Source organism: Nicotiana attenuata, chromosome 5 (genome assembly GCF_001879085.1).
Source record: "Nicotiana attenuata strain UT chromosome 5, NIATTr2, whole genome shotgun sequence".
NCBI classification, from domain to species: domain Eukaryota; kingdom Viridiplantae; phylum Streptophyta; class Magnoliopsida; order Solanales; family Solanaceae; genus Nicotiana; species Nicotiana attenuata.
Genome location: NC_031993.1, coordinates 11847553 through 11919641, shown reverse-complemented (window position 1 = coordinate 11919641; position 72089 = coordinate 11847553). Strand labels below are relative to the sequence as shown.

Sequence of the window (72089 nt, the reverse complement as noted above, 5' to 3'; positions counted from 1 at the left end):
CAACCGAGAAAAATAAAAAAACAGAGAAAAAGAGAGATGAAAAAGACGCTCATGCACAAGCATTGCAAGAATGTGTACCCGGCATGACTGTGACCGGAAGCTAAATAAATACTGACAAAGGGTTAACTGAGGGTTGAAATAGAACTCTCCCCTAAATAATTTTACATTCTCGCTTGCCGGCAGTTAGGGGTGTGCAAAGAAAATCGATAAATCGCCCCAAATCGATAACCCGAGTCAAACCGAAAAAAAATTGATATGGTTTGGCTTGATTTGGTTTGGTATTGGGGAAAAAAATCCGACCATAATTGGTTTGATTTGCTTTTAATTAAAAAAAGACAAACCGAAACCAAACCAACCCGATATTACATTTATATAATTTTTAAAAATATTTTATACATATGAATATTTATTGTAATATTATAAATACTTGTTAAACTTTTCCACAGATTTATCTGTTAATGTATTATTTCAAGCTTGGACTTAACATTCTTGAATGGTCCAATAAGTTTTATAACTCACAAGTGTAGTAACCCAAATAAAGTTCAAATAAATACTAATGCTAACAAAATAAATTCAATTCAACATTAGAAATGACAATAATGTTGATATAAATTTTTAGTTTTGCATTGGTTTATAATGAAAATGCATAACTTAATTTATCTTTTTCTTTAGTGCCTAATCATGTAATTAATAGTACTTATTAGATGTACTTATTTTAGCATGACATATATAGTATTTTTAGATTATGTTCATTTTTATTATGGCTAGATTATTAATTAGCAATATTTATTTTAGGCGATTTTATTTTGTTTGTTACTAATATTTTAGTACAATGCTATGACTCGTCTCATATTATTGTGTTATTTTCTTGAATATATTATATAGTTGTATTCTATTAGGACTAAAGAAATATACTCAATTAAATACAAATATAGTACAATTAGCATTAAAGTACCAAAAAGTAAGGTATGTAATGTACTAAAAATATATAATTATAGCCAAACATCATTACCCCACATTTAAACGTTGCTCGTCCTCGAGTCAACCAACAATTCACTCTATCTTTGAGCACTTTGTTTTTACACAATTGAGGCACACTACACCAATGACCATGGTTGATAGAAACAATTAAACCTTAGCATATGCAATCACATACACTTCCCTTTTTCTTATGCCAACTTCAAAAATATTCAAACAAAGACAACATGCTCATAACAATCCTAGCCTCACAAACCGACTCAATGTCACACTGCACTCATGGCTTGAACACTCAACAACGTAGAGAAGTGTAATAACATTGCCTATCCCTCGTGAAACCATGTGCCCTCACAATAATAACAAGAGAGTAAGTTGAATCCACACATTCGAATCTCATTAACAAATATAATTTAAGGACTCACATATATCGAAGAAAATCTCTCACTCTCACAAAAGAAGTCACATGCATGCAATTGGTACCATAGACTTGCCCTTAATGTAAATCTCTACTAATGTAAGCTCGCTCGATCTAAAACCAATTAGGACTTTTCGTGGTTGTAATGTGGGTTAAGGGACGGGAAGGATATATTTTAGGAATAGTGACTCAATCTCTTAAGCACTTTAACACATCACATGATAACTTAAGCGCAAATTCCTCAATCCACTTTAATTTCACAAACAAGATCACCCCCAAAACGTTCCCTTCTTCTTTAAGCACTATCGCCATTTACACTCCACTAACAAAAACAAGATATTTATTCAACTACATTTTTTCTTTCTCTTTTTTATTCAGAATTTTTTTCTTTTCAATTTCCACTAGTGGCGTATTCTTTTACAAAAATAAGTGCACCTTTCTTTATTTCATTGGTTCCACTCCAAAGCCACCCCACACATAGTCCCTTATTACTTCTTTTAGCGCTTACAATTAAAATGCTTTAAGAGGTACAAGGATCAAAACAATGTCAATTACGTACAAAGAGGGTATAGGCTTGTAATGCGGGTGCCAAATAAAATCTATAGGCTCAAAGGGATTAACTAGGGATAACTTTTATTTATGGTAAGCAATAAGCACAAAAAGATCAAAGAAAGCCTAAAATCATTTCTCACACCGAGCATCACCTAAAATTTCGCTTCGAATCACATACCGGGCAAGTTCTAGACACAAGTACAATACATAGACTACACAAAAACCTCACCACACATAGCACATGACTCACTAAGGATGGCCCCATTCCGACTCTCAAACAATGCAAGTATTCACGGAGCCATGAGATATTAAGCATTAAGCACAAAGTGAACACAAGTCAAGAAAACGAGAAATAGTCGTCACAAAACATGCTATCCAATATATAAAGGCATCAAGACTAATATCAAAATATAGGGAAGATACTACACATGACAAAGCCTAAATATGTTACTATCAAACAAGCCAAGGTGCCTAGGAATCTCATCTTTCTTCCTCCATTTATTCCCTAAATTCTATCTACTCTAAAAAAAAAAAAACTACCCAGTTTAAATTACATCCCATGGAAAAGAACGATGCACAAAGAAAAACCACGGGGGATTATTGATACAAAAAAAAAAGACATGTTTTTGTGTTTTTCTATTTTAATTTTTTTATTTGTTTTGTTTAGACTTCAATCCCTCAAAAAAAGTATCCACAAAATTCATCGTCGGAAAAAGTCCAAATTTTCTACTTTATTTTTTTCAATTTTCGTTTTTTATTTTCCAAATATTTTTTTTTCTTTACATAAAATCTACTACACTAAGAAAGAATACTACAACTAACCTAGGATAGCACAACAAATTATCCAAACAATCTCCTCACCCCACACTTAAAATTGTGCAATGTCCTCAATGCACACTGTAAATAATAAGAGGGTAAAAGAGACTCCCTGGTAGGCCAAAGGCCGAAGCATTGGCAGCTCACGGCATACTCAGACTTCTCCCAGGTATGATTCTTGTGTGGGCACCCCACACTTAGTTCCAACCACATGGCTCACTTTTGCACACTTCCTATGGCTTTGCTCCCTATGCTCAAAATCCTACAAAATAAAATAACACTACAAAAATAATACAATAAGAAAAAAAAATCAAAAATAAAAGAAAGCAGTAAAGCTGGGTTGCCTCCCAACAAGCGCCTAATTTAACGTCGCGGCACGACGTGAACCACATTTTTCTCCACCTCGAGCTTATGAATTGTACCCCTAACATGGCATCCAGTCTGCGGCTATGCTCCAGTGATGGGGCTACAATGATAACCAGGCCAAGTAATAATTTTTTCACTCTGCACTTCTTGGACTTTAGATGAGGAATGTAATTTTTGCTTTTTGGCACAACAAATTCAAGAATATAGGCACTCTCATCCTCACTCTTTGACTCCCTCATAGGCTCAGATGACTCGATTACTATCTTAGTATCTAAAAACAATGGGGAAAAATGATTGGAATGAGGTCTAATGCGCCCTAACTCATGAATTTTACTACTATTTGCATCCCCACATTTACACACACTCAAGTCTCCCAAAGTAATGTTAGAAAAATAGCTAATTTCTAAGCCCCCGGCAATGGCGCCAAAAACTTGTTGCGGCAAAACGCACACGCAAGTATACGCGGTCGCCAAGTAATAAAGTGACTAAAAGTCGGATGTCGAACCCACGAGGACTTATGATTAACTATTAACTAAATTAGACTATCCTAACTATCTAAAAAAGAAATAAAACTAGAAGTATTTGATTCTAAACAAATTAAAATAAATAAAAATAAATAATGAACTTTGAGCAGAGGAAGAGCAGATTTTTATGTTATCAATATGATGAAAACGATCTAGGGTTATGGGTTGTCTAACATTCCTATTGTATTCTTCAATTGAATTGACTAACTAATTTATCTAGTTTAATGGTTAACAAGGTTAATATTGCTCATAAGAATCTGTCGAGTTCTTACTTGCCTATTCAAGCTAACCTAACGCCTATATGTCTATGGAGTTAGAACTAACAAGAATGCATTTATAGTTCCTGTAAATCAACCAAGCAAGGCAATTAGGTATGTGTCTATCCTAACCGCGAATCCGTTCCCCGATGCCCAGGTTCAAGAACTTGCTCTACTCAATCCTATATGCAATCTAGAATTTCCACTTTCGAGTTCAATTCAAGATTCGTAGATAGTATTCAATTGGTGATCAAGCAATCAAATAATTAAGTACAGGATTAAATAAATAAACCAATATGATAAACTAAGAAATCAAAATCAATATCCGAATAACAATAGTCATGAAAGAACCATAACCCTAGAACGTGAGTTTATCTCCACATACACATGATAGCAAAACAACAAATCATACAAAGAAACATAAAAATTACTAAGTTTGATGGAAGAAAAGATGGAACTTGATGAATTTCGGCCTCCACGGCGGCTCTATGCTTGTGTTTTCCTCTCAAAAACGTCCTCCCCCTCCAAAATAGGTTTAGGACCCCTTTTATACGAGTTGGGGCCGTGTAGGACCGAAATAACCAAGTCCTGGACGAAATAGGACAAATCCCGTAATGCAGGGTCCAGGCCAGTGCGATGCGCTGGACCTGGCGCTAAAACCAGTAGCGTTTTTACGATTTCAATCCTTCCTTGGTTTGCCTTTAAGACTTAGTTTCTGTTCATTTGTCTTCCATAATTATGTCACAATAATAGCATTTCATAATGAGCACAATCATTACTGCCCACTATATTGTATTCAATTAGGAGAACTTCTCATGAGCCAAACACAATGAGCTCCTCTGTCAGTTACTTCAACTAATCACGTCATCTTGGTCAAAATAATCTATTTGCTCCGCACTTTCATCTCCAAAGTATCTACATATAAAATATACTTGATTATAGGCTATAATTGCATATTTTAGTCGCTTATTACACTCGAATTTACTGCACTTTAATTGAGTTTGCGCTTTAATCGCTAGTGTTTTGCACTAATTGTGTATTTTATGCCTTGTAGGTGTGATTCCGAGCTATATAAATGTTATGGAATGAATTTAAGTGATTTGAAGCTTTGAAGTCTGAGTAAAAGCTCAAGGAATTAAGCCGGGATCGTTTTCGGGGGTCAAATTTGATAATTAAGTACGAACGAAGACTTGAGGAGGCATATTGCGCACTGTCTAGTAATATAGACATAACCTTTTGCTCAGAACTCCATTTTGGCTCCACAATATATTGTTGGAAAGCTAACTCAAAGGGCTACAACTTTCATGTTTTACGTCTTTCCAAATTCCAAACGGAACAGGGTGAAAAACCGCGGTTTTGCCGCGACCACGGCAGAACCGCGATAGAAGATGGTCGCGGACAACTGCAGAATCAGAGGGCATGTTTGGCCGCGGTTCCACCGCGACCGCGGCAAAACCGCGGCAGGAAGCGAAAATTTCAGGGACTAAAGTGCAAAATATGGGATTTTAAGTCCTAAACTCTATATTAAACAAAGGAGGCCGGCCAAGAACAAGAAGAGGACATATTTTGGACATAAATTAGACCTAAGGAGGCGGAGAGACACTACTTTAGGGTTAGGCAACACCCTTGGAGGCAAGAACACATTGGGAGCAAGGCGGAGAATTCTTCTACGAGTTTTTCCTTCCTCTTCCTATTTTTCATTGTTGGTTATGACTTTTAGTATTGTAGTTTTACATACTATTATGAATAGCTAATTTGTTATCTAGAGTTTTGATAGAACCTTTTGTAGGATAAATTCTTGTTATGTTTTTATATAATTGAGCCATAGCTTTTCTCTATTTGTTCAACTACGTTTATATTCTGGTTGATTGAAGAGCTCTCAATTAGCTGTGCCTATTTAGTATGCATAACTCGGGAGAGAGTGCATATTTAGGTAATTGTTGAACAACACCACTCCCAGAGTATATGAGGGATCAATAACCGAGGGTTTAAAAGTGGGATTAGGGATAACGAAGCCTTGGGTGCGATCTGAAGTGAGCTGTATTAAAAGCCAGCTAGCGTAGCTCGGGAGAGTGCGTCTAGTAAATTGTCGTAATTACTCGGGAGAGATTTACGGCAATAAGAGTGCTCATGATCGGTAGAGAATACTTAGGCGAAATTATAGAAGACATAGCGGGAAGGATTCCGACAATAGGGAAAATCATAACTCTAGACCTCCTTATTCATTTCTATAACCCTCAGTATCGTTAGTTGTTAATTTACTATTTTAATTTATTAGTTAATTAGTTAAACAGAAGAATCTTAATATCTATAAGTTAGGAATTGTTCAAGCTTGTCTTCTTGGTGATAGTGAACAGCTGTAGCTAAACCTTAGTTCTCTGTGGGATTCGACTCCGGACTTGTAAACCGGATTATATTTGCAACGACCGCATTGTCCTTTTTATAAGGCATAGTTGGGCGTGATCAAATTTTGGCGCTGTTGCCGGGGAACTAACAGTGTAGTTGTAGCCGTATATATTGCTAGGTTACGATTTGAACTTTTATTTTGTTTTCTTTTGTTTTATTTTTTTTTGTATTTTTTTTATAACTACTGATTTGAGAAACATGGCATCTTGGAATTATGGGAATTTAGGTGTAGATAATTCTACTATTGATCTCCATACATATTGTAAAGGAAACCACCCGTGGCAAAATTTTCAAAACGTTCCTGAGAGCGAGTTATGTGCACCAACTCAATCTTATTTGTGGAATGTGTGTGATGTGTGTGGTGGTAAAAATGGTCACCTTCATGGTTGTGCTTATATTTCTTATTTTCCCCCAACCCCTTACTACGATGGTTCCACCTTTTCTTGTGAAGTTAATAGGAACAAAGAACCCGGGAATGCGGACCTGAAGGAGATCAAGGATATGCTAAAGTGTCTTCTGGAACAAAACAATGAGAAACAATTGCACATAGAAAGGCAAGAGGCAACTATTCGCAAGTTGGAGGCACAATTGAGTCAAGTGGTTGGAGCTTTTAATGCTCAACAATCCAATATTGATGATAGTAGCCAAGAAGAGCATGAATTTGAGGTATTAATTGGGGAGGTCAAAGCAGAACATCAACAACCTAGCCAACTAGAATTTGAAGATGTCAATGTTGAAGAAGTGAGACTAGAGTCAGCCAAGGACATTGAGGATACAAATTTTGTTGACTCTAGTATCATTGATGTTGAGGATGCTGAAAGTCCTGAAGTTCATGTGTGTGAGCGCATTGGTCCTCACTCCAAACATTTTTCTACATTGTGCTTGGATGACGATATGAAAATAGAGTCATCCGAGCCGATTGAGAAGTCAAGGAATGAAGAACAAGGTGCCTATATTCTGGAATTTTTCTTACCAGAAAGACAGGACTACATACCTCATCTAAAAGCCAAGAAGTGTAGAATAGTACAATGGTTGCTTGGACCAATTAGATTTGTTCCTCCACCTCTGGAGCATAGCCGAAAACTTGATGCCAAATTGGGGGTTCAATTCATAAGCTCGAGGTGGAGGCAAAAAGTGATTCGCGTCGTGCCGCGACGTTAAATCAAGCGCTTGTTGGGAGGCAACCCAGCTTTATTGCTTTCTTTTATTTATTTTTTATTTTTATTTTTTTTAAGTATATTATTTTTGTAGTGTCAATTTTTTTTATTTTCTAGGAGCATGGAAAGCAAAGGTATTGGAAGGATGCATCAGCAAACCAAATGGTTGGAACTAAGTGTGAGGTACCCACACGAAGGACCAAGCTTGGGAGAAGTCTGAGTACCCCATGAACTGCTAGTGCTTCGGCCTTTGGCCTACCAGGGAGTTTCTTTTACCCTCTTGTATGTATGGGTGTGCATTGGGCACAATGCACAATTTTAAGTGTGGGGTGATGAGATTGTCTGGGTGATTTTTCATGCTACTTTAGCTGTGTTTTTTTAAAAAAAAAAAGATTGGACTTTTCGTGATGACGGATCTTCTAGACAGTTTTCTTGAGGGAAGTAAGTCTAAAGAAAATACCAAAAAGATTTTTTGTTTTATTAGGTAGTGTAGCAATTACCCCTTGGTTTTTCTTTAAACCACGGTTCTTTTTCAAGGGTTTTATTTGAACCGGGTGTAGTTAGTTTTTTTTTTTGGTAATAGGAGCCATTGTGTTTTGTTTTGAAATGAAGCAATATCTCTTGACTTTGTTATGCCTTGAGAATAGTGAGTACTTTGGCTGTGACGCTTAGGCTCAATTTTTGACTCTTGTATAAGTACCTTAAATTGTATGATCTTAAATTTGCTTAACTGCTCTGACTAGGGTGTCTTGATGAATCCAATCCTGAGTGAGTTATGTGCCATGTGTGTGTAAGGTTTTGTGATATTATGTGCAGTGCATTTGATGCCTAGAACTTGCCCCGTGTGTTTGCAAAGCGAAATAGTAGTGTTGTTCAGTCTTGGAAGTGATATAGGCGTTCTCTTGTTGAGCCACATATGTATATTTTACCCGCTTAATTATTATGTATCGTAGTTAACCCCTTTGAGCCTGTAATCATATCTCTTTGGCAACCACATTACAAGCCTTACCCATTTGTTCGAATTGACCATCTATTTGAACCATTGTAACCTCTCATGAGCACGTGAATTATTATGAACTATGTAAAAGTTAAAGTGTGGGGTGGTTGGTTTGGCTTTTGAGTGGAACTAATGAAATAAGGAGAAAGGTGCACTGTTTTGAAAAAGTAAGAGCTACTTGAATTGGGGAAAAAAATAGTTGGATTCTTGTGAAAAAAAAAATTCTTTGATAAGTGGTGGCTCTTGATGTAAGTGTGCTTAAAGAAGAATGGGGTAATATACATTGATGTGAAGGTGGAGTTTTGGTTTGACATAAGTATGGGGTTTGAATGTTAAAGTATATGTATTAAAGTGCTTAGGGAGGTGTAGTCACTCTTATATCGAAATGAATCCTACCCGTGCCGTAGCCTACATTACAATCAAATAAAGTCCTAATTGATCCAAGATTGAATGAGCTCGATTAGTGGATTAGTACACTACGGGCAAGCTTATGGTGCATCTTTTGTGGCATATGAATGTTATTTCTGAGAGTGAGTGAATTCTTTCTATCTTGAGTTCCTAAGTGTTCTTAAATTTCATTGTGTGGAACTACTCTCTTTTGTTGTGTGAGGGCACTTGATTCATGAAGGAAAGGTAATGTTAGTCACCTCTATATTAGAGTAAGTGGGTGAGTTGTGAATAACGTGTGGTACTTGTGAGTCAAATCTTGAGGTGAAGATGTTACGCTTTTGTGCTTAGTCTATTTTAAATACTCTTGGTGTGATGAGTTAGGAAAATTGTTTAAAAAGGTCGTGTCTATAAAAAAAGTGGAGTTTGATTGCTCGAGGACGAGCAATGGTTTAAGTGTGGGGTGTTGATGATAGGCTATAATTGCATATTTTAGTCGCTTATTACACTCGGATTTACTGCACTTTAATTGAGTTTGCGCTTTAATCGCTAGTGTTTTGCACTAATTGTGTGTTTTATGCCTTGTAGGTGTGATTCCGAGCTATATAGATGTTATGGAATGAATTTAAGTGATTTGAAGCTTTGAAGTCTGAGTAAAAGCTCAAGGAATTAAGGCGGAATCGTGTTCGGGGGTCAAATTTGATAATTAAGTACGAACGAAGACTTGAGGAGGCATATTGCGCACTGTCTAGTAAGATAGACATAACTTTTCTTTCAGAACTCCATTTGGGCTCCACAATATATGGTTGGAAAGCTAACTCAAAGGGATACAACTTTCATGTTTTACGTTTTCCCAAATTCCAAACGGAACAGGGTAAAAAACCGCGATTTTGCCGCGACCTCGGGAGAACCGCGGTAGAAGATGGTCGCGGACAACTGAAGAATTAGAGGGCATGTTTGGCCGCGGTTCCACCGCGACCGCGGAAAACCGCGGCAGGAAGCGAAAATTTCAGGGACTAAAGTGCAAAACATGGAATTTTAATTCCTAAACCCTATATTAAACAAAGGAGGCCGGCCAAGAACAAGAAGAGGACATATTTTGGACATAAATTAGACCTAAGGAGGCGGAGAGACACTACTTTAGGGTTAGGCAACACCCTTGGAGGCAAGAACACATTGGGAGCAAGGCGGAGAATTCTTCTACGAGTTTTTCCTTCCTCTTCCTATTTTTCTTTGTTGGTTATGACTTTTAGTATTGTAGTTTTACATACTATTATGAATAGCTAATTTGTTATCTAGAGTTTTGATAGAACCTTTTGTAGGATAAATTCTTGTTATGTTTTTATATAATTGAGCCATAGCTTTTCTCTGTTTGTTCAACTACGTTTATATTCTGGTTGATTGAAGAGCTCTCAATTAGCTGTGCCTATTTAGTATGTATAACTCGGGAGAGAGTGCATATTTAGGTAATTGTTGAACAAACACCAATCCCAGAGTATATGAGGGATCAATAACCGAGGGTTTAAAGGTGGGATTAGGGATAACGAAGCCTTGGGTGCGATCTGAAGTGAGCTGTATTAAAAGCCAGCTAGCGTAGCTCGGGAGAGTGCGTCTAGTAAAGTGTTGTAATTACTCGGGAGAGATTTACGGCAATAAGAGTGCTCTAATCGGTAGAGAATACTTAGGCGAAATTATAGAAGACATAGCGGGAAGGATTCCGACAATAGGGGAAATCATAACTCTAGACCTCCTTAATCTTTTCTCGAACCCTCAGTATCGTTAGTTGTTAATTTACTATTTTAATTTGTTAGTTAATTAGTTAAACAGAAGAATCTTAATATCTATAAGTTAGGAATTGTTCAAGCTTGTCTTCTTGGTGATAATGAACAGCTGTAGCTAAACCTTAATTCTCTGTGGGATTCGACTACGGACTTGTAAACCGGATTATATTTGCAGCGACCGCATTGTCCTTTTTATAAGGCATAGTTGGGCGTGATCAATGCTCAATTAAACAAAAATATAGTACAATTAGCATTAAAGTGCTAATAAGTAAGGTATGTAATGTACTAAAAATATATAATTATAGCCAAACATCAAAGAGTCGCTGAGCTCCTAGGCAGTTGAGGTTACCGTTTAAGGCCTTTGGGCGACAGAGCTGTTCGTGTTCAACTAAAGTGTGGCATTTTTATTGTAAACCAATTGGAAAATCCTTATATTAAAAGGTTTCAAAGTTTTAGGTCAGTACATTTCTTGGAGTTGAGATCTGTTTTTTTTTGTTAATACAGAAACTGGTGTTCTTTTGAGTGTTCACATCTGGTTATATTCCTTTTAGGTGTTCTATTTCTTGTTAATTTTCCATTTCAATCATACTCACATTGAGTTTTCGTGTGTGTGTGCGCGCGTGTGTTAGTGTGTGTTGATTTATAGGTTGTTCTGTTGAGTGCCTAGAAGTTGGTTATTGTTAATTTTCTAATTTGAACACATCCACTTTCTGTTTTTACTTTATTTCTTTTGATTCACTTTTTATTTTGTCTGTTTGGTATCTTTTGATTAAGTTCTACTAGGTGTTTTATAACTTTGTTTGGTGATTCATGTCCCTTGGCATTTCTTCAAAGTGTTCATTTATTGGGGTTCATGTCTGTTAATTTTTGGGGCTAAGGGTCTACCCGAACTTTGTTGTTCTTGTTTTTGTATGAATATTCATAATCCTTGGACCTAAACACTTATCTTTTCAATAGCTAAAATTGAGTATCCTCGAATATCGTAGCTTGATTTAGGCGCGAATAATAATTCATTGTGACTATGGGTATGGTTCCCGTGGCATAGTCACGATACGTAAATCTCAATTCGAGTGCGCGTTTCACGCGACTCGACCACAACTTCGAATAATAATAAAATCAACATGTTGTAGATCGCAGGTGCATTTCACGTGACGCGAATCGTAATGTATACAAAAACAATAAGTGCGCGACAACGCGACTTATTTTAATAAACTCCATAAATCCTAAAAGCAATTAAAACTCTATTAAAAGAGGTTATAAAGTTAAAATGCACCATAGGCTCTAAATATGTAATAAATTAGATAATTAGGCCAATTATTAATAGTTGAGAGACCGTGCTAAAACTACGGAACTCGGGGGTACCTCACCCCTTCTCCGGGTTAACAGAATTTCTTACCCGGTCGTCTGTGTCCGCGGACTGTAAATAAGAGTCAATTTCCTCGATTTGGGATTTTAAAATAAACCGGTGACTTGGAATACTATAATAATTATCCCAAGTGGCGACTCTGAATTAAATAAATTATCCCATTTCGATTTACATCACTTTAATTGGAAAAATTCCCTATCCTTTCGGGAAGAAGGAGGTGTGACATTTAGTAAAGACACATAAAAACATTTTAAAGTTGTTTTCTGGTTTTAAAGACGGGTAATTAGAGACCCAACTGTTTCAAGTTTCTGGTTTCAGCTTGCCAAGCTGAGAGAGAGGAAAACTCGAGATTTTGACCAAGTGAGATGCATAAAGGACGACGATGGTAGAGTATTGATGGAAGATTCCCAGATTAAGTGGAGATGGCAGACCTACTTTCAAAAACTTCTTAATGAAGTAGGGGATCGGGATATTGTGCTAGGTGAATTGGAGCATTCCGAGAGTCAGAATGACTCTGGGTACTGCAGACGCATCAAGGTTGAGGAGGTCGTGGGAGCTATGAGTAAGATGAGTAGGGGCAGAGCGACCGGGCCTGACGAGATTCCGGTAGAATTTTGGAAGTGTGTGGGGAAAGCATGTTTGGAGTGGTTGACTAGGTTATTGAATGTTATTTTTAAGGCGAAAAGGATGCCGAATGAGTGGAGGTGGAGTACGGTGGTCCCATTGTACAAGAACAAGGGTGATATCCAGAGTTGTAACAAATATAGGGGTATCAAATTACTGAGTCATACCATGAAAGTGTGGGAGAGGGTGGTTGAAGCGAGGTTGAGGATGACGGTGTCCGTTTCCGACAACCAGTTTGGGTTCATGTCGGGTCGTTCTACTACAGAAGCTATACACCTTGTTAGGAGGTTGGTTGAACAGTATAGAGATAGGAAGAGAAACCTGCACATGGTGTTTATTGACCTAGAGAAAGCAATGACAAGTTTCCTAGAGAAGCTCTCTGGAGAAGCTTGGAGGCAAAAGGCGTGTCGGTTCCCTATATTATGGCGATTAAGGATATGTATGATGGGGCAAAGACTCGGGTTAGGACGGTAGGAGGCGACTCTGAGGATTTTTCAGTTGCTATGGGGTTACACCAAGGTTCTGCGCTCAGTCCGTTCTTATTCGCCCTGGTGATAGACGCGTTAATCACCACATTCAAGGGGATGTGCCATGGTGCATGCTATTCACCAACGACATAGTTCTGATTGATGAGTCGCAAGCCGGTGTTAACGAGAGGCTGGAGGTTTGGAGACAGGCTCTTGAATCTAAGGGTTTCAAGCTTAGCAGGACGAAGACGAAATACTTGGAGTGTAAGTTTAGCGCTGAGCAAGGGGAAGTGGGTGTGGATGTGAGGCTTGAATCACAGGTCATTCCGAGTAGAGGCAGCTTCAAGTATCTTGGGTCGGTTATCCAGGGGGGAGGGGAGATTGACGAGGATGTCACACACCGCATTGGGGTAGGATGGATAAAATGGAGGTTAGCTTCTGGAGTACTGTGTGACAAGAGAGTGCCACTGATACTCAAAGGTAAGTTCTATAAAGCGGTGGTTAGACCGGCCATGATGTATGGGGCTGAGTGTTGGCCTGTTAAGAAGTCACATATCTATAAAGCGGTGGTTAGACCGGCCATGTTAGGAATGATGATATTCGGGAGAAGGTATGCGTGGCCCCCATTGATGACAAGATGCGGGAAGCGCGGCTCAGATGGTTCGGGCATGTTAAGAGGAGAAGCCCAGATGCTCCGGTAAGGAGGTGCGAACGGCTGGTTGTGGAGGGAACGAGAAGAGGTAGAGGGCGGCCTAAGAAGTATTGGGGGAGGTGATCAGGCAGGATATGGCGAGCCTTCAGATTTTCGAGGACATGGAACTTGATAGGAACATGTGGAGGTCGAGTATTAGGGTTGTAGGTTAGGAGGTAGTTGGGTCTTGCCTTATGTCATAACTGTGTGGGATTAGTTTGGTAGGGATACTATCTCGCTTTTGCTGTGTATCTTTCTTCTGGATTTCATGTTCCTATTTTTCCTATTTTCCTATTTCTCTTATTATTTTTGTGGTGTTACTGATTTTGTCTCCTTTTGTCTTTTTGTCCTCTTGAGCTGAGAGTCTTTCGGAAACAACCTCTCTACTCCTTCGGGTTAAGGGTAAGGTCTGTGTACACACTACCCTCCCCAGACCCCACTAGTGGGATTTCACTGAATCGTTGTTATCGTTGTTGTTGTTGGTTTTTCAAGCATGCTGGGTCCCTTTTTTTGGAATTTGTTGTTGTTATTACTGTCTTTTCTCTGTTGTGTTCATTTGTGGTAGCAATCAAAGGTTATCCTTGCTAATCAACTTAGAAATTCTGCACTTATGTATTTTTCTTAACCTTGTAGTGTAAAATTTGATCATATAATAAGCCATGCCAATGACATCTTGGCATCCATTTTGATGTAATACACTGTGTTTGACATGATTTTTCTTTTTGGTTAATGGATATATGAGTAATCTATGTTTTATGTACTGATATTCAAATTGTATTAGTATGTTATTAAGTTTCTTGATTTTTTATTGCTTTACCTAAAACTTATCTTCCTATCCATTGTCAGTAGGTCCTAACAAAGAAGAAAACAATTATATTATCCTCAAATATAGAGTAACAATACAAACTTAATATATGCATGAGTTGTCAAATATAGTAATGGTATATGATTAGACAAATTTGTTAAGTTCACAGGCATGGATCACAAGTGCACATTTGGATAAAATTGAATGTTAAATGTGCCTAGTCAAAAATCAAAGACTAGAAAAATATATATGTCAATATTTGACGAACTAAAAGCACACATTTCCTATCTGAAATAATATGTACCTAAGTTAATTAGGAACGCCAACTAAGAGCTTCTAGCATTCTTTTCGTCTATATATATAATTATATATTCTGCTAAATTAACAGTCTTCCCAATTAATCTTCTAAACTCTTAATTCTTCCTAATCTCTTATCTAGCTCATTCGTTATAGAAAACATATGAGGAAATGGGACGTATGAAAATGTATAAATAATCGAAAGAGTAGCCGAAAAATATAAAATAAACTAAAAAAATTATTTCTTTAATTTTCCGACTATAGTAGCCGGAAAATTGCAACTGAAATCTGTAGTCGAAAAAATAGGGAATTTATAGTAGTGAGGTGAAACTCTTTCAATAATCTTTATTAATTAATTGCAATATATATTTAAAGATTAGATCGATGGTTGATAATAGAGAAATGGCAAAATACCATACCATCCCCCTAAACTTGACACGGACTATTAGTTAGAGTCTTAAACTATTCGTGGTCTTAATTACCCTCCTCAACTTGGCCTTTTGAGAGCCAGTACCTCCCTGACGCTGATGTGGCAAAAAATGTGGGTGCACTCGCCTGCCACGTGGATTTTTCTGCATATGTGGCATTTTTTTTTTGAAAAATAAAATATATTTTTACCTTTATAAGTATGTTACTTTTTTAGATAATTTTTTTCGAATACAATTTATAATAAAACTTGGATAGAACTACATTATTTATGCTAATTTCTTTTATTTGGCTAAAAATAATAAAGTTTTAGTTAATCTTTTTTCGAATTTGACATGATAATAAAGATTTATACAATTGAAATAAATAGTCAAGGCATCTAAAAGGTTATAAAAATACATAGTTTGAAATTAATTATTTTGGCTATAATTTTTTATATAGCTCTAAATTATGGTGCTCTAAACATATACTTTTTACAGATTTTACCTGAAAAAGTAAAAATACAATTGAAATAAATAGTTATTGCATCAAAAGAAGAAATAAAAAGAGTGTATCCATAGAGTAAGTTATTTCTTGCAATTGTACACTCCTTTTATTTCTTCGTTTGATGCAATGACTATTTATTTTAACTGTGCATTTTTACTTTTTTCAGGTAAAATCTGTAAAAAATATATATATATATATATATATATATATATTTTTAGAGCACCATAATTTAGAGCTATATAAAAAATTATAGCCAAAATAATTAATTTCAGATTATTTATTTTTATAACTTTTTAGATGCTTTGATTATTTATTTCAATTGTATAAATCTTTATTTTCACGTCAATTTTTCAAAAAAAAAATTAACTAAAACTTCATTATTTTTAGCCAAATAAAAAAATATAGCATAAATAATGTAGTTCTATCCAAGTTTTATTATAAATTGTATTCGAAAAAAACTATCTAAAAAGGTAACATACTTATAAAGGTAAAAACATATTTTATTTTTTAAAAAAAGTCACATATGCAGAAAAATCCACGTGGCAGGCGAGTGCACCCACACATTTTGCCACATCAGCGTCCAGGAGGGTACCGGCTCTCAAAAGACCAAGTTGAGGGGGGTAATTAATACCACGAATAGTTTAAGGCTGTAACTAATAATCCGTGTCAAGTTTAGGGGGGTGGTAAGGTATTTTTGTCACGACGGGGATTTCCCACCCTCGGGAGTCGTGATGACGCCTACTAATGTGAGCTAGGCAAGCCAATTACTTAACAGATTACCTTTATCCATTTTTATACCTTTTTAGCATTTATAAAGCAGTAATGTGAAAACAACAGAAATTTCAATAAGCGGAAGAAATGTAGTGAAATATCTGAAATATGAATCTAATACAACTGTTTAAGCCTTAATGTTACACCCCATGTTTTCGTACGTAAGAGTACGTCATAAGTCAATTAATGTAAGCTCAGAAATGGAATCATCTTTGAAAAGTTTACAAAGTTAGTTCATCATGTTAACATGGAGGTTACAAATATTTAAGATCATTAATACCAAGTAGCAAGAGGGTTTGAAGGCTTAGAAGCTAAACGAATTGAAGAAAATAAGTTTCGTCGAAAGTCGACAAGTTGGAATGTTTTACAATGTACTTTTGGGGTGAGACTAGGGTTATTAACATTATAAGGAGATTATATTATGTGTTATTTTAGTCGTATGATAGTTGGTGTTATGTTTTGAAGTCAAGCGAGTTATGGAACAAAAGTTGGAAAAGGTCATCACAAGTTCCATTTATAAATGTGCTAAACATTAGGTCAAATGTAGTGGAGCTTTTCTCCCAATATACTTGGAATTACAAGATGATCCACATATCAAATTGAAAATCTACGAGTCTAATTTCTAACTCATTAAACGGTTTGTCGATACGATATCGGGGTAGAGAGATATTTGCAGTTTTGCAAGATTGCACAGACTGCATAGTTGGCAAGTAGGTGTGTCACTAAAGCTTTTTGAGCAATACATTTCGTGTGCTATATGAGGCCTTTTTGGGACATATTATATATCAAATTGAAGGTCTTGGAATCTAGTTTCCAACACTCTTAACCGTTCGTTCATACGATATCCGGATAAAAAGATATAGGTATTTGAAAAAGGGCCAATGAGATGGTGCCAAGTAGCACCTTTTGACTTTTCAACCAAAATGAATATTTATCTTCCTATGTCGTCTCTTTCTTCATAATTCCAGAGAGCTCGACCAAATAAGACCCCTAACCTCACCCTTAAGCTGTCCACAAGGTTATCCAACAAGATTATCGTCCGAGGCACAAAATCACGAAGCAATAACACTAGAACGATCCCCACGACGTAAGTATCGCTATATTATCTCTCTTTTTCTTTGTAGTTGGAGTTTTGGAAGGTATTTAATAGTTAAGAAAATGCCTTATTTCTGTATTTAAGCTTTTAAATATGAAGGAATGTTGATAAATTTATTTCCTAATAGCTAGAACTCACGGGACGGTGATTGGAAGCCGTGAGTTCGAATTATTCGACTTGTTGTGGGCTGTTTTTGGGTTGTTTCGTGTTGCTTTTGGGTTGTATATTTTGCTTCTATTTAATAGAATTTTTGGAGGAGAGATGGTGTGGAGAAACACCAAATAATGGAGAAATGGTGGATTAGTCATTCTTTGTAATATTTTCGGCGTGTTTGACACTACTATAGTTGTCGTTTTGGGTATGGAGTGATTGGGGTGTATTGGGCTGTTGTAAGCTAATTGTAACATGGATTTCGACTTGAATCCACAGTAGGAGGTAATTATATTGTGTTATTGATTCTTCTTAAGATTATCTTGACATTGATTAAGTTAAACGGATGGACTAGACATGAACTAGTGAATAAAGTTTCTAATTGAGGATAATTGGAGTTGTGGATTGTTTTCCTTGTTATAAATATATGGTATAAGGCTTGAATCATTGATGAATGAATTTATTATCATGTTAATGTTACTATTAAGTAGTAAGAAGCCTATAAGGGGTATATGAGGTACATGGATTCCAATTGGAGCTTGCCGCTCGTCGTGAAGTAGTTGTGACTTGTTGTTATTTTATGGTGTCTTGTTATTGATAACTATGTATTGCTGGATTTCTCTGGTCATTGTTGTTGTTATATGGTACTGGAGGAGGCTCTTGTTACAGGGGAGATGCTGCCCAAATTTACATAAACGAGCTACTAGCTTAAGTTGCGGACATAGCCTTTACTCAACACTAATTTTGAATCTCCTTATGCTATGATAGATTGGGTTGAGTTATTCGAAGAATTACTTGGAAGGTATTAAGGACTCAATGGAGTTAAGGTATGTTAAGGCAATCCCTTCTTTCTTTTGGCATGATCTAAAGTGAAACGAATACGCTAATCATAACGGATCTACTCCTAGCAACTAAGGTTGTCCATGTTGTTCTTTCCTTATAAAATTATTCTAACCAAGTGTGTATGATCCTTGAATCCTACTAAGGTTCATATTGAGGGTATGGATGTCCATAATGTTCTTAAGTTACTCCGAAAGGTTTAGAACGTGAGTCCATGAGTCGAGCATGCATTATATATGTATCTATTTTACTCTACCGAGCCGCGCTATAGACGGCCGGGTATGGCACCTATTGTGCAACCACTGATCAGTTGGGTTTACCGAGCTCCACGTGGCCGGGTACGATTCTACCGAGCCTTATGATGGCCGGGTATGTTTTTACCGAGTCCTCTTTGAGGCCGGGTACGATATGATGATGATGATGCCCACAGAGGCGTATGTTTTCAAAAGTTTATGTATATATATGTATTATGCATTTCATGTCAGTAGCCCCCAGAGGCACTCAGATGTTACAGGTTGTATCTTCTCTATCACTCTTTACATTACTGTTCTTGTTTATGCTTTCCTGCCTTACATACTCTGTACTTTATTCGTACTGACGTCCCTTTTGCCTGGGGACGCTGCGTTTTATGCTCGCAGGTCCCGATTGATAGGTTCATAGTCCTCTTATTAGTCTATCAGCTCAGCGAAGGTGTTGGCGCACTCCACTTGCTCCGGAGTTGCCTATTTGGTCAGTATGCTTTGGATATGTATTGATTGGTATAGCGGGGCCCTGTCCTGACCTTTATGATTTTATGTACTCTTAGAGGCTTGTAGACATGTGTCAGGTGTATGGATATTTGTATGGCCTTGTCGGCCTATGTTTTGAGTTTACAAATGGTCATGTCGGCCTTATAGGCCCGTATGTCTTATGTATAAGTTTGTATATCATGTTGGGTCATCATATGTTGAGTATTCCCTTATGTTTTATTCTTGTTATCTCATGACGGGTNGGATTGTTGTGGGCTGTATTTGGATGAAATTCCAAGTTGTTGCTGCTGTCTAAGATGAGTATAACAGCCTAATAATTGTGATTAAGCTTGCTTGTATGTTGGTTAAGTTGTTAGGATGATAAACTACAAGATAGTACTTGGATTAGCTTAAGTCACTTCTATGGTGTTGTATTGCTATTGAGGGTTGTTGTGAGCTGAATATAACTTGGATTTCGACTTGAAGTTACTATAGGAGTTGTGTGTATTGTCTTCTTGCATGTGCTTAAGGTTATCTTGATGTTGATTAAGTTAAATGGATGGAGTAGACATGAACTAGTGAATAAAGCTACTAATTGAAGATAGTTGGAGTTGAGGATTGTTTCCTTTGTTATAAATATATGGTATAAGGATGGAATCATTGATGAATGACTTCATTATCATGTTAATGATACTTTTAAATTAATGTAAGAAGTCTATAAGGGGTGATATGGGTTATACGGATTCCAATCGGAGCTTGCCGCTTGTCGTGAAGTAGTTGTGACTTGTTGTTGTTATATGGTGTCTTGTTATTGATATTTATAGGTTGCTGGACATCCCTGGCTGTTGTTGTTGGTATATGGTATTGGAGGAGGCCCTTGTTACAAGGGAGATGCTGCCCGAATTTACATAAACGAGCTACTAGCTTAAGTTGCGGACATAGCCTTTACTCAACACTAATTTTGAATCTCCTTATGCTATGATAGATTGGGTTGAGTTATTCGAAGAATTACTTGGAAGGTATTAAGGACTCAATGGAGTTAAGGTATGTTAAGGCAATCCCTTCTTTCTTTTGGCATGATCTAAAGTGAAACGAATACGCTAATCATAACGGATCTACTCCTAGCAACTAAGGTTGTCCATGTTGTTCTTTCCTTATAAAATTATTCTAACCAAGTGTGTATGATCCTTGAATCCTACTAAGGTTCATATTGAGGGTATGGATGTCCATAATGTTCTTAAGTTACTCCGAAAGGTTTAGAACGTGAGTCCATGAGTCGAGCATGCATTATATATGTATCTATTTTACTCTACCGAGCCGCGCTATAGACGGCCGGGTATGGCACCTATTGTGCAACCACTGATCAGTTGGGTTTACCGAGCTCCATGTGGCCGGGTACGATTCTACCGAGCCTTATGATGGCCGGGTATGTTTTTACCGAGTCCTCTTTGAGGCCGGGTACGATATGATGATGATGATGCCCACAGAGGCGTATGTTTTCAAAAGTTTATGTATATATATGTATTATGCATTTCATGTCAGTAGCCCCCAGAGGCACTCAGATGTTACAGGTTGTATCTTCTCTATCACTCTTTACATTACTGTTCTTGTTTATGTTTTCCTGCCTTACATACTCGGTACTTTATTCGTACTGACGTCCCTTTTGCCTGGGGACGCTGCGTTTCATGCTCGCAGGTCCCGATTGATAGGTTCACAGTCCTCTTGTTAGTCTATCAGCTCAGCGAAGGTGTTGGCGCACTCCACTTGCTCCGGAGTTACCTATTTGGTCTTATGCTTTGGATATGTATTGATTGGTATAGCGGGGCCCTGTCCTGACCTTTATGATTTTATGTACTCTTAGAGGCTTGTAGACAGATGTCAGGTGTATGGATACTTGTATGGCCTTGTCGGCCTATGTTTTGAGTTTACAAATGGTCATGTCGGCCTTATAGGCCCGTATGTCATATGTATAAGTTTGTATATCATGTTGGGTCATCATATGTTGAGTATTCCCTTATGTTTTATTCTTGTTATCTCATGACGGGTTTTCTGGCTCATTTACTCATGATAGTATGATAAGAAAGATATGTTACGTTGGTACTCGGTTGAGTAAGGCACCGGGTGCCCATCGCGGCCCTTCGGTTTGGGTCGTGACACTTAATCACCCAGAACTGGTGTCCCAATACCGCAGAAGATCTAAGAGTGCTAAATACAAAGTCTGAAAATAAAAGATACACTGTTTCTGAATCAAAGAAATAAAACGGGAAGTAAAGGATAGAGGAGATGCCGCGGCCTGCGGACGTCTGCAGGTCTACCTTGGATCTTCGCGTGGACTGAAGGTAGCCACCCAATCTACGGTCCAAAGGCTGCTCCAAATCTGCACATAGTGCTGAGTGTAGTATCAGCACAACCGACCCCATGTGCTGGTAAATGCCTAGCCTAACCTCGGCGAAGTAGTGACGAGGCTAGGACCAGACTACCAAACAAACCTGTGCAATTCAACTATATACAACGGAAAAGAGGTACAGAATTAAACAGTCAAGTATGGGAGGGGTAGCATGCTGCGGGGGAGATATCAATTCAGAATAGAAAGACAACAGGTAAATGGAAGAAACAATATATCTCGGATATCAACAGAGAACCAGAAAACAATAAGTGCACGGCATCACCCTTCGTGCTTTTACTCTCGTGCTCACCAAAGCAATCAAGTAACGAAAATGTGCACGGCATCACCCTTCGTGCTTTTACTCTCGTTCTCACCATATAATCAATATAATCGGCACGGAATAGTACATCGTGCGGCAGGCATCACCCTTCGTGCTTTACACTCTTTCCTCACAAAACCTGCAATTTTCCAAGTCTAAAATCCACTCCGTGGCCTATCCAAAACTCACCAGAGCCCTCGGGGCTCCAAACCAAACATGCACACCAACCTAAAAACATCATACGGACTCGCTCGTGCATTCAAATCACTAAAATAACATCAACAATTTTGAATTTAGCATCAAAATCATGAAATTTCCTTAAAAACTTCAAATTTACAATTTTCTCAAAAACGATCCGTTTCACGTCGTTTCAAGTCCGTTTCTTACCAAATCTCACAGACTTATCTTAAATCACATATGCGCTGGAACTAAAATACGGGCCCGATACCATCAAGTCTAAATCACAATTCATTTCCAAATCTCATAAAAAAAATTCAGAAAACAATTTTCTTTAAAAATTCATTTCTCAGGCTTGGGACCTCGGAATTCGATTCCGAGCATACGCCCAAGTCCCATATTTTCCTACGGACCCTCCGAGACCGTCAAATCACGGAACCGGGTCCATTTACCCAAAATGTTGACCGAAGTCAACTTAATTCATTTTAAAAGCCAAATTTTATCATTTTTCACAAATTTTCACATATAGACTTTCCGGCTACGCGCCCGGACTGCGCACGCAAATCGAGGTGATGCTGAAAGAGGTTTTTAAGGCCTCGAAACGCAGAATGCTAGGGGTAAACATTTCACGTGAATACCAACAAGGGTTGTGGTGGAGTGGTAAGTACTCCTTTATCCTTAACCAGAGGTCTCGGGTTCAAGCCCCTGGGTAAGGAGTCGCCTTTGTTAGGGAGCGCTTTACCCCCAATGTGGGACTTCCCGGCGCGAATTCGGATTTAGTCGGGCCCCAATGTGGGTACCGGACGCCGGGTGGGAAACCAAAAAAAATATTTCACGTGAATTGAATGGTCAATTTCAGCATTGACTTAAACAAAGGAAAATTAATTAATTTAATTTAAATTAAGAGAAATCATTTGACTATTTTAGCTATGCTTGTTAGGATAATCAATGACAGCTTGAAACAGAATACTAACTAAAGTTTATCCATTCTTAATTTGCTTATGCTTGCAGTTAATTACGTGTCGTTTTTGCAAACTTCGATTAAACGTAAGTTATTAGTTTTGTCTCCATTGGAAGTATAATTTGGATTAATATTGTATAATACGTACTGATAGACAGTGGCGGAGCCAGAATTTTCATTAAGGGTATATAAAAGAAAACATACCGAAAAATTAAGGAAAGTCAATACACAGTATATGTGCATATAAATATTTTTTTACCTACTTAAACAGTATATTTTTTCCGCGAAGGGGTGTCATTTGACACCCCTTTCTGTAAGGAGGCTCCGCCATTGCTGATAGACGTTAATGTGGCGGCATAATGTTGATTAAAAGGTGATTAGGTCAAGCTAATTAGAATACGTGGCAGAAATCCAAGGGCAGGTTGAACCTGATTAAGATGAAATATCTGATATAAAATATTGGAAACTAAAACATAATCCAGAAACTTACTATGTATAGCTAAGAAGTTGAAGATTAAAGAGGAAACTGAAGTTGGTGAAGAAAAATGCCCAAGATTCCATCGACCAATTTTCGTTCACACTATTGACATCTTTTATTTCCTGATTATTTTTATTCCCTTCTTGTTGACAACTAGATTCTAGCTCTTTCTTCTTAATACAACCATTCGTTAACTCAATCTATATTTTCATTAAATAAAATAAATATACGTGTGCACACGTATATATGTACATATAACTTGTCCATAGTCATGAAATAACCAAGGGTGGGGTAAAGATAAAGAACTATAAATTGAGGGTTTGAATCCGTCTCTCCATTTTTACTAATTGAAATACTTTGTATTTTATTCGTCACGTCCAAGATTACGTATTAGACACTGAATAATCCACATCACTTCTGTTTTTACTGGAAGGAGAGGATAAGGATCTTCAGTGGATCCCCTTGTTTGAAACTCATTGGACAGGGCAGTGTAAGATAAATCACACAAAAATAATCGACTTTTCGGACGCTCCAAATAAGATATGATCAGGTGCTCGGAAATGGTCAAAGTGGAAAAAGAATAAATCTTTTTAAGAAATAAAATTTTTGATCAAAATACGAATCAATCCGAAGAATGTATAAATAAAGAATATGTTTTGATATGAAATGGATATATCCATTTAGCCCCAAGATATTGATGTCTAACTAGAAAAATAAATGTTTGAGCCTGAGAAGCTTGTGGTCTAAACTATTTTTCGGACATACAATTGCAAAATAGCCGTAGATTTAAAAGTCACTGAAAAATAGCTAGTTTTTGGAATTCATGACTCAAAGCAAAAAAGCAAGATTCAGCAGTTGAGTGAAAGTCGTTTATGCCTTAATTTGTGTATTCGTCTTTGTACGTTAGTACTAATTTTTAGTAGACATAAACTTTAATTGTATACCAGGATCTTGAACATGATAAACTTATACAAAATCGTTACAGAAAACATACCTGAATCGTAAGCCATCATCGTGAAGCGGAAGCGTTAATCGAAATTGGTTTCTCGCCCCTTGTCCTAGCTTTCGTTACCGTCGACTTTAGTGATGGAAGAGAGAAAATAAAATACGGTAACCCGGGAGAGGACCAATTTATAGAGGTTCTCACTTAATCCGGTACGTCCATCAAGTAACCGAGACGGATGAGATTTGCTCATTAATTAAATATTAATTATGGGCCTTAAACATATTGGGCCACCAATAAATTAACGTAAGAAAATCTTACATTCTCCCACTTTGCGCAATAATCATATATTATTAATATTTAATATAAGAACATTAGTTGCGCATAAACAAATCTCTTCTATAATTTTCATCATAAATACCACAATACGATAAACTAGTAAATGTGAGTTGTGGCGGTTATATATAATTTGTCTACATACTCCCTTCCATATATTACAACATTAGTAATTTATCGTATCAGATTCATAAACTATAAAATATTATGGTCCACAATAATGTCTCATTGAGACTTATCATGTAACATCTCAAAATAATAATGTGTACACCATTATGAGAAACAGGAAATCACTAATGTATATCAGAAACACATAAATGAGCTCAGAGTATCGAAACATCATAAATACATCAGGCATAAATACAGCCAAGACACATTGTATGTACATGTTCTTTAAATATATTTGGCTGTAAACCTTTCGTTAACGGATCTGCAATCATGAGATCTGTTCTAATATGCTCAAGTGACACTCTTTGTTTCTGAACTTCCTCCTTGACGGCAAAGTACTTTAATTCCATATGTTTGGCACCTTTGAAGTACTTATCGTTCTTGGAGAAGAATACTGCTGCAAAATTATTGTGAGCACGTGATTTTTGCCCTATATGAATTACTCCTATAAATTTCAAGAAAATAAAAAAAATTCCCATTATTTGTAATTTTATAGGATTTTGTGAGAATTTGCGCTAATTGTTTGCATTTTTGTGCATGTTTATTTCTGTTAAAAATCATGAAAATATCAAAAATACCACGCATTGCATTTAGGATTTATTTTTATATTTTTAGGGTTAATTAGTGGGTTAGTTGCTTTATTGAAAATTAAAACCACAAAATTGGCTTACTTTTGCATTTTTTTAGCCTTTTAATGTCAAATTAGTAATTTCTTCTCTTAATTTAGGAGTAATTAATTTTTTAAATATTACAACAGATAATTAGCTTAATTTTACAACCTAGTTAATTTAAGAGTCTAATTTAGGTTTTTAATTAATTGAAAAGGAAAAGAAAACAATTATAAAAGGAAATAGATGAGAAGGAAAATTGAGAATTTGATTTAAAGACCCGAAATTGGGCCAGTTCAGTGAAAAACCCAAACCAATCCCTCTACCCGCCTAGGCCCAATCCATGATCCGGTCTAGCCCCACCCCCAAACCAAAACGACCCCGTTTTTTAGCCCCCTTCATCTCACCCGTTGATTCCATCTGATCTAACGGATAAGAACCCACCCTTATACCATATTTAACTGTCTGAAACGAGCCCTACCCCCCCCCCCCCAGTCGACCCCCTCACTTCATCTCCTCACTCTAGTTCCTCTTTACGAACCCTAGATCCACCGCCTTAAAATTCCACCATCCCAGTCGGCGGCGCCTCCTTGAAACGCCACCAAACAGCCCCAAATTCCTCCTCCACAATCCCCACACCCCATTTGATATGAATCCAACACAAATTTCCCCGAAATCCCCACCCTTTTCTCCAAATCCCAAATCTGACGCCAAAGTCGAAAGCCTTAGTTTTGTTCCCTGCCAGAGTTTAAGCGTTTTGGTTTGATAACGAGTCAAAACTCATGCCAGTCGATCGTTCTTCCTAAGAATAATCGATTGGCATTAATTTCGATTCATTTCAAAAGCTCAACGGACCCCATGCAAGACCAAAGACCGGCAAGTTTTGTCAAGCGATGCTGTTCATCGAGTCACTCATTTGTTTCCGGTAAATACAGTATATGTTGTTCCTTTTTGATTGTATGTCCATTTCTTCTCTTTCCATATCTCGTCAGTTCCTCTGTAACTTTGCTATACTTGTCTCCTGATTCTGTTTTCATTTTTACCATTCGCTTGTTTAGTTGTTTCTGTTATGTGTTGTCCAAGTCAGTAGGTCAACTTCTTTTTGTTTCTTTGATTAAATTAGACTTCTGTTGGGTTGTTTAAATGATACCTATATGTCCAGTTTTACTGTTTTATTAGGTTCCCTTTCTTCTCTTCTCCTTCTCTCTTTAGCCAATCATAGTTTGAATTAGTCAGTGTTGCTGGGTTCATTATTTTTGGTTTCTAGTTGGTTAAGTTCATGTTTACGGTTAATTTGAGTCCCTTTTGGTTTTGATTGACTTGTTCATTTCTTTACTGATTTGAGACCATCTCTTGGGCTTGCGGTAAGCCAGACCTGGATATTGGAAGCCCACTCGTTTGGGCCCAGGTTTGGGAATCAGATGGCCTGCATTGGTTTAAGCTAGGAGGGTAAATACTGGGGTGTCAGGGGTTAATTTGGGTATTTTGAAGCATAGGGAATCATTTTCTGTTGGGAGGAAGCTTCTAGAGGTTAAATTTAGAGCTGGTTTGTTAAGAGATAAAGGAGGGTCAGATATTTTAAAGGGGTAAAAGGGGTAAAATGGCTAAGAAAAGAAGGGGTAGAAAGGAAAATGGTTAGCTAGGCTAGGGTTGCCTAGGCATGCCTATATAAAGACCTCTTTCCCCTCATTATGGGCAGCCTTTCATACTCTAAAAAATACAGAAAATTTCCGGCATCTTTGGGTTGAAACTTGTTTTGGTTTTGCTCTTTGATCTTCATTGTTAGTCAGAATTTTGAAACTTTCAAGGAATTTCTGTCTGGGGTTACAAATGGTCTAAGGAAGCTGAAATTGCATGAGCTGAATTGCTAATTTACCTTCTCCTGCTGCTGCTGATTTCCTCAATTTTCTTTTGTTCTAATTTCTGTCCCAGGTACCTCTTGGATCTTATTGAATGTGAAGCTCAAACTTGAAGCATGTAATTGAATGTGGAGATCTAAGCATTAGTATCAGCTGATGTAATTTAGAATCCATCTTTGTTTTATGCATTTCAGTAGTTGATTTTGTAATTTATCCTTGTGTTCATTCATTCTGCTGATAATATGTTCCATGCTAGGTTTGTATTTGGACTTTAACTTATCATGATATTGGTTTGGCTGAAACTTTCCTTAATAAGCATATAATGCCTGGTCTGTTGTAGTAAGGGTTTGGGGATTTCTCTTGTTAGGTTTTGTTTTGTTCAAGTTAGTGGTGAAGTTCAGCTCGAGATTAACTTTAATCATGACTTTACTGTTTTGGGATTTTGGTTTTAGTACATGATTAAATTTAGGAACTACTATTGCATTGTAATACTTAGTTCAATGTCTGGAATATTTCATTATACGTATGAATTCAATAGCAGCTTAGTAGTAATTTTAATTCTCAAATGTATGTGGCCTGTAGCTAATTTCAGCAAACTGATCTCCATGTTTAGTATTGTATGTATGAGCCTAAGGCAATAAAATTTAGAATTGGGCCTGTTGAGTTAGCTTGCCTAATACGAGGCCCAAAACTATCAGATCCAGTTCTCTTTGGGTCTTGGGCCCAATCTCAGGCCTAAGGGTCTTCAGCCTTGGCATATCATGTGGCTCGTTTGGATTTTTATACTAAAAATGCATTTTTGTTGTTCTCCTTTTGGCTTTATCTAGGTTTGAACTCGGATTTTATTAAGTTAATTAGCCCTAACTTGTTAAGTGTTTATATGTTGACAATGGGAGATGCCTTTCTTTGTTGGAAGTTCATTATGAAAAGGCTAGGCTTAAGGTCAGCCCAATCACCGGCCAAACCAGTTGGGCCTTTGCGATTCCTGTCTCTCGTTTGGCTTGTCTAAGCCCAAGCCCCATTTGCTCTTGTTATTTCTGCAGTAGTTTAGGCTTGTAACTGGCCCATTGTTACCCCCAAAATAATTCAAGGACTAGCATGTATCTCTATCCTGTTTTGTTTACTAATAGCTCAAACTTTCCCGTTTCTTTTAAATAAGAACGTTTTAGGGCTTTAATCCAACATTTTCTTAACAAATAAATTGAGGTGTGCCATTTTAATTAAATCATCCATGGCCCTCACAGATGATGCATTATTTATTAAGAATGAATATTCGTAGAAATGGCCTTTAGGCACGTTTAAAATAATATTGTGATTATGTATACGTTCGCGTAACATAATTACGATTCTAAAAACCAATGCGGGGTATGCATTCGCGCAACTTCGTATAAATTTTCTTAAAAATAAAAGTGTTGCTAATAGGCCGTTAAATTAATTCTAGTCCGAGGCGTGCCATCCACATTTAATCATACATGGCCCTCGAATTAATTTAGATATGAAAATGACATATGTTCATAGTTTGCTTTAGGCACGTTTAATATACCATCGTGATTGCGTACACGTTCGCGTGACATGATTACGATTTCTAAAAAATAAAACCAGAGTATGCGTTCGCGCAACTTCGGCCGAACTTTCTTAATAACAATAAAGCGTTATTAATTGTGGACACGTTCGCGTGACATGATTTTTGAAGTGCCAAACAAATGGGTACACGTACGCGTGACCCGTTTCAAGATAATTTCTTCATTAAAAAGGCACATGCACATAGGTTCTAAAATCAGTGATTAAGCAATTTGATTAAGCCAAGTATGATCAAAGCGACCGTGCTAGAACCACGAAACTCGGGAGTGCCTAACACTTCTCCCGGGTTAACAGAATTCCTTACCCGGATTTCCGTGTTTCGCAGACATTAAAGCAGAGTCAAATCTCCTCGATTCGGGATTCTAAACCGGTTACTTGGGACACCATTAACTATCCCAAGTGGCGACTCTGATCTTAAATAATAATCCCGTTTCGATTGTCACTTAAATTGGAAAAACTCCCTTATATGCTCTTTTCGGGGGTAGAAAAAGGAGGTGTGACAACCGATAGACCGAACACGAAAAAGGTTATTGGGGTATCGGGTTATTGAGTTAACAGTTCGGTAACGGTTTAGAATTTTTCACTATTTGGCTATCGGTTCAGGCCAGGATTTAATTTGCCCAATTTCTTAATAGGTTATCCGATAACCCAATAAGATTTAATAAAATTATGATTTTACCCTTAAGTATATAAATACATCTAGGGCTTCATTCTCTCTTTTTGTCCCAATTTTTCCAGCCGCATTCAAGATTGAAGTTTCATAGTTCACTCTTCAGACTCTGATTCAATTCTTCATCAGTTCTTCTTCAAAATTCAATTTTTTGGCAGAAAACAAAAAAAATTATTATTTATGTTCTTGTTAACTGCTATTTCCAGTGACTTGGAGATGGAATGTTTGTGAAGTTGTAGTATCAATTTTGGAGATTGCACTGGTCTTGAATTTGTCAAAATGAAGCATGCTTCAAATATTAGTTGTGGCCAGAACGCAGAAATGCGTAGTATATTATATGTGAATTCCTCTCTTTTTTTGTTTAACTCCAGTGAATTGTCTTATCTTTTTTACTTAACTCTAGATTGAGTTATATCTTATCGGAAAAATCGATAACAGAACCAATAATGATCGATAACCGATTAACCGATAACCGATATCTTAGCAGTTCGATTATCGGTTTATCATATTTGTAAATCGATAACTGATAAATGATAAAAAATGCATATTTTTGAGTTTGTTTGTATATTATTTCTTATGTAAGTTGCGGGAGATTATATGTGTATAAATATATAATTTGCTCATTTCATGTTTATTGTGTGTAGGAATGAATTTGGTTGAAAGCTGGCAAGAATTGGATGATTTGATGCAAAAAGCGTAGAGATGCAAGACCTGAGAGTGTGCAACAATTGGTGCATTGCATGAAGGTAGGTGCGAAATGGACAAGGAGATGAACGAAAAAACAGTGAAGTATGGAGGTTGGCGTTGGACCTGGCACGCGAAAAAAAAACAAAGAAAAAGGAGCGTGCCAGAAGTCGCGCGTTGCACCAACTCTGGCACGTGACTCAACATGCCCTTTTCGAATTAGGAGAGATCAAGGACGCCCCACATCAACCCTAATTGATATAAATACATCATAAAACGTCCTTTTGGAGAGGGAGACACTACTTTAGGGTAAGACAACACCCTTGGAGGCAAGAACACGCTAGGAGCAAGGAGGAAGATTCGTTTTTCCCCTTCTTCTTTCTATTTTTATTGTTGGTTATGAATTTGAGTATTGTGTTTTCACATACTTTTATGAATAGCAAATTTATTATTTAGAGTTTTGATGGAACCTCTTGGAGGATGATTTCTTGTTATGTTTTAATATAATTCAACCTTTGGATTTATCTATTTGTTCAACTACGTGCCTATTTCAGTTGGTTGAATGGCCATAGATTGACTGTGCATATTAAGTATGTGTTGCTTGAGAAAGGATATATATTTAGGTGGTTGTTGAACAACGTCACTCCTAAGGTATATGAAAGATCAATACGGCAGGTTTAAAAGCGGGATTAGAGATAACAAAGCTTTGACGTGATCCTAGTGAGCAGTGAAGAAGTGTGAGCTAACGTAATTCGAGAGAATATGACTAGTAAATTATTGTAGTTGCTCGAGAGAGAATTACTATAAGTCGAGTGCTCATGATCAGTAGAGAATAATTAGGCGAAATTATAGAAGACATAGCGTGAAGGATTCCGACAATTGGAGAAATCATAACTCTAGACCTCCTTAATTTAGTCTCCAACCCTTAGTATCTTTAGTTGTTAATTTACTACTTTACTTTGTTCGTTAATTAGTTAGATATAAGAATCTTAATCTTTATAACGTAGTTCGAGCTTGTCTTCTTAGTGATATTGAACAGTTATTGCGAAATCTTAGTTCTCTGTGGGATTCGACTCTAGACTTTTAGCCAGATTATATTTGCAGCGACCGCTTATCCTTTTCAGGACTAGAGTTGGGCGTGATCAATAACCGATATGCTAAACTAATAGTATTCACAACCGAACCGAACCGACCGATGCCCACCCCTATTTCCTACGCTGAAATGTGTCACTATCTTAGGTCGGCAGATTTATGTGGCACTGTCCATAGTTCCCATATAATTGTGGTTGGCATCATTGCATGGGTACAAAGCTGCGTCTGGCCTTTCTTTATAGGCTTGCTATGATACATTTTTGTATCTTAGTATAGTGATTTATTTGGATAGTCCGGTGGACTTGCATTACTTAAGTTTTTACATTAATCCTTGTGTTTCCTTCATGTGACGTTATCTTTTTGTTATTCTGTTTTATTATATTTGAAAATAATTTAAGTTTAAGTTTTTTATTTTATGAGAAACTTTTATAGGCACATGAATACTATGATATGCTTATGATTAAAATTGTAAAAATCCTCTTTTTTTGGTTATATTATGCATCTGTAGTTAAACTAAGTATAGTTGAACCGGATGGATACAGGTAAAGTATTCTTTTGATTTATTTGTTGAGTAGACCAACTTGTGTTGGTTTTGGGGATTGTTGAACCTTGAGAACTTTGTTACTTAAATGTTTTTTTATTACTTTGAGGGGTGCACAATTTTCTTGAGCTTACGTGGAAAATGCTTCCTGATGTATAAACGTGATTTGAATTCGATGTTTCTGTTCTTTCCCATACAAAAAATTAAGAAGGATCGTCTAAGATAAAACCTTAAACATGGATAATAAAGACCAGGGAAATAAGTGGTTTGATTAAAAATCACCTATGCCTATAAGATTTTGGTCAACTTATGTAGTACAGGTTCTTTGATGTACCTATCAGTCCATGCATGTGGCAGCAAATGAATGAAATAAATGTGTGGGGCTGTGGCATATCTAGGATTTCTAGGACGGAATTCTAGATCATGGGTGAACTAGTAGAAACGGAGAAAAATGGAAGTATTAAATGGGAAGTGTTTCTTGTTTCTTTTGGTAAACAACTCGGCATTCAATCGAGTATATTATTGAAGTATTTTCAATAAGAGGGTTAACAGATAATATTAGATTAATTTTAAAAAATATATACATAAAATATCTAGTATGCAAGAGATCGTGCATTCACGTGATTCTGGCAATAAATTTGATCGGGCAGTGTGGGTGGGAGGAACCTAATGATTGAAGGTAGTAGAATTATCGAACTTTCTAGGACGTAAGGAAGGGCCCATCCTGTTAGTATACTGTATTTGTAAAATAATTCTGGAAATATAAATGAATATAAACAGAAATGAACATAAACAGAAATGACAGAAAACTAATTCGAGCCCACTGAATTCACAGTGTTTCCTTAAGGAATTTAATCCCCTCTTAGTACCTAAGGTTATGGATTATTTCCTCCCAGGATAGAACGAATTACACTCTGGTGTAGTGGTACTGCAAACCCTAGTGTTTCAGCGAACACAAAGTTCGGAAGCAAATCACACTTACTTTTGCTTTGTTTGATGTTTAAACTATGCAGAAGAAGGAGGAGAAACTCAGAAAATTATATTGAATCTGAGCAGAATAGTGTTGTATTTATAGCCAAAGTTGGGCTGAAATCTGAAGAGGTGCAACTCTTCAGAATGGTTGTTTATGCAAAACGGCCACAGCATAGATGCCATTACATAAATGGCCATTTACTCAACAATAAAAACGGATTGGATTTAATATTAATATTTAATATTAATATTCTGTTATTAAAACATATATTTATTAATATTTTATTATTAACAAATAAATTTGGTCCAAAAAGTTAATCAATCAATCGATCATTTGACCGAATCCGAATCCGAATCCGAATCCGAAGCCGAAGCCGAAGCCGAGCCGAGCCGAGCCGAGCGAGCGAGCAACGACGACGACGACAACGGCGCGAGGCTTGCCTTCTTCTCAACTCTTTAAGAGCTAGAAGAAGAGCAATTGCTTATATACCCATAAAATACCTCTTCCTCTTCCAATATGGGACAATGTCCATTTACCAAGGGGAAAAACTTAAAATTTCACTCAAAAATTTTATTTCCCTCCATTTCCCATTCACCCTCTTTTAAGTATTTAATATATTAATTAAATACATAAAAAATACCCAACAATCCCCCACATGAATGGGGAATGGCTATATCACGGAAGTATGCATGAAAAACTGTGTGATTCGCAAGTAAGGATTAATTGCATCTGGATAAGTAGGTTTCCCTTTGAACTTTCCGTAGTGAACTTATATCGGATATACTCGATCAATCGGTAGATTTGATATCTTTGAACCGTCGAACTTTGGTGTATACCTAGACAACCACAAGTCACACAACCAACCCTTAACCGTCTTTGGTTCTCATTGTTGTGTTCGTTTCAGCCATGACACCACATGGTTTTATAAGTGCGTAGAGAACTGGCCTTACGAAGTTCTCCTTGAAGCGGCTAACACTTCACACTTACATAGGTGATTCCTAAACGTGTCATCCCGTAGATACACTATTTGATATACCCCGTATCAAATTTAGAAATCATTAAAAAGCCTTAATGTTTTATCCTTGGTACTGAACATTGTCTCATCACGAGAATGGACTAAAAGTTTATTTCACAATGTTGAACCGTCATTAATGACTTTGTTTGATCTCCTTGAACCTAGATCTTGGATCTCCAGTCTTCTAGGTAGAGTTACCGCCACTATGACTTGTTCTCGGCCACAGTCCCATTCCCCTTGATGATTTCTCAACTACCTCTCTAGTTAGGCCTTTTGTAAGTGGATCCGACACATTATCACTTGACTTTACATAGTCAATCGTGATAATTCCTCTAGAGAGTAATTGTCTAACGGTTTTATGTCTTCGTCGTATATGACGAGATTTAACGTTATACATAACGCTCCCAGCCCTTCCAATTGCCGCTTGACTATAACAATGTATGCATATTGGTGCCAACAGTTTGGGCCAAAATGGAATATCTTCCAAGAAATTCCGGAGCCATTCAGCTTCTTCACCGGCTTTATCCAAGGCTATGAACTCAGCCTCCATTGTAGAGCAGGCAATACAAGTTTGTTTGGACGACTTCCAAGATACCGCTCCTCCACCAATAGTGAATACATATCCACTTGTGGACTTGGAATCAGTTGATCCGGTGATCCAATTTGCATCACAGTATCCCTCAATGACCGCAGGATATTTACTGTAGTTCAAAGCAAAGTCCTGGGTATGTATTAAATACCCCAAAACTCGTTTCATGGCCATCCAATGAGATTGACCTGGATTGCTCGTATATCGACTCAATTTACTTATAGCACAAGCTATATCTGGTCGTGTACAATTCATGATGTACATTAAGCAACCTAACACACGAGCATAATCCAATTGTGATATGCTTTGGCCTTTGTTCTTTGCTAATGCAAGATTCACGTCAATTGGAGTCTTTGCAACTTTAAAGCCCAAGTGCTTGAATTTTTCAAGTGCTGTCTTAATATAATGAGATTGTGACAACGCCAGACCTTGAGAAGTCTTATGGATCTTAATTCCCAGAATTAAATCAGCAACTCCCAAGTCTTTCATATCAAACTTGCTAGTTAGCATACGCTTAGTAGCATTTATGTTGGCAATGTCATTACTCATTATGAGCATATAATCCACATATAAGCAAACAATGACTATGTGATTTGGAACATTTTTAATGTACACACATTTATCACATTCATTTATCTTAAATCCATTTGACAATATTGTTTGGTCAAATTTCGCATGCCATTGTTTGGGTGCTTGTTTTAGTCCGTAAAGGGACTTAACAAGTCTACAGACCTTCCTTTCTTTACCTGGAACCACAAACCCTTCAGGTTGTTCCATGTATATTTCTTCCTCCAACTCTCCATTTAAGAAGGCCGTCTTAACATCCATTTGATGAATTTTAAGACCATAAACTGCAGCTAACGCTACTAATGTTCGTATGGACGTAATTCTTGTAACTGGAGAGTATGTATCAAAATAGTCAAGACCTTCTCGTTGTCTATACCCTTTGACCACAAGTCTTGCCTTATATTTGTCAATAGTGCCATTATCTTTCATTTTCCTCTTAAAGATCCATTTAGAACCCAACGGTTTATTTCCAGGAGGAAGATCAACCAATTCCCATGTATGGTTGTTCAATATGGATTCTATTTCACTATTGACTGCCTCTTTCCATAACAATGATTCCGAAGAAGACATAGCTTCTTTAAATGTTTGAGACTCATTTTCCAATAAGAAAGTCACAAAATCTGGTCCAAATAAAGTAGACGTTCTTTGACGTTTACTACGTCTTGGATCCTCCTGGTTAAGTGTACTTTCTTTTGTTTCTTCCCGAGGTCATTTAGATCCTTCACCAATCGACTCACATTTCTTTTTATACGGATATATATTTTCAAAGAACTCAGCATTATCTAATTATATAACCGTATTATTATAAATGTTGGGATTTTCTGATTTATGAACCAGAAATCGATATGCTTTACTATTAGTCGCATATCCTATGAAAACACAATCAACGGTTTTCGGTCCTATTTTTAGCCTTTTGGGTTTAGGAACTTGCACTTTTGCCAAACATCCCCACACTTTAAAATGATTCAAGTTGGGCTTCCTTCCTTTCCAATTCTCATATGGAATGAATTGTGTTTTGCTATGGGGTACTCGATTTAGTATTCGGCTAGCCGTAAGAACGGCTTCCCCCCACAAGTTCTGTGGCAAACCAGAACTTATCAATAATGCATTCATCATCTCCTTTAATGAACGATTCTTTCTTTCTGCAATCCCATTGGATTGGGCGTGTAAGGGGCCGTTGTTTGATGAATAATTCCATATTTTAAACATATTTTTTCAAAAGGAGATTCATATTCACCACCTCTATCACTTCTTATCATTTTGATTTTCTTGTTAAGTTGCATTTCAACTTCATTTTTGTATTGCTTGAATGATTCTATTGCTTCATATTTACTATTAAGTAAGTAAACATAGCAATATCGAGTACTATCGTCAATAAAAGTTATGAAATACTTCTTTCCACTGCGAGATGGTATTGACTTCATGTCACAAATATCTGTGTGAATTAAGTCTAAAGGATTTGAATTCCTTTCAACTGACTTATAAGGATGTTTAACATACTTAGATTCTTCACATATATGACATTTTAATTTGTCACATTCAAACTTGGGCAATACTTCCAAATTAATCATTTTCCGTAAGGTTTTATAATTGACATGACCCAAACGTATATGGCATAATTCATTTGACTCAAGTAAGTAATACGAAGCTGAAATTTTATTATTATTTACAACAACCGTTACATTCAGCTTGAAAAGGCCCTCAGTGAGGTAACCTTTTCCTACAAACATTTCATTCTTACTTATTACAACCTTATCGGAAACAAAAACACATTTAAAACCATTCTTAACAAGAAGTCCAGTAGAGACTAAATTCTTCCTAATCTCGGGAACCTGAAGGACGTTGTTCAAAGTCACCACTTTGCCGGAAGTCATTTTGAGAAATATCTTCCCACATCCTTCAATCTTGGCCTTTGAAGCATTTCCCATAGAAATCGTCTCATCGGGTCCAACAGGAGCATAAGAAGCAAAAGCTTCTCCAACAGCACAAACATGGCGAGTGGCTCCAGAATCAATCTACCACTCTTTAGGATTGCCCACCAAGTTGCATTCGGAAAGCATGGCACATAAGTCATCAACATCATCATGCTTTTCAACCATGTTTGCTTGACCCTTCTTCTTGTCTTTCTTCGGAGCACGACACTCCGTAGATTTGTGTCCGATTTTTCCACAGTTGTAGCAGTTTTCACTGAACCGCTTCTTTCTTGGGTTGTATTTCGGTCCAGAAGCCTTCTTCCTCTTTTTGTTCTCTTCAATAATATTTGCTCCCATTATTGTTGAGTTCCCACGGCCTCTCTTTTCAGCAGCTTTGTTGTCCTCTTCGATTCTCAACCGAACAATGAGATCTTCAAGGGACATCTCCTTGCGTTTGTGTTTCAAGTAGTTTTGAAGTCCTTCCTCAAAGGAGGCAGCTTCTCAATCATCGCTGCTACTTGGAATGCTTCATTGATGTCAAGACCTTCAATGAAATTTCTATTAGTAAAAATACTAAGATTACTACTTTCAACATCAATATTAATTTGATTTATACCTTCAGCAAGGAGATCGTGAATAATCACTTGCAATTCCTGGACTTGGGTAATAACAGACTTGCTATCTACCATTTTGTAGTCCAAAAACTTTGTAGCAACAAACTTTTTCAACCCGGCATCTTCGGTTTTGTATTTCTTTTCAAGCGCAGTCCACAGTTCCTTTGACGTTTCCACGCCACTATAGACATTATACAAAGCATCCTCCAACCCGCTTAGAATATAATTCTTGCACGAAAAATCTGAATGCTTCCACGCCTCAATCACGAGAAAGCGTTCAGTTTCTGGAGTTTCATCGGACAGCATAGGAACATCTTCCTTGATGAACTTCTGGAGACTTAGAGTAGTCAAATAGAAGAACATCTTTTGCTGCCAGCGCTTGAAATTAATCCCAGAAAATTTTCCGGGTTTCTCCGCCGGTGCTAATGCTGCCGGTGTCGTTCGGCTCGTTAAGGCATTGGCAGTCACCATTGGAACAGCTTGGTTGACATTATCATTAGTCATTTCTGTAAAAGAATGACACAAACGTTAAAATCACATAGATTTTAATAGAGTACAAAACCACAAATGTTTTACTCTCCAGAAACAGTGAGTACAAATACAGAAAATACGTTAAATTCCTTAAGTTTGTTAGTATACTGTATTTGTAAAATAATTCTAGAAATATAAATGAATATAAACATAAATGAACATAAACAGAAATGACAGAAAACCAATTCGAGCCCACTGAATTCACAGTGTTTCCTTAAGGAATTTAATCCCCTCCTACTAACCAAGGTTATGGATTATTTCCTCCCAGGATAGAACGAATTACAAACTGGTGTAGTGGTACTGCAAACCCCAGTGTTTCAGCGAACACAAAGTTCGGAAGCAAATCACACTTACTTTTGCTTTGTTTGATGTTTAAACTATCCAGAAGAAGGAGGAGAAACTCAGAAAATCGTATTGAAATTCTGAGCAGAATAGTGTTGTATTTATAGCCAAAGTTGGGTTGAAACCTGAAGAGGTGCAACTTTCAGAATGGCTGTTTATGCAAAACGGCCACAGCATAAATGCCATTACATAAATGGCCATTTACACAACAATAAAGAGGGAAAATAAAGAGGAAAAATTGAAGAGGGTAGTTAATTTTCTGTTACCAAAACAGAAAAACAGATTGATTTAATATTAATATTCTGTTATTAAAACAAATATTTAATAAAATTTCTGTTAATATTTTATTATTAACAAATAAATTTGGTCAAAAAAATCTGAAGCCGAGCCGAGCCGAGCGACGACGACGGCGCGAGGCTTGCCTTCTTCTCAACTCTTTAAGAGCTAGAAGAAGAGCAATTGCTTATATACCCATAAAAAACCTCTTCCTCTTCCAATATGAGACAATGTCCATTTACCAAGGGGGAAAACTTAAAATTTCACTCAAAAACTTCATTTCCCTCCATTTCCCATTCACCCTCTTTTAAGTATTTAATATATTAATTAAATACATAAAAAAACCCAACACATCCATGTGTGCACATGCGTGTTTTTCTTTCATTGCTTAGTTGCGACCACTCATTTTCTCATAACCTTAATGCTATTTATAAGTTGCGTTAACTAAATGTCATTTACAAGTTGCAGCAATAACGCTGCATTAAGTGAATGTGATTTACAAGTAGCATTTGCTACACTTCCATTCCCAAGATATATATTATCCAGTCGAAAGAAATGTTTTATTCAGTTCGAAGCAGGTTAGCTGAGTGATCACGCCCAACTATGCCTTATAAAAAAGACTTTGCGGACGTTGCAAATATAACCCGAGTATTACGTCCAGGGTCGAATCCACAGAGAGTTAACCTATCAACCACTATCTTCAGACCCACTAAGTCTTCAGAACCAGCTTCTCAAATATTCAAATTCTCAATTGAGTTTCCTTTAACAACTAGCTTGCAAATAACTAAGTGGCTGTAACTAAAGTAATAAGGTTGTAAACAATTATGAGGAAAAGCTAAGGCAATGATTTTCCCTATTGATGGAATCCCTTCTGTTTATGCTCATACAGATTTACCCACACATCTCTATCAATCATGAACGCTAATCTTACCGCAAATCTCTCCCGAGTAATCACAGTAATCTACTATTGCACTCTCCCGAGATACACTAGCTTACTTTATTTAGCACAATGCACTTTAGATTACACCCAAGGCTTCGTTATCCCTAATTCGCCTGTAAAACCACAATTATAGATTCCTCTAATAATCTAGGATTGGTGTTGTTCAACAATACCCTAAATATGCACTCTTTTCCAAGTTATGCACACTAAATAGGCACAGCTAATTGAGGATCCTGTCAATTAACTACAACGACACGAAGTTGAACAAATAGAGATTAAACTAGCAATTTGTATTCACATAAACAAGAAGTTCATCACCCAATAGGTTCCATCAACGCCTTAGACAAGGAATTTAGCTACTCATGGCTATGGGAAAATAAACTAAGATTGAATTCATCATAAAAATCAAAAGAAAAGAAGAAAGATGTTTAGAGTATTCTCTCACAATGGTTTTCCTTGCTAAGAAACCTTAAAAATCAATACATGCCTCTCTTGGGCGAAGTCTAATGTTTTAAATAGGGTTTAGGTCTAAAATTCCCGTAATTGACACTTTGGTCCCTGAAGTTTCTGCGCCTGCCGCGGTTCTGCCGCGGTCGCGGTAGAACCGCGGCCAAACACCCTCGCGGATTCTCACAATTTCTGCAGTTGCTTCCCACCGCGGTTCTGCCGCGGTCGCGGTGGAACCGCGGTGGATCCAGTATTCTGAATTCTTCGGCCTGTTTTGCCTGGTTCACTTGGGAAATTTCACAGTTGGCCTCTTTTTCATCACTTTTAACTCCAAAACTGCTCCTTAGCCTTCCTTATACATGTATCACCTACAAATCATGAAAAGCACTAATAAGAGCATTTTGTCATCACTTTTAGCATTAAAACTACACAAGAAGGTGATTATTTACGGTGTGATTATAGTCAAATTCACCTATTATCAACACCCCACACTTAAATCTTTACTCGTCCTCGAGCAACTAAAGCACACTTCTAGGCCTAACTGCTCAATGCATTGCCCCAATTTATGTCACACCTGCTATTATCAAAGATTGACCTAAGCGGTGCACAATCATATCTTAGATGCAGACTCTCATGCCCAGACACACTTGTGCCAACTCTAATTACTCTAACAAAAGTGAAGACTCACTTTTTCTTTCTGAGTCACATGCCCTCACATAAACAAAATTTGAGAGAAGTTCCACACACATAAAATTCAACAACCAGTGAACCATATATATAAAGAATTCACTCACTCTCAGCAAAGAGCATTCACATGCCACATAGACACACCATAAGCTTGCCCCTAGTGTAATACTCCACTAATCGAGCCATTCAGTCAAAGATCAAGAGGTCTTTATAGGTTGTAATGTAGGCTAAGGGGCGGGTAGGATATATTTGGATATAGTGACTAACCTCCCTAAGCACTTTTAATACAAACTTCCTTTTGTTTCATCTTCATGCTCAACCCAATCATTATTTCACATTTTGTTTCACTTGTGACCCCCACTTTTCATTAGGTACAACTGGCTTTTTCTTTTTTTTTCTTTTCTTTTCTTTTTTTTTTCTTTTCTTTTCGATTTTATTGTACACTGCCAGTTCACCAACCAGAACCTTCATTCTTGATTCCCCTTTTTTTTTTTAGTTCTCTCCCACCCCACACTTTGACTTTTGTATATTCTTTAGTGATTAAGTGCTTCTAGGAGGTAAGGGTTCAAACAATGAGCTTATTCAAACACAACAATTTAGATTATTATAGGGTTATCAAAGAACAGGCTTCAGGCTCAAAGGGGTTAACTATGGTAATATGCACAGGTGCATTCTCAAGTATAAAGGGTTGCACAAAGAAATGCCTCAATCATCTCTAAAATTAAACGACTTCTATTTCGCTTTGCAAACACACAGGGCAAGTTCTAGGTATCATATGCAAACATAGGATGCAAGTAACAACTCACACACACTTAGCATGTAACTCATTCCGAATCAGTTCATCAACACAATCATACGAGTGTTCAAGCCAGACAAGATGTGCAAAATTAAGGCATATATTATGAGTCCACAAACAAGCTTAGACGTCCCCTCTCAAGTTCTTTTTCTTTGCAAGTGTGCACATTTGAGGTAACATTCTGACCTTCACCCATCTAATCCTAACACTACAAAAGAAAAAATCTACCTAACCCGGTTCAAGAAAAACCCTTGGAAAAGAACCGTGGTCAAAAGAAAAACCAAGGGGGAGGTACTACACTACCTAAAAGAAGAAAATAAAATAAAAAAAAATTCTACATGGATTACTTCCCTCAAGAGTACTGCCCACATAGTCCGTCATCAGGAAGAGTCCTCTACAATTTTTTTTTTTGTTTTTTTTTATATATCTGACTTTGACCCTCAAGAGACCCGTCAACAAGTGTCCGTCGTTGGGCCAAGTCAGCTACTCCTAATATAACACACTCACATATGTACAACACATCTAATGCTACAACACAACAACATCTATATACAGTACAATATACAGTTAGAGTAAGTCTCCCACCCCACACTTAAAATCATGGCATGTCCCCATGTCATATTAATAAAGTAAAGAGCAGAAGGGTGAGAAGACTTCCCTGAGACTCAATCCGAGTCGGAGACGGTGCTGGGGTCTACATGGCAGGCCCTCCCCAATGCGCGTAACCAAGCCATAAACCGGCTCTCAGATCTAGCCTGCCTCTGTGACATGGCGTCCATCCGCGTGTGTAGACCATCCATCGAGGTGCGGAGATCCGCGACCTCTTCCTCCAAGGAGCACAGCATAGGCCGGGAGGACTGTGAGCGTGATAGATCTGCTCCAGACTGGGGGCGCCGAGAGGGCCCGGCACTGTCAACAGACCTCCTGGACGGTGCAACAGGGACCGAATCATCCTCCTCATCATCAATCTCAATTGTGGTGCGGGTGCCCCTGCCCACTCTGATGCTAGAAGCTTTGAAAGCTGCTCTGGGAGGCAAATCGCCATCAGCAGGGTTGGTGGGGGTGTTTCTCATCAAGCACAATGTGGTCACCAAGGAAGGGAAATAGAATCCCTTTGTCAGAAGCGGGCCCCGTAAGACCATTTCATCTCCAATTACTCGTGCCGCATCAAAATCCTTTTTCTGTCACAAAGCACCAAGTCAATAGTGCCCTATTGAAGTTCACGTCCGTGGTATTGCTAGAAGGCAGGAACCTGCTACAGATAACAGTCAACCAACACTTGGCCAGGTGAGTGAAGGAGTTAGAGTTGAGTGTGATTTGGTCACGTATCCAAATGGGCCGCCCCCCTGTGCAAAGTACATCCGTCATGACCTCCCATGTCACCCCGGGCCTGTCATGGTAATAATCGACATCACTGGTGAACGGAGGCAGCCGCAACACCCGGCGAATTGTTTGAATTTGAGCACTGACCACCATACCCCGAACAATCACCTCCCTACCCAAGTTCAATGGGCAGTTGGCATAAAATTCACGAACCAACATCTTGTTAACTGGTGCAGGGTCAGCAAATAGGAACTCCATTTCCCGCCTCCGTATTTCTTCATACATCTCCACTTTTTCGGCTCGGAGGGCTACCCGATCAATCGGGATTTCATGGATGAACGTTTTTGTAGCCTTGGCGTTGAAGTCGTCCTCGGCCAGTTCCGATTGGAATCTGGACTCATCATAAGCAGGTCGTTGGGATGTGCCTCCAGAGCGCCTTTGCCTTTTGGGAGCCATTGATCCTGCAAATAATCAAACAAACCATCAACATATGCCCTAGCTAGTGCAAATAAGATGGTTACTCAGACTTCACCACCCAATGACACCAAATATATCCCCTTACTTCACTCATAACAACCCCCAAAATAGCTCCATAATTTTCTTACCACTTCCGGCATAATACACCCCACACTTATTCCTTTCAATGTTACCCATGACATACAACACCACCATACAACAAATACCACCCTACACAAATACCACCACACAACAAATACCACCCTACAACAATCAACTACACATCAACAACCATCAACTACAACATCCCAAACCTAGGTTGGGCTTAAACACCCCAAAAATATACAACATAGTACCACAATTTTCGGCCAACACATGACCCAATACCATAATACACCACAAAAATCTAGTTTAGGCCTCCAAACCACCAAAACAACTTCACAATCATTTAATAATGGAGACCCAATGAATTTAGCACCAAACAACCTAATAACATCAAATACAACAACTACAACAAAGGTAAACATAAAAGAAAGCAAAAAATTCAACTTACTACACTAATCCTAACTAGGGTTTAAGTAAGACTAATAATTTAACAAATTACACTACTTAAAAGAGAAAGAATTAGAGAGAGAGAAGAATAACTTACTTGAGTTGAAGAGGGGAAGGAATGGAGGTGTGTTAATGGAGGTTTGGGGAAGAAGGGGGTTGGTAATGGAGGTTTGAAGAAGAAGAAGAAGGAGGATTTTTGTTGAAGAGAGAGAGAAAAAAGAGTGGGATGGGGGTTGGGGCGGAATTATTGGAGTGTAGATAGGAGGGGGGGGTTTGAGTGTGTTAAAAAGAAAAAAGAAAAAAATAAAAAAAAAGTACTTACCTGGCCGCGTCTGTGTCTGCCGCGGTTCTGCCGCGGTCGCGGTAGAACCGCGAGCAGTGAGATTCCGCGAGGCCTTTTGACCGCGGTTTCACCGCGGTCGCGGTAGAACCGCGGTCGAGGCCCCTCTCTGATTCTAACGCCCAGTTTTTTTTTTATTTTTTTTTTTAAATAGATTACAAAGGTTACAATTACAACAATGTCATGGGTTGCCTCCCACGTAGCGCCTGATTTAACGTCGCGGCACGACTCATGTGAGCGAAATTAAGGTTCGCTCGACCTCTGGGGTTCATTCAAATGCAGCTCGGTCATCTCCTTAGGCTCGTTCATGCCCACATACAATTTCAACCGCTGACCATTGACTCTAAATGTACGAGAGTCATCTTCAGTAGCAACTTCCACAGCTCCGGATGGAAACACTTCAACCACGCGAAATGGTCCAGACCACCTTGACTTTAGCTTACCCGGGAATAACCGCAGTCTTGAGTTATAAAGCAGTACCCTGTCCCCAGGTTTGAAATTTCGTTCAATGATGTTCTGATCGTGAAGCCTCTTCATTCTCTCTTTATATAGCCTTGTGCTCTCAAAAGCAAGATACCGGAACTCCTCTAGCTCATGTAATTCCGTGACTCTCGACGTGCCCGCAGCTTCCAAGTCTAAATTCAGCTGTTTCAGTGCCCACCACGCTTTATGTTCAAGTTCTACAGGTAGGTGACAGGCCTTCCCAAACACCAACTTATATGGTGACATACCAATTGGTGTCTTGAAAGCTGTCCTGTAGGCCCATAGTGCATCATCTAGCTTCCTTGACCAGTCAGTTCTTGTAGCATTTACAGTTTTTGTCAGTACGCTCTTGATCTCTCTGTTGGACACCTCAACCTGTCCACTGGTCTGTGGGTGGTACGGAGTAGCCACCTTGTGGCGCACATCATATTTCGCCAACAACTTCTCGAAGGCCCGGTTGCAGAAATGAGTGCCTTCATCGCTAATAATTGCACGCGGTGTCCCAAAGCGGGTGAATATGTTCTTCTTTAGAAATCCGACTACCACCTTAGCATCATTGGTGGGTAATGCGGCAGCTTCCACCCACTTGGACACGTAATCTACAGCAACAAGAATGTATTTATTGCCATAGGAGCTGACGAAGGGACCCATGAAATCTATCCCCCAAACATCAAACACTTCCACTTCTTGAACTGGGTTCATGGGCATCTCGTGACGCCGGGAAATGTTCCCGGTGCGTTGACATTCATTACAGCCCTTGACCCATAAGTGAGCATCCTTGAACACCGTTGGCCAGAAAAATCCGGCCTCTAGCACCTTAGCTGCCGTCCTGATTCCTCCAAAGTGACCGCCATACGCCGAAGCGTGACAAGCCTGCAAGACAGAAGATTGTTCGATCTCGGGGACGCATCTCCGGATCATGTTATCAAGGCATATTCTAAACAAGTAGGGCTCATCCCAGTAATACCATTGGCTTTCACGAAAGAATCTCTTCCTCTGGACCGATTACAGGTCGTGAGGAACAATACCACTGGCCAGGTAATTAGCATAGTCTGCATACCAAGGCGCTTCCTGATGAGTGGTAACGAGCAGCTGCTCATCTGGAAAAGTTTCCAGAATTTCCTCCATTTCTACTACATTTTCAGCTCCTTCAAGTCGTGATAGGTGATCAACGACTTGATTTTCAGTGCCCTTGCGGTCACGAATTTCAAGATCGAACTCTTGCAATAGCAACACCCAACGAATCAGGCATGGCTTAGAGTCTTTCTTTTCTATTAAGTATCTAAGAGCTGCATGGTCAGTGTATACGATTACCTTGGATCCTATCAGATAGGACCGGAACTTGTCAAAAGCAAATACCACATCTAGCATCTCCTTTTCTGTCACTGTGTAGTTCAACTGGGCTCCACTCAGCGTCCTACTAGCATAGTAGATTGGGTGCATCAATTTGTCCTTCCGCTGGACCAGCACTGCCCCCACCGCGTAGTCACTAGCATCACACATTAATTCGAACGGTTGCTCCCAGTCGGGGGCAACGATTATGGGTGTTGTGACCAGCCTTTGCTTCAACTCCTCAAAAGCTACCCTGCAATCATCAGAAAATATAAAAGGGTGATCTTTCTCTAACAACTTACAAAGAGGGTTGGCGATTTTGGAGAAGTCCTTAATGAACCTCCGGTAGAATCCGGCATGTCCAAGAAAGCTTCTTATGGCTTTGACTGAAGTTGGCGGCGGCAGCTTTGCTATGACATCAACCTTTGCTCTATCAACCTCTATTCCTTTGCTTGACACCCAGTGCCCCAAGACTATGCCTTCTTGTACCATGAAATGGCACTTTTCCCAGTTCAGAACAAAGTTAGTCTCGATGCACCGTTTCAGCACACGCGTCAAATTCACTAGGCAGTCCTCAACTGAGTTCCCCACCACTGAGAAGTCATCCATGAACACCTCCATTATATCTTCTACCATGTCAGTAAATATGGCCATCATGCACCGTTGGAATGTGGCGGGTGCATTGCATAGGCCAAAGGGCATCCTCCTGAAGGCATAAATTCCGTACGGGCATGTGAAGGAGGTCTTTTCTCTATCCTCAGGGGCAATGGAGATCTGATTGTACCCTGAGTACCCATACAAGAAGTAAAAGTGTGACCTCCCTGCCAATCTATTCAGCATTTGATCAATGAAGGGAAGTGGGAAGTGGTCTTTCCTGGTGGCTAGATTCAACTTTCTATAATCCATGCAGATTCTCCAGCCTGTGACGGTTCTTGTTGATATAAGTTCATTGTTGTCATTCTTTACCACCGTCATGCCACCTTTTTTAGGCACACATTGAACTGGGCTGACCCAGCTACTGTCAGAGATTGGGAAAATGATTCCCGCATCCAACCACTTTATCACTTCCTTCTTCACCACTTCCATCATATTCGGGTTTAGCCTTCTCTGATGTTCCCTGGAAGGTTTGTGCCCCTCTTCCAGCAGAATCTTGTGCATGTAGTAGGCGGGGCTGATCCCCTTGATGTCTGCCATGGTCCACCCGATGGCAGTTTTGCAATCCCTTAGTACCTGTAAAAGCTGTTAAACCTGCACATCTAACAAACCAGATGAGATAATAACAGGTAATGTGGAGTCAAGACCCAGAAATTCATACCTGAGGTGGGTTGGCAATGGTTTCAGTTCCAGCTTAGGGGGTTCCTCGATGGATGGTTTAGCTGGAGGGGTCTCTCTCTTTTCCAAGTGTAAGGGCTCAAACTCCAGATTTCTCTCCCAGAACCCTTTGCCTTCCAGTGCCAACACCCATTCTGCCAAATCCTCACCATTCGCTTCATCCAAATTTGTCAAGCATGCAGTAAGGGGGTCCTCAACTGTCAACGCCTCATCATCAGACTCTACAATTACATCCACTGCATCAATAAGAGAACAATTTGCGAACTCACTTGGTCGCCTCATCGATTTCTGCACATTGAATATAATTTCTTCATCATTGAGTCTCATCTTAAGCTCCCCAGTCTCGCAATCAATCAAAGCTCTCCCGGTGGCTAAGAAAGGTCGTCCTAGAATTATAGGAATTTCTTCATCCACTTTGCAATCCAAAATTACAAAATCTGCGGGAAACACGAATTTCCCCACCTGAATAAGCACATCATCAAGGATCCCAAATGGACGCTTAACAGTCCTGTCGGCCAGCTGCAACAACATAGAGGTGGGTCTAGCTCTCCCAATGCCTAACCTCTTATAAATGACCAGGGGCATGAGATTAATGCTGGCCCCTAAATCACAGAGTGCCTTAGCAAAGGCATAGTTCCCAATAGTGCATGGAATTGTAAAACTACCTAGATCAAATAGCTTTTCAGCAACAGGTCTAGATACCACTGCACTACATGTCTGAGTAAGTGTCACAGTCGACAAGTCTTGAAAGTCAAACTTCCGAGACATCAAGTCCTTCATCATTTTAGCGTATCCCGGCATCTCCTTTAGAGCTTCAATCAGTGGAATATTTATCTGGATTTGTTTGAGCATCTCTAGGAACTTTTTATACTGCTCCTCCTTTTGATGTTTTGCCAACCGTTGCGGAAATGGTGCAGGAGGTCTTTTCTTCCCAATCACTTGGGATTTCTCCTTCTCAGCTACTGTCTCAATTACTGGCTCAGCTACTGGCTCAGTCTCTTGCTACATATTCTTTTCTTCAGGAGCAGGCTGAACTGTTACCTCTGTCAATCCCGTAGACTCATCCAGCTCAATGGGTAATGAGTGTCTCAGCCTGTATGTTTTCTCGAGCTCTCTCTTGCTCAACATCTAGATCCCTGCCATTTCGTAGACTCACCGCCATCAGCTGCTTTGGGCCCTGATTTTTGGATTGATTTGGGTATCTGCAGGTAATGTCCCTTGAGGACGATTGTTAAGTGACATTGAAATCTAGCCCACTTGTACCTCAATATTTTTGATAGCTGCATCATGTGCATCCACCCTTTCATTTATCTTAGCATTGGACCCAATAACCTGCTGCATCATTGCTTCAAGCCTTGCAAACCCGTCTTCCTGTCTTCCACCCTGCTGTTGCTGAGGTGGGTGGTACCCTTGCTGCTGATTGTTGTACCCTTGTGGTCTATGATACGGTGCCATGTTGTTGGGGGGTCTCATGCCTCCCATGTTTCCGGCGTTATACTGTGGCTGCGGTGGCCTGTACTGCTGCTGAGTCTGCTGACCCCAGTTCTGATTACCTTGCCTCTGACCCCCATAGTTAGCCACATAGTTCATATCTTCAAGGTGCTGATGATGATGATCATGCTCTGTATTCCAAGGATTACCAATTGGCTGGCTAATGCAAGATTTGCACAAGCCCCCGTTGGTAGTGTCTACTATATGAACCTGTTGCTTCTGCCCTGATTCCTCCACCTTTTTGGTGAGGATGCTCATTTGTGTCAAAAGAGTCGCCATGTTTTCAGCCATTGTATTAGAAGGATCAAGAGGCACTGAGTGCACCACTGGAGTGATAGGTGCATTCCTAGATGTCCAACCCGAATTCTGCGCCATCTTGTCGAGTAAATTCTGACCTTCTCTCCAAGTCTTGCTCAAGAATGCCCCACCAGCCGAAGCATCAACTATATTCTTCAAGCTGTCTGACAGTCCCATGTAAAACCGTTGTCCCAACATCTGTTCTGGAACACCATGGTGGGGACACATAACCAACATTCCTTTAAACCTGCCCCATGTCTCGTGTAGTGTCTCCATTGGTTTCTGTTTGAAGCTCACAATCTCATCAATTTGTTGAGCAGTTTTGTTGGGCGGATGGAACTTGTTGTGAAATTGCTTGACCAACTCATCCCAAGTTGCTATAGAGTTTCTGGGAAGCGAGTTTAGCCAAACCTGAGCAGCTCCTGTCACCGAGAATGGAAACAATAATAGCCTGATTGCTTCCGGAGTCACGTTGGGTTGCCTTTGGGTTTTGCATATAGACAGGAAGTTCTTTAAGTGCTGCTGAGGATCTTCTGTTTGTGTCCCAGAAAAGAGTCCCTTGTTCTGCAACAAGTGTAGCATGTTATTTGTGATCTGGAATGATTCAGCTTGTATTGCGGGCACAACAATGGCAGTGGCCAGATTGTCAGCTGTGGGTTGTGCCCAGTCATAAATTGCACCCTCAGGCACAGGAGGTGCCAATTGCTCATTCCTGACGTTTCCGTTGGGGTCGTTTATGTCGCCCATGTCAATTTCGAGTTGGTGTGTTTGTTGGGATTGTTGAAGTCTTTTGTTTGCAGGATTCAATACCCGGAATGTCTTCTCGGGGTCTGAGATTCCTTCAAGTAGTTCTCCAGTCCTCGTAGAATTTCTAGGCATGCACCTGTGTACCCAGATCAACAACCGTCAAATGTTCAATGAAGAAGTTGGTAGAGAGAAAACTGACTACAATAAGAATCTTTGTATTTCTGTCAATGGCAATTGATAATTCCGTTAACTCCCCAGCAACGGCGCCAAAGGTTGATCACGCCCAACTATGCCTTATAAAAAGGACTCTGCGGACGTTGCAAATATAACCCGAGTATTACGCCCAGGGTCGAATCTACAGAGAGTTAACCTATCAACCACTATCTTCAGACCCACTAAGTCTTCAGAACCAGCTTCTCAAATATTCAAATTCTCAGTTGAGTTTCCTTTAACAACTAGCTTGCAAATAACTAAGTGGCTGTAACTAAAGTAATAAGGTTGTAAACAATTATGAGGGAAAGCTAAGGCAATGATTTCCCCTATTGATGGAATCCCTTCTGTTTATGCTCATACAGATTTACCCACACATCTCTATCAATCATGAACGCTAATCTTACCGCAAATCTCTCCCGAGTAATCACAGTAATCTACTATTGCACTCTCCCGAGATACACTAGCTTCCTTTATTTAGCACAATTCACTTTAGATTACACCCAAGGCTTCGTTATCCCCAATCCCGCCTGTAAACCCACAATTATAGATTCCTCTAATAATCTAGGATTGGTGTTGTTCAACAATACCCTAAATATGCACTCTTTTCCAAGTTATGCACACTAATAGGCACAGCTAATTGATGAACCTGTCAATTAACTACAACGACACGAAGTTGAACAAATAGAGATTAAACTAGCAATTTGTATTCACATAAACAAGAAGTTCATCACCCAATAGGTTCCATCAACGCCTTAGACAAGGAATTTAGCTACTCATGGCTATGGAAAAATAAACTAAGATTGAATTCATCATAAAAATCAAAAGAAAAGAAGAAAGATGTTTAGAGTATTCTCTCACAATGGTTTTCCTTGCTAAGAAACCTTAAAAATCAATACATGCCTCTCTTGGGCGAAGTCTAATGTTTTAAATAGGGTTTAGGTCTAAAAATCCCGTAATTGACACTTTGGTCCCTGAAGTTTCTGCGCCTGCCGCGGTTCTGCCACGGTCGCGGTAGAACCGCGGCCAAACACCCTCGCGGATTCTCACAATTTCTGCAGCTGCTTCCCACCGCGGTTCTGCCGCGGTCGCGGTGGAACCGCGGTGGATCCAGTATTCTGAATTCTTCGGCCTGTTTTGCCTGGTTCACTTGGGAAATTTCACAGTTGGCCTCTTTTTCATCACTTGTAACTCCAAAACTGCTCCTTAGCCTTCCTTATACATGTATCACCTACAAATCATGAAAAGCACTAATAAGAGCATTTTGTCATCACTTTTAGCATTAAAACTATACAAGAAGGTGATTATTTACGGTGTGATTATAGTCAAATTCACCTATTATCACTGAGCAATATTTCTTACAAGGCTATCTCTCGAGATTGGACCAACTATTAATTTAGGACTGACTCAATTAGTTTTATTAGTATAAATTTTAATCCTACAAGTCATGAAAAGAAACAAAATCTCCAGCATGTGGCTTTCTTTATTTGGTATGCATTCTATCATTTTCCCTAATTGTTTGTAGCAGGGACAGTGAAATTGACCAGCTGGAGCTAAACACGGAGGTTGGAAGAATGGTCCCAAGTGTGGCCATACAACATTAAACTCGATACATGTTTGTGTTATGTTGAGGAAGAGGCAAACCCGAAAATAAAGAAGATAAAGAACACCAAATTTTAACGTGGAAAACCCTTCAAATCGAAGGTAAAAACCACGGGATCACAAAGATCCAAAAAGCTCCACTATAACAATAAGAGGGTTACAAAAGTTCTCCAAATTGGCTATACAACAAGGGCCAAATACGGAACAACAATAGCAACAAGAGCAACAACTAATCAATTGAAGAAAGAGTATAATCCACAAAAACGAAGCTGTTGTTCGAGGCTCGAAATCAGATGCTACCAGCCTCTAAATCCGATCTCCACCGTTCAAATACAAGACCAAGATGTTACGAACGCTCAGTCAAAATTTCAGCCCGATCCAATGGTTAACGAATCGGAAAACGTGATTTGAAGTTGGCTGGTTGGAAAAAAATCTGCAGCAAAACAAATACTTTTCTTCTCTCTTCTCTCTTCTCTCTTCTCTCTTCTCTCTTCTCTCTTGATGAAAGCTCTCTCTAAACCACTCTTATGTGCTTAAGTCTTTCAAAGACTTGTATCAATGAGCCTAGAATAATTCTCTAAGGTTGTCCTATTTATAGATCATGAGTGGTGCTTTCTCTTAAAGCCAAAACTCACTCAAAATAGGAATAAACCGAATCCAATTCCAAATAGGAATGGAAACCAAAAGAGAATAGGATTAGGTCATTGGGCCTTTGGCTGGACAACATGGGCATGTGCCCAACAGTTTGGAGTATCCCCTGGTCGATGCTTTCTTAATTACTCCTTTCGTTCACTTTTACTTGTCAAGTATTTCAAAATAAATTTTCATTTTTACTTGTTACTTTTCGCATATTAAGAGAAAAATAATTTTTTTTTTCTGTTTTACCCTTAGCATTAATTACTCATTCCAAATCATTTTTCAAATCCATTAAGACTATATATACACCAATTAATATGAGTATCATGGTAAATTATGTACTTATTTATTATTTATTAAAAATTGTGCAAAGTCAATAGTGAACAAGTTAAAGTGAACGGAGGGAGTACATAGTACCATCATTTTGGATCGGAAAATAATGCTTTTATTTGTTTTTTCTGTTCAATTGTAACTACCAGGATTATGTTCTCATGGTAGAAGGGCAAGATTTAAAATGGGTTTTGACGCGCAAATCAAACAATTTGCTAAGCCGATATGTGGAGAAAATCAAGGCAGGTGTGTGACGATAGCCGTAAATCTAGGGGAGAGGACACTTATTATGGGAAACCTAATAGTTTGGTTGGACCCCAGAAGCCAATATCTTTGGAGCTGCATGTGGATTGAGATTAAGATTTCTGATTTCCATGTTGACACCTTGACTCAATCAAGAATCCCACAAATAATTCATAAATGGGTTAAATATTTATCATCTGTATAGGTACAATCTTAATTTCCAACAAGTTCGATCGATTATATGACTGTCACCGTCTGTATTTACATTCATCTTCACGTAAATATTGGTAAAAAAATAAAAATTAAGAGAATAATTTCAGAGACATACCTTCAGATTTGGCTTTATAATACTAGTTGGTCCGACATCAACTCTTAGTTGGATAAATTATATTGCATACGACCAAATCATATTTCTTATCAATGTGTGTTATGAATGTTATTATTTATCATGGTTTTACACCTATAGATTGATGCATCTGGAGGTAGATGCAAGACATGATCTCCTTATAAAAATGTCTAGGAGTGCATCTAACAACCAATATGAATGAGCAAACTTTGCATCTTTCACAAATATTTTCATGACCAAATCTTTCTAAAGTATTAATTTTAGGAAGATTTTGTACTTGGACGAAAAGCCTTCACATTCTCATAAACCCCCATGTGGAGACCATGTGAGTGATTCTTCCTTTTCTTAGTCACTATCCTTTGGGTAATCTTTACCCGAAATATTATAAATATTTCAATGTAGTATAAATTCCAAAGCCCCATTTAAGGCTCTTTGACTAATTAGTCTTAAATTAATCACCTATTTCCCCCACCAGTCAAACATTTGTATCAAACATTTAGGAATAACTAAATTTGCATATGCTTCTTTGTAATCAAGTTCGTGATATTAATTAATCTCCCTCATAAGTACGTACTAAGTCATAAAGTCCATTACTTCTTCAAACTAGGGGGAAAATTTTGAAAAAATTAAATTAAATTAGAAATTGATAAGGAAAAATTTGATATTAAATTTATTTCTTGAGGATTAGTAAGTAAATTTTTATTTTGTTTTTTCCTAATCTTCGTTTTCCTTTTTTGCTCTATTTCCTGGCCTTGGAAGCGTAAAATTAGTCAAGGAGCAAAATAAGTGTTAATGCTGTTTTCTAGTCAAGAATGAAAATGTTAGTCATGGGAGCAAAATAATTAGGTGGGATTTGTGTTAGTGTTACTTTTGTAGCCATAATAAGTGACAAATGTCAGGTTTGCATGACACTAAGGGGACCTTTTTTTCAAAAATAAAAAAAAAATTCCTCTCATTTAGGGTTTTAGGTGGGACAAAGGCTTCCATGTGCCTGCATGTGCTGTGTCCTTCACTCATTGGCCCACCATCCTCACTTCCCTTTGAGCAAATAAATTAATGGCTACTTTTCACTTCTCTTCTCCTCCTCATTTCTTCTCTCTGTTGTTCTTCTCCTGCTGCAACAGATTTCTTGGATCTTAGAAAACAACATCCTCTGCTACTTAAATTCTTTATTTGAAACCTTCGAAGTAATTATCTTCTGTTGCTTATTATAGAAGAAGGTTCGCTAAGGTATTTCACTTACTACGTTTTCGCGCTTAATATAAAGATGTTACTCCCTTCGTTTACATTTACTTGTCTTGTTTCACTTCTCGAGAGTCAATTTGACTAATCTTTGAAGCTAAATTGGATTAGATTTTTTTAATATTTTAAAATTAATATTTAGATATTCGAAAATCGAAAGCTATACTAAAAGTACTATAATTTGTAATTCGTTTCATATCAATATGGTAAAAAAATAATACGTTAGCCAAAGTTTATGTAGTTTGACTCTCGAAAAGCAAAACATGACAAATAAAAGTGAATGAAGGGGAGTAGTTAGTCAAGGTTAACCAATTTTGCATGTTCTTAACATGTAGATATTCACACCTATGTTTGTCTATTCTAGTCCTAACACATTATCAATCGTCGACCCAAAAAACCAATTATGGTTCTCTTTTTGTGGTTAATATGTCAATAACTCTATAGTCGATTTTTCTTTCTTGGATTTCTAAGTTTAACCAGTTGCATGAATATAATACACATCATTCTTATATTTTTATTTTGATTTTTTCATAGAATGCGGAATCCTAGTTCAGTCAAGCAAGAATTTCTCAAGAAATGGATACAAGGACTTAAAGCATACAATGGTACAAAGAAAGAAATGAGCATAATGGAGAGAAAGAAAGTTATAAAGCTATCAGCAGACGTGGCCATGGCTTCCACTAGAAACTCAAAAACAACATATTGGGGTCATGCCCTTATCGCCAATTATGCTTCAAAAGATGTCAATAACAAGTTCATTGTTGCCCATATCCTGGGCGACGAGTACTCTGAAAGAATAAAAAAAGCTGCAATAATGAGGCTGGCTATGTCACACAAGAGCTTCAGAAGCAAGATTATCCTCAAAAAAAGCTGCAGCATATCAAGAAAAACTAAAAAAATGGCGCCTCGAATTGGGTTAGCTCGTTGTATAGCAAGGAGATTAGTGAAGAAGAGAACACAAGTTCTTAAAACACTTGTCCCTGGAGGAGAATACATGGATGATATGTCTTTGATCAAAGAAACTTTAGATTATATCCTTTCACTAAGAGTGCAAGTTGATGTTATGAGGCATCTTGCTAATGCTACTGATCAACTCTCTCATACCAAAACATAATCATATATAGTCATTCTTTAACTTCTTCTATTTTTTATATCATGAAGTACTTAATTAATTTCTTCTTCTTTTTTATACTCTTTCTAGTCTGATTATTAAGAAGAAGAATTAGAAGAAGACTGATGTTTTATACTTCAATACCACACAAGAAGGGGGTGATTTGTGTGGTGTCCAATTTTTCGCTTAAACTGATTATAGAAGGACCAGGTTCTTCTAGGTGTTCCTTAACCTACTATTGTAGAAATAGTAAATGCGGAAAGTAAATAACACAAGTATTTTACGTGAAAAACACCTAGCTCAAAAGGTGAAAAATTCACGACCTACTTCTCAGTAGGATTTTCCCAAACTCTCCACTAAATCACCGAGCCAAAAACTTCATATACAAAATACTTTTGTAAACCTAGGATTAACTCTAATGTCGTTGTGGCAAACAGCCTCTAACTGTTGCGACAACCTCAAGTTAATTCTAACATGAATACTCTGAGTACTTATTACAATTGCCTCTAGATAAAGCTAAAAGGTACAATATGAAAACACCTACTACAATTGAACTAGAATAAAAGACAGACACTTGGAACTGGTTCTTCTATCTGGTTCGCGTAGCTTCAGGTTTGCACACTTGAATCACACACGAACTGCTTGCAAAAAGCCTTGTTATTTTGCTCTCAATTCATGTTTAACTTCAGCGTTTGTGCGTCACCTGTAATGTGAGAACATCCTGCAATTTATAGAGTTAGTAGATGAAGAAATAACTAGAGTTCTAATGCTACTCTTCCTTGGTGGAAGAGTTCTAGTTGATCTCAACTTCTAACTCCTTCCCTATCTTGGACAGTGTTCTCTTTGAGTAAGGAGTCCTTCTCCTTATCAATTATGCAACCTTTTCGATCAAGAGATATTAAATATACCAAGTTAAGCTTATCTCCTTCACGTACATCTCACATGGTCCAGTTTGCCCGTTTCTATGCACCAAAAGGAATGGACCTAGTTCATGCCTAAGCTTCCTTTGTCAATCTTCAAAACTAACCTTCACTTGGTCCAACAAATTCCCCATTTTTTATGATGACAAACTCTCTGCTTTTCATAAGCTTAGGCCATGTTTCAACTTAGCTCAACATCAACACAGTGTTAGAAATATTTTTTCTTTTTATCACTTATCATCAAGGACCAGGTTCATTAGGTTATAAGCATCACTTGTTTAAAGCACACTACCTTTTTTCCCCTTTTGGCATCATCGAAAAGTTGCATAAAAAATATGCAATACCCAGATTTTAAAACTTACTCATGGACACTAGGGCTATCCCAAATGCAATCATGGATTAATCATCATCGATCAAGCTAAGAATTTCAACCATCAAAGAAATATAAACAAACAGTTAGAGCAAAAACCAGCAGATTTCATTGATTTCATTGATAGGTGATATGATTCTTCCACAAAGCATAAAAGGATATAAAAATACTGAAAACATGAGCAAACATAAAATATCTCAAACTGGGTCATTGAAGGAACTAACTAGGCTAGGAAGTTAAGGCTTGGAAGAACTAGATGCTGGGTTATTGGCTTGGAGAAGTTTCAGCATGTCTGGAAGAATTCCATCATTCTTCTCCTTTTCCCTTGCAAGTTCACTTCTTAGAGCATCTCTCTCAGATTCTGCCTCAGCCAACCTTGTCTTCAGCCTTGCTATCTCAGCCTCTTTTGCCTCACTTTCCTGCACCAAGGATCTGACCTTGCTATTGACTGGTACCTTCTTGGATGAACCAGGTTCATTAGAAGTGGCAAGAACCTCATAGTCACAAGCAATCACAGTTTTCCCCCCAAAGTGATCTTTGCTTGTAACCACCTCCCACTTCTTCAAAGGCACCTTAAAATGTGCAATCACAGCTGTGAGAATGAAGCCATAGGGAATGGCATGCGACTTGGTGCCATTGATAACCCTAATCAAGAAGTTGGATTTATAAAACCAGGCCAATTTATCTGCCTCCCACTGTCTAAACACTCCATGAGAAACAAATACATAAAGTTTGCAATGTGCCTCCTTTCCTGCCTTGGCAGAACTCATTTGATGACAAATTCGAACAACACTTTGTGGGATGGCTTCATCTCACTCTTGTAAACAGCCTTGGGCTCCAATTCCTCCTCGTTGTTACTGAACGTTCTGGTAATGGCAAGAGCAGTAGGAAGGTTTTCTAGGCTTGGCTACTTAAGCTTTGTGTAGTCATTATACCCCTCAGCAGGTATACCTAGAATTTTACCCAACTCCTTCATATCAAAAGAGATTTGCACCCCTTTCACCAAGCTGGTAACCCTTCCATCCTGCACTGCAGCATTTGCCATAAACTCAACCATTTCATCCCTAGCCAAACTGTCATCCATCTGAAGGACCATGTCCTTCCAGCCTTACACTTCTAATTTTTCCCACAACAGTACCATCATTTCCTCCCCCAAATCCTTGAGGAGTCTGCCCTTCTGAATAGTTCTTTTGCCAAACTTGGCCATCTTGTTCTTTTCACTGTCTGATTCATCTTCCTCTTCTCCACTCCATTCATGTTCTTCAGCAATTTTTACTTGTTTGGGTTTCACTGCAGACTTGGTCCTTTTTTGCCCGGGTGGATGGTTCAGCAAACTTTGACATAGGAGTAGACTTCTTAGTGGAAGTCTTGGCTTTCTTGGGCTTGGGAGTCTGAACCTCCACTTCAGCATTTTCATCTTCATCTTGATGGACCAGATCCATCTCATCCACATCAACAGCCTCAACAGGCTCTCCCACTTTCTTCTTCCCTTTGTCCATTCGTTTCTTTTTGCTTTCTTCTAATGCTTTCTGTATCACTTCCTCATTTTGCTTCAGTTGACTTCTTGTGGCTCTTCCTCTTATGGGAGGAATTTCAATAGTGTCAGAAGGAGCAACCTTTCTTTTTTTGTTAGTCCTAGCAGTGCCAGGGCTCTTAGTCATGGAAGTTCTCTTCTTCTTAGGGTTGTAGTTGTCACCTACTTTCTTCAAAAGGTCTGCGAGGGTTTCTTCAACTGATGAACCAGGTTCATCTTCTTTTTGCCCAAGATTAACCAGCCCTTCAGCGGCTTCGCCATACCCACTTCCCCCTGTTTTCTTGACACTTTCCTCTATGTTATCTGATCCTGCTCCACAAATAGCCATTTTACCTTTATCAGAAGTGGGTGAAGAATCAACCACTCTTTTCCCCATTCTCATTTCTTCACTTCGAACACCCTCACTCTCTTTTTCTTTTTCCTCTTTATTTTTACCACCTCTCTTCCTGGACTCCGAAGTTTCTACACCCACCACAGATCCAACCAAAGTAAACCTATTTTCCAGATTTTTAACTACCAAAGAATAACCTCATTAGTAGTATTTGTTCCAGAATTTACCTGTTCATTATCAGAAGACCCAGTTTTGTTCCCCCTCAGTAGCAAACTTGAAGGAGTCGTCAGAGTTCTAGGGTTATTGGGCTTGGCTAGATGTTAATTGTGCGTTCAATTTCTTTGATAATTCCTTCCAACTTTCTTGCGCGCAAGCATCTTAATTCTTCTTTTCTTAGGCTGAGAAGTGGTTGAAGATGAGGAGTTTGGTGGGGGAATACCAGGGTTATCAGAGGGGTTAGTCATTTTGTGCTTGGTTCTTGAAAGGAAGAAGAAAGTTAGATTGAATTTTAGAAGATGAGAGAAGATGGAGACAAATTTCGACGGTCTAAGAATAACGAAGAAAAGGGAGAGATGATGATAATCAATTTAAAAGGAGGGATAATTAATGGGTAACGGCAGGCTTCATCAGTCATTTAGAAGTCTAATCGAACTGAAATTTCAGTTTGAATAGACGGTAGAGTCTTCCCTAGGATCTAGGTGATTTAATTTGGTTAGGACTCTTTTGAACAGAACTGGTTCAAATTTATTGGATATGTTTAAGAGAAATTTGGACTTAGGTAGGACTCTGCTCAGGATTCAAATATCATTATTTCAAATTATGCAGAGTGTAGAAAACATACCTTGTTATCTTGATGAACCAAGTTCTTCACTGATAAGTCTCTTGTGTAAGTCTAAAATTTTGCCAAAATAGAGAAAATAACATTAGAGATTAATGAATCATTTTAACACATGAAACAAGAGTATACTTTAAAAGTATGAGACTAAGCAAAAATTAGTCTAATTATATACACATTTTACAGATTTTCTAACCAAAAAAAAAAATTCAGTTTTTTTCATTGTTTTCTTTTTTTTGTTTAACATTGAACTGGTCCTTTTAGTTGATCTAATCATCCCTAATTCCAACATGTTCCTCTCAAAGTGATCTCTAATTAAGGCTTTTGTGAAGATGTCAGCAATTTGCTTATCAGTAGCACAAAACTCTATAGTGATCAAGCATTTCTCATAGTTGTCCCTCAAAAAATGATTCCTATCATCTATGTGCTTAGTTCTCTTATGATGAACCGGGTTCTTTGTCATACTGAAGGCACTAGTGTTATCATAAAATATAGGTATGCAAGCAACCAACATCAATTCCAAAGTCCAATAATTGATGTTTGATCCACAGCAATTGAGCACAACATGAAGCAACAGCAACATACTCAGCTTCAGCAGTAGATAAGGCCACCGAATTTTGCTTTTTGGTAGCCCATGACACAAGACATGAACCAAGGAAGTGTGTCATACCTGAGGTGCTCTCCTTATCCACAAGGAAACCTGCATAGCGTCAGCATATCCCACTAGGTTAACATTACTACCTTTTGGATACCAAAGAAAAAGGTTAGTGGTGTCTTTCAAGTATCTCAATATTCTCTTGACAACAGTCAAGTGGGACTCCTTTGGATTTGCCTGAAATCGAGCACGAAGACCTACACTGAAAATAATGTCAGGTCCGCTAACAGTAAGATACAAAAGAGAACCAATCATTCCCCTATAAAACTTCTGATCAACAGATGAACCAGGTTCATCTCTATCTAATTTTGTGGTTGTGGCTATAGGAGTATCGATTTCTTTTGATTATTCCATTTTAAAACCTTTTAACACTCACTCTTCACATATTTCTGTTGATGGATCTAGTTGATTTGAGTTTTTGTTCATTTTTAAGCCTAAAAGAAATTATGCTCACCCATCATACTCATTTCAAATTCACTCCCCAATTAGTTTAGCAAATTCCTTACTTAGTTTATCAGTAGTTGCTCCAAATATTATGTCATCAACATATATCTGTACTACTAGAAGGTCTTTACCTTTTTCCTTCAAGAATAAAAGTGTTATAAAATTTACCTCTCTTTGTAGCCATGATCAAGCAGGATTATTTTGATAATCTTTCACTACCATGCTCTAGGAGCCTACTTGAGCCCATAGAGTGCTTTATCTAGTTTGTACACATGATCCGGACACTCATTGCTTTCAAACCCTTGAGGTTGCTTGACAAATACTTCTTCCTTTAAATAACCATTGAGGAAGGCACTCTTGACGTCCATCTGGTGAAGAGTAAATTCTATGTAAGCAGCAAAGGCTAAGAGAAGTCTTATTGCTTCCAACCTTCCAATTGGAGCAAAGGTCTCATCATAGTCTATCCCTCCTCTTGGCTATATCCTTGAACCACTTATCTTGCCTTGTTCCTTGTAACAGTTCCATCTTCATCAAGTTTGTTTCTGAAGACCCATTTTGTGCCAATTACTGATCTGTCCTTGGGTCTTGGAACCAGATTCCAAACTTGACTCCTTTCAAACTGATTGAGTTCATCTTGTATTGCATTTACCCAGTCTGCATCCTACAAAGCCTCAGCAACATTTTTAGGTCCAATAAGAGATAAAAAAGCATCAAAAGCACAAAGATTCTTTAATGAAGATCTGGTTTTAATTCCAGAGGTTGGATCAGTAATTATGTTCTCAATGGGATGAGAACTTTGGTACTTGTAAGGTTTCACAACCAACTGGTTTTCTCTTGATGTTTCTCCAATATTTTGTTGCTGAGGAACAGGCTCATGGACAGGTTCCATCGAGGTATTAGATTCAGTTCCTCTTTGTTCAGTTCCCCCTGTCAGGTTGCCCTGAATAGAAGAACATGTTCCATCATTTGTTCCTTCTTCTGGTGCAACTTCATCCCGGGCTGTGATTTCATTTAAACTTCTTACCAGCCTAATTGCTTCATCTTCATGTTCCTATCTCTCAGAAAGAATGTTAGTTTCATCAAAAACCACATGTACACTTTCTTCTATACACATAGTTCTTTTGTTGTATACCTTAAAAGCTTTACTATGTGAAGAATATCCCAAGATACTCCTCATCACTTCTGGGATCGAAATTACCTAGAGAGTCTTTACCATTGTTGTGCACAAAGCACTTGCATCCAAATGCCCTAAGATGGGATATATTTGGTTTCCTCCCTTTAAGTAACTCATAGGGAGTCTTTTGTACAAGAGGTCTAGTCATGCACCTATTGATGATGTAGCATGCAGTATTTACAGCTTCTGCCCAGAACTATGGGGCAGTTTACTAGAAAGAAGCATAGTCCTAGCCATATCTTCAAGTGTCATATTCTTTCTTTCAACTACTCCATTTTGTTGTGGAGTCCTAGGAGCAGAAAAATTATAATCTATGCCATGCACATCACAAAATTTAGCAAACTTAGCATTTTCAAATTCAATTCCATAATCAGACCTAATTGATGCAAGTTGATTACCTAGTTGTTTTTGAGTTTTTCTAACAAAATAAGTAAACATGTCAAATGCTTCATCTTTAGATGTTAATAACAATGTCCAGGTAAACCTAGAGTAATCATCAACAAGCACCATCACATATCTTTTACCACCTCCACTTAATGTTCTCATTGGACCACAAAGATCCATATGGACCAGTTCCATCGTTCTGGTGGTGCTTACCACTTTCTTGCATTTAAAAAAGGACCTTACCTGCTTTCCCCTTGCACAAGCCTCACAAACTTTGTCTTCCTTAAACTTGATGTTAGGCAGTCTTTATCACCAAGTCCTTGGAGACTAATTTGTTTCAGTTGACTTAGACTTGCATGTCCAAGTCTCTTGTTCCACATGAGGGGATCATTGTCCAACACGCTTAAGCAAGTGAGTTTATTTTCTGAGAGTGTGGACAGATCTACAATGTAAATATTGTTTACTCTTTTTTCCTGCAAAACAATCTTGTCAGTGGTAAGATTTATCACAAAATATTTGGTAGAGGTGAATGTTACCAAGTTACCTCTGTCACACAGTTGTGATACACTGATTAGACTGTATTTCAAGTTATCTATCAAGTAGACATTCTCAATAGAGTGAGAGTTTATCTTACCTACCTTTCCAACCCCAATGATCTCACATTTCTTTCCATTTCCATAGGAGACATTTCCTCCTTTGAGGTCCTTAAGTGAAAGGAACTGGTTCTTGCTTCCAGTCATGTGCTTTGAGCAGCCACTATCCATGTACCATATTTGGCTGCTCCCCTTCACATGGATCTGCAAAAGGAAATCAGGGGTTAGTCTTAGGAACCCAAACTAGTTTGGGTCCATTTCTGTAGGCAAATGGGTGAATTAGATTCTTTTTGGCCTATCTTGGCAGCCTATTTTTCCCTTGAACAAATATTTTATTCTTTTGACTAGCCTTTTCTTTTGCAGTACATTCACTTTTGTAGTGACCAGTCTTACCACGGTGTGTGCAGATTTTGTTCTCAGGAAGTGTGATGTACTTGCTTTTGGGATCCCACTTAGGTGCAGGGGTCCCGTAGACAAGTCCTCTCTTATTGCTACTATGGTGTTCTTGTAGCCATGAAAGTGCATCAGAGGCCCCTATTCCATTTACAGGTTCTGTCTAGCTCGTGTTTGACCTTGCTTAGATCCTCATTTAGGACTCTTATCTGCTCATCTCTTTTGTACAACTCATCTTTCATTTTCCTAGGCTTTCTTCTAAAGTGAGTTATGTGTGGTCCGCTTTCTTTTTACCTGTTCCTAATTTTAGTTTTAGATTTTCAGATCTAAGCTCTAGGATACTGGTGTCAAGTTCAAGAAGCTGGTTCTTTAACTCAACATTTTTACTATCACTTTCACTAGCCCTAAGTTCCAGATTTTTGTACTTAGCTTTCAAAATCACACACTCCTTAGACATTTGTTTCTTTTCATTGTTTAGATCCTCAGATTCATCAATGAAATCCAAGAGTAACTCAGATAGCCTTTCTTTAGACAAAAATTTAATCTTGTCTTTTAGATGAATTACACTTACCTCAGATTCCTCATCAGATTCTCCAATGGCCATAAGTGCTTGTTCATCTCCATCTTCATCCTCTGAGTCCTCATCTGAACTTTCTCCCCAGGCAACAACCATAGCCTTTGTTGATCCTTTGTTCTTCTTGTGATGAACCTGTTCCTTCTTCTGGTTTCTACGTTCAGCTCTTCCCTTCTTCCATTCAATTTCCCATTAAGGGCAGTTTTTGATGTACGTGATCAGTCTTCCCACACTTGTAACATCCCTCATTGGTTTGCTTTTCAGGAACCCTTGGTTTGCTATAGTTTCCACTTCTGGAAAGACCCTTTCCTCTCATTAGGCACTTCTTGAAGTCCTTTGTGATCATGGCTATTTCATCCTCCTGTAGATCAGCACCTTCAGTGATTCTGAGTTCCATGCTCCTTTCCTTCTTGGGTGCATCCATCTTCATGGTTTGCCTTCTAAGTTCATAGGCAGTGAGATTTCCAATTAGCTCATCCAACTTAGGAGTGGCAATGTTCTTTGATTCTTGAATAGCAATGATTTTGCTTTCCCAAGAGACTGGCAGAACACTTGTCAAAATTTTCTTAACTTTGTCTTCTTCAAGAATAACCATTCCAAGAGACTTAAGTTAATTTGTCGGTGTGGTGAACCTTGTATACATCTCATGGATGGTTTCCCCTTCCTTCATGGTGAAATTCTCATGTTTAGAATACAGTAGTGTTCCTCTGGACCTCTTCACTTGAGGTGTTCCTTCATGAGCCACTTGCAAAGTGTCCCAAATTTCTTTAGCTGTGGTACAACTTTGAATTATGTTGTACTCGTCTGGACCAAGTCCACACACAAGCCATTTCTTAGCCTTAGCATTCTTCTCCCATTTCTCAAGTCCTCAGCATTGTGGTCAACTCTCATTTTTGGCACATCTACTCCTTCAGCATTCTTCTTCATGATAGCCAGGGGACTACCAGTGACAATGTTCCATATCTCATAGTCTTCTCCAATGATGTGATCTCTCATCCTGTTTTTCCGCCAAGAGTAGTACTGGCCATTAAAGAGTGGAGGCCTAGCAGTGGATTGCCCTTCCCAATTTCCAGGTGGCGCGCTCATCGATCTGTTCCTAAGGTGTTAGCCTCTTCAAGGATAACCCGCTCTGATACCAATTGATGATTTATACTTCAATACCACACAAGAGGGGGGGGGGGGGAATGATTTGTGTGGTGTCCAATTTTTCTTAAACTGATTATGGAAGGACCTGATTCTCCTAAGTGTTCCTTAACCTACTATTACAGAAATAGTAAATGCGGAAAGTAAAGAACACAAGTTATTTACATGGAAAACACCTGGCTCAAAAGGTGAAAAACCACGACCTTCTTCTCAGTAGGATTTTTCCAAACTCTCCACTAAATCACTGAGCCAAAAACTACATTTACAAAATACTTTTGTAAACCTAGGATTAACTCTAATCCCATTGTGGCAAACAGCCTCTAACTGTTGCAACAGCCTCAAGTTAACTCTAACTTGAATCTCTGAGTACCTATTACAATTACATCTAGATAAAGCTGAAAGGTACATTATGAAAAAGCCTACTACAGTTGAACTAGAATAAAAGACAGACACTTGGAACTGGTTCTTCTATCTGGTTCATGTAGCTTCAGGTTTGCACAATTGAATCACACACGAACTGCTTGCAAAAAGCCTTGCTATTTTGCTCTCAATTCACGTTTAACTTCTCCGTTTGTGCGTCACCTGTAATGTGAGAACATCCTGCAATTTATAAAGTTAGTAGATAAAGAAATAACTAGAGTTCTAATGCTACTCTTCCTTGGTGGAAGAGTTCTAGTCGATCTCAACTTCTAACTCCTTCCCTATCTTGGACAGTTTTCTCTTTGAGTAAGGAGTCCTTCTCCTTATCAATTATGCAACCTTCTCGATCAGGAGATATTAAATATACCAGTTAAGCTTGTCTCCTTCACGTGCATCCCACATGCTCGAATATGCCCGTTTCTGTGCACCACAAGGGATAGACCTGGTTCATGCCTGAGCTTCCTTTGTCAATCTTCAAAACTAACCTTCACTTGGTCCAACAAAGACGATGCTACTCTAGTGAAGCCTTTAATAATGTACATACATATAAATATATGCTCAATAGCATAGGCGAAGCGAGGAATTGAAATTAATGGGCCCAGGATTCTATTCCGGGTTCTAGCCCCTGCTCAGTAGATTTATGTTATTATAAAGTTAAATTGAGAAGATGACTATAGCTTTTAATTTATTTATTTCCGCATTTCATGATTGTTTTTGCGAAACAAAAATAAGGGAGTTTTGCTTCTTTCTTCTTCTTCTTTTTAATGCAAGGATAGTATATAAAAAATACTCGAATTATATTCATCTTGAAATCAGGAAAAAGTCATACCCATATCACTTTTGACATAAATTTAGGCCTACATAAAGTAGCTTTTAGCAAGGATGATGTAGAAAACTAATGTATATTCATCTCCAAAATCGGGAGCTATTTCTATCTAAAAAAAAATAAGTAATGTTAAATAAGGTATCCTTGTCCCTTCTTTGATTACGAAAGGATAAATCAGATTAAACCTCTAAACCTAATCAATACTCCTGGCTTTTACAAAAGAGAAATTTTCAGAAATTACTATTATTTAGTGGCTATTAACTTCTTATAATCATATATATAATTACTTCCTATAGCTACTATTCAGTTGTTACGGTAGTGTATTCACATGTATTCGCACCATGTATTCATGAATACAGTAACGACAATCACCTTAAAAATAGGCATGTCCAGCTGTCTAATAATGAAAATAATATCAATTAGCGTGATACACTCCTAATATAACTCAACAAAATTAATTCTAACATGCCTCATTATCAACCCAATTAATTAGAATGATTTTTCAGTTGTATATAACTGTTGTATTTAACTTTTGTATTTAGTGTGTTTTAATATTTTCTTTACTTGCATTCATTAGATTCAATGTTTCTATTTACTGTATTCGCTATTTTATATTCAGCGTATTCAAATGTATTTGTATTAACAGTACTTTAGTTATTCCTAATACATGTTATTACTGTTGTATTCAGTATATTTCATTGGTTGTATTCATTGTATTTCTATTTGTATTCAGTGTATTTTATCATATTTTATTGTATTTTACTGTATTTTAAAATAAAATATATTCACTATTTCTATTATGTTCTATTTTAATATTTGTATTCAGTGTATTTTAATATTTATATCACATATTCAAGCATGAATACAGGTGTATTCAGCTATATTGAAAGAATACAAACCTTCGAAATACATAAATACAGGCAAAAAATAATATATTTATTACAAAAATATAATGTATTTGAGTGAATTTGTACAAAATACAATGTATTTGTATCATTGTATGTGACTAAATAACAAAGAAGAGAAGAAAGTTCGCTGGAGATGGCGTTTTTCGGCCAAGCAAAATATTATATACATTGTATTAAAACTAAAAATGGAGACGAACAAAAACCCTGGCCCTCGAATCTTCTCCCGACGTAAAAAAAAATATTGCAGTATCCGTGTAGAGGAATCCATTGCAATATCCGTCGTAGAAGAAAGCCTCAGTCTCTTTCTTTTTAATATTGCAGTACAAATTTCATTGCAAATATTCGGCATAGAAACTAAGCAGTACAAATCCATTGCAATATCCGGCGTAGAAACTAAGCAGGTATTTTGCTCGAAGAGAGAGAGAGGGGGAAGAGCGAAAGAAAGAAGAAAATTTTTATTGGGATTTTGATAGAGAATCGTGTGTTAATTGAAAGAAAGAGAGAGAAAAAATATAAATAGCGTATTTCACGACTCAATGGTGGTATATACCATAAATACCTATTTTGCTATAAAATATAAAAGGTAGTTATAGAAAATAATATTTTTATGTAATTTTGATTTATAATAAATAGGTGGTAAATTTCCTTTACAAAATAATATACCGTAGGACCGGTTTTACTGAACGGTTTAATTGGTTAGGCCCATAGAGGATTACTGATTGGGCTGGGTTGCTCAGGCAAGCTGAACTTGCTGTCATCCAAGTACCGATATCCGTTGGGCCTTACACAGTTCACTCTAAAGCTCATAAGAGCATGGGCCGCTTCAATAAAGGGGTAAATTTAAAAAATAGCCAGATTTACAACTGGTCATTTAAAAATAGCCCAATTTTAAAAGTAATCGAAATTTAGCCACTTTTTATATAAAGATAAATCTGAGCGAAAACACTGTTCAAAATCCGGAAAATACTCCAGTATATTATGCTGGAGTTCCAGCATAAGTATACTTGAACTCCAGCATATTATACTGGAGTTCCAGAATAAGTATGCTGGAACTCCAGCATAATATGATGGAGTTCCAGAATAAGTATGCTGGAACTCCAGCATAATATGATGGAGTTCCAGCATAAGTACACTAGAACTCCAGCATAATATACTGGAGTTCCAGCAAGTATATTGGTCCAGTATAATATACTGGAGTTTGGAGCACCGGTGCTCCATTCTCTAGTATATTATACTGGAGCCAGCAAAGTATACCGGTCCAGCATAATATGCTGAGTTCATACACAAGTGCACCGAACTCCAGTATATTATGCTGGACCGGTCTCTATTGCAGCAAAATAGTGGCTATTTTTTATTGACTTGGTAAACGCTGGCTATTTTTGATTGACCAGTCCGAAAAATGGCTATACCGTGCTATTTTTACTAAATTTTGGGGGAAGTTTGGCCTAAAACGAACATTATTATACCTTGTTAAGAGTGACTTTGAGCTGGATTAGCACCAAGGGCATTGTTGATGATCGTCTAATTTTTGATAAGTAACGTATAAATAAATGACATTCATTTCTTATTGATCTGATTGTAAATAGTTCAATTTTTTTCCAAAGAAGATCTGAGCAGATGATTTCTTAATATCTCTGTATATTTTGGTTGAAATTGGAGAAAACCCATAGCAGCAAACGCAATACAAGTGGTCCCGTATTACATTGATTGACCTCTGGTATTGTTCCCCACTTACCCGTTAAACTTTGAAATATTATTGTTTCAAATAATTTTAAAGATATTCTACAACTTATTGGCTAGATAAAATAGAATTGACTCTCTAGATACAAAAAGTTGTAAGGGAAATTATTTTAAAAAAATTAAGCTATCTTGTAATGGCGAAGTTTGAATTAGACTCCTACCTTATAAATTAAGGTTCAAAAGGTAAAAACATGAGGGGATATAATATCGAACCTACTTAAAAACTTCATAGGAGTTGGAAATGGCGAATTCTAGTTAGATACTTATGGATTAATAACCCTTGAAAGTCCAAAGTTTCTAATAGCGACCATCCATTGAACATTTCAAAAACTTTTTGTTAGCAGTAAGCGCTCTTAAGAGAATGCTACTAGCAGTTAACTAGGTCAAATCAGTTGTCATTCAACCCTAAGAGGTAGAGTGGAAAACGGGCTGGTCGGGTCGGGTCGGATATGGTTCAGATCAAAAACATGTAATAAAAAACGAACAGAATTTCTAGTCCGGGGAACCTCCAATTTGAGGCTTTACAAATATAAAAGTTAAACCCATTAGTTATCCATTTTCTAAATGGATAATATGGTTCTTATCCATATTTGGCTCAGTTTTATAAAGTTCATTATCCAATCTATTTTTAGTAGATAATATGGATGATTAATTGTTTTTTTTAACCATTTTGCCACCACTACTGATATGATAGGTAAGAAAGAAAATTGCATCTGGAATCAATGACTTAGAAGAAAAAACAAAGATACATAGATCCATATATACTTTTGGTCTTCATTATTAGGCACTACAAGTTTCGTGGAAGTTATAACCCAATATTGTCCAATTAGTCTCGTTTCCATAGCAGCCTTATCCACAGTAAAGGATCTTATGCTTGTGGTATCAGACGTAGACCAATTTTATAAATGATCAAATAAAACGAACATAAAGTTAAGGTAAAGACAAATCTTGGATAATATTCTTTGATATAATTCCATTATTGCGAATGCTAAAGACAGATAATGAGTCGTGATCTTTTTGTTCTCTTGCTAACTCCGACTTCATAAATACCAAAAAAATAATTTTCTCTATTTATAGTGTTATTCAGTCGTCTTCCAAACTAATCTTTCAATTTTAGATATCTCAAGAAGTATGTAAAAGAAAACAGAAAAAGAAATTAAGACTTAGGAGATCATCGATTGTATTATTCTTGTAAGTGTGAAAATGACTTCCAACTCCTTGGCAAGATTGGTAGCTAGTAGTTCCTTTTGAAATTTAATATGAAAATGGATATAATAATATATGCATAAAGTATTTTTTTTCTTAATAAATACCTAATACATAAAGTTATCCACGTTTCAAAATCTTAAAATAATTTGATAATATATCTAGTAGCTAGATAGATATGAAAAGACATTCAAAAGGATAACCAACCATAGTACTTAAGTCATAAATGGGAGCAAGCTTCCTAGGAGAGGGCAAATAAAACATTAAATCAATCAACTACAACGTTGAAAACTAGCTAGATAAGAACAACGAACATGAATCTTTTTTTTCCAATGTGTAATTGAGAAATATTAAGAGGTGGTGGTCCAATGGATGATGGAACTAATTACAGGAAACGTGGGAAACTACGAATGCATTTGCTTTTCAATTCTTGTATTCCTATCTCATTGATTGGCTCTCAAGTCACGTTCACATGCGGATCGATCAATAACTCAACATGTCCATTTCTATTTAAAGTGGTTATGATGTATTTGATCCGTTCACTTTTACTTGGTATGTATATTAAAAATAGATTTTTATTTTTATTTGTCACTTTACGCATATCAAGAGAAGACAAATTTTTTTTCTTGTTATACTTACAGTATTTAAAAAGTCAAAACGTGCCATATAGACCGAGTTCAAGCTCGAAGGCAGAATATGAGGCTCGAAGATCTTAGTGCTTGAGGAACATCGGAGCCAAACATGACCAACCCCGAGATAATGCCGTTATGGGTTTGTAACAGAAAGAACAAGATTCTCGCCACGTCCCCAAGATCATGGCGTAAATTCCGGAATAGATTCGTACGAGTTAGTACGAATACGTACTAAGCGGTTAGACAGCTGTCCCAATAAGATTCTTTAATGTAAATAGAAATGTACATTATTTAGGGTTCCCCTATTATATAAATGGACCCCAATCATTTGTAACCATCATCAGTCATTAGCAAAGAATATACTCTCTTACTTTATTGCTCATATTTCATCAGAATTGTCTCTTAACTTCATTGTCTTTATTTTCTTGTTCTTGTTGACCAACCTCGAGGCCATCATAGCTCGAGCTCGAGATTTGCTTAAACACTGGTTTGATTCAATTTACTTTTTTCATTTATACCTCAGATTTCTTGGTCATTAATTAGTATTGAACTAAATCACGTATCTTTAAAACCACAAACAAGTTTAATTGTTACTCGTATTTTCGAGGTAAACAACCTCAAATCGTTTCCCGGGAAGTTTTTCCTTATCTTGTTACGTCTTCTTATCGGTATATATGGGAAACAAATACTTTTCGAACTTGTTTATAATGGTAAATATATCCGTTAAGATTATCCATCACGATACAATATATTATGAAACGATACATAACAACCATCCAAACAAGCTGTAAGCAGTGGCGGAGTCAGGATCTCCACGAAGGGGGTTCTAGTGGGAATTGACCCTTTAACCTTATGAAGGTTTTGAACCCTCTTGAACACTAAGTTACACTTTTAGGTTGTCTTAAGGGGGTTCAAAACTTAATATATAGAGGTAAAACACAAATTTTGCCCTATATACACAGTGTAATTTTTCGGCGAAGGAAGTTCATCCCCCCTAAATCCGCCCCTGGCTGTAAGGTTGTCTTTTAAGAAGGACAAAAACGGAAATAAAACGACAA

General features: G+C 37.9%; 2 protein-coding genes and 1 long non-coding RNA gene across 3 annotated transcripts; 2 read left to right on the top strand and 1 right to left on the bottom strand.

Moving 5' to 3' along the window:
- On the top strand, positions 17525 to 19327 carry LOC109226285. Its single transcript, XR_002068022.1, has 3 exons — positions 17525 to 17656; positions 18584 to 18642; positions 19294 to 19327. It is a non-coding gene; the product is annotated as an uncharacterized LOC109226285 (long non-coding RNA).
- On the top strand, positions 54687 to 56029 carry LOC109226284 (transcription factor IBH1). The gene is made up of 2 exons (XM_019391073.1): positions 54687 to 54826; positions 55373 to 56029. Exon 2 carries the CDS (start codon positions 55374 to 55376, stop codon positions 55950 to 55952), a length of 579 nt encoding a protein of 192 aa, XP_019246618.1. The 5' UTR covers positions 54687 to 54826; position 55373; the 3' UTR covers positions 55953 to 56029.
- On the bottom strand, positions 58502 to 59149 carry LOC109225969. Its single transcript, XM_019390776.1, has one exon. It carries the CDS (start codon positions 59147 to 59149, stop codon positions 58502 to 58504), a length of 648 nt encoding a protein of 215 aa, XP_019246321.1.

Excerpts from the sequence above, each read along its gene's own strand:
- LOC109226284 (XM_019391073.1), top strand. The coding sequence starts at position 55,374 with ATGCGGAATCCTAGTTCAGTCAAGCAAGAATTTCTCAAGAAATGGATA.
- LOC109225969 (XM_019390776.1), bottom strand. The coding sequence starts at position 59,149 with ATGGGGAAAAGAGTGGTTGATTCTTCACCCACTTCTGATAAAGGTAAA.